This window comes from Nicotiana attenuata, chromosome 2 (assembly GCF_001879085.1).
Source record: "Nicotiana attenuata strain UT chromosome 2, NIATTr2, whole genome shotgun sequence".
NCBI lineage: Eukaryota > Viridiplantae > Streptophyta > Magnoliopsida > Solanales > Solanaceae > Nicotiana > Nicotiana attenuata.
The window spans coordinates 45065277-45137365 of record NC_031990.1 but is presented as its reverse complement, the minus strand read 5'-3'; the positions used below and the strand labels follow the sequence as shown (position 1 = coordinate 45137365).

At 35.2% G+C, this 72089-nt stretch overlaps 6 protein-coding genes and 1 long non-coding RNA gene across 11 annotated transcripts in view; 5 read left to right on the top strand and 2 right to left on the bottom strand.

Moving 5' to 3' along the window:
* Positions 1-175, top strand: part of LOC109219041 — an 852-nt gene extending 677 nt beyond the window's left edge. Inside the window, exon 1 of the mRNA XM_019383446.1 lies at positions 1-175. This exon is cut by the window's left edge and continues 677 nt beyond it. Coding sequence (XP_019238991.1) covers positions 1-175 — 175 coding nt within the window.
* LOC109222958 lies at positions 9942-11033 on the top strand. The gene has a single exon (XM_019387238.1). It carries the CDS (start codon positions 10141-10143, stop codon positions 10945-10947), a length of 807 nt encoding a protein of 268 aa, XP_019242783.1. The 5' UTR covers positions 9942-10140; the 3' UTR covers positions 10948-11033.
* LOC109208676 (small RNA 2'-O-methyltransferase) lies at positions 21543-30844 on the top strand. 5 transcript variants are annotated; one of them, XM_019371816.1, is made up of 10 exons: positions 21543-21690; positions 22376-22690; positions 23190-23279; positions 23934-24391; positions 25237-25476; positions 25859-26805; positions 26970-27121; positions 27199-27315; positions 28699-28836; positions 30230-30844. In XM_019371816.1, exons 2-10 carry the CDS (start codon positions 22418-22420, stop codon positions 30659-30661), a joined length of 2847 nt encoding a protein of 948 aa, XP_019227361.1. In that variant the 5' UTR covers positions 21543-21690; positions 22376-22417; the 3' UTR covers positions 30662-30844. The 5 variants fall into 5 exon arrangements, with proteins under 5 accessions (XP_019227361.1, XP_019227369.1, XP_019227388.1 ...); XM_019371824.1 differs by having other exon boundaries at positions 22371-22690; XM_019371829.1 differs by lacking the exon at positions 21543-21690 and adding an exon at positions 21828-21903.
* On the bottom strand, positions 45739-47036 carry LOC109208673. The gene is made up of 2 exons (XR_002065231.1): positions 46788-47036; positions 45739-46105 (listed from the first exon to the last, which is right to left on the bottom strand). It is a non-coding gene; the product is annotated as an uncharacterized LOC109208673 (long non-coding RNA).
* On the top strand, positions 56103-57907 carry LOC109208666 (UDP-glycosyltransferase 91C1). The gene has a single exon (XM_019371807.1). The coding sequence runs from the start codon at positions 56238-56240 to the stop codon at positions 57654-57656; it is 1419 nt and encodes a 472-aa protein (XP_019227352.1). The 5' UTR covers positions 56103-56237; the 3' UTR covers positions 57657-57907.
* LOC109208660 (pentatricopeptide repeat-containing protein At2g01860) lies at positions 58120-60242 on the top strand. The gene has a single exon (XM_019371797.1). The coding sequence runs from the start codon at positions 58504-58506 to the stop codon at positions 60028-60030; it is 1527 nt and encodes a 508-aa protein (XP_019227342.1). The 5' UTR covers positions 58120-58503; the 3' UTR covers positions 60031-60242.
* LOC109208654 (probable LRR receptor-like serine/threonine-protein kinase At4g20940) lies at positions 63051-68557 on the bottom strand. Its single transcript, XM_019371790.1, has 3 exons — positions 66593-68557; positions 64903-66441; positions 63051-64283 (listed from the first exon to the last, which is right to left on the bottom strand). Exons 1-3 carry the CDS (start codon positions 67653-67655, stop codon positions 63700-63702), a joined length of 3186 nt encoding a protein of 1061 aa, XP_019227335.1. The 5' UTR covers positions 67656-68557; the 3' UTR covers positions 63051-63699.

The window sequence follows — 72089 nt, the reverse complement described above, 5'->3', positions numbered from 1 at the left end:
TAGGGATAGAAAATTAGATGAAGGAATGGACTCAGAGGGAAAAGAAGAGGAATTGAGGACTGAATTGTTGGAATTCAAGAAAAAGAAATCTCATAAATCCAATATGAAATCCAAGATGAAGAAATTTCTTTCAAAGAAGTTTAGAAAGAAAATAAGTTCAATGATTGTCAAGTGAAAGTAAACAAGTTTTGCTCAAAAAATCTAACTAGAATACTTCAACTTATTCCAAGAAAGCTGTGAATTGCAGATATGTAGATAGTAGAATAGTTTTTGCTTCTTATGAAGTGCTGATTAAGCCTTGGTAGAATGCTCAACATTTGGTTAACCACTTAACTTACAGATTTTGTATTAGGAGTATATTTTTTAAATCTCTAATACATACAAGATTAACTTTGTTATACAGATAACAGATCTTACTGAATCAAATAATGCCTTGCCTTGCCAAATAATTTATCCTATTTCTTTTTGAAACCTTGGAGTTAATGATAATTTATCGAACCTTTTGTATATTTACAAATGTATAGGGACAAATGGCAGTGAATGGCACACAATGCAATTGTTATTTTAGGTTAAAAGTATTTCCCCTGGCAAGATAACTCTTCAGCTTGTGAGCATCTTCTCATAATAAAATGTAAGTATTAGAAAAAGAGACCAAAAAAAATGTCTTTAATCATGTGTAAAGTTTAAACCTTAGAACCCACTTTTATATATATATATATATATATATATATATATATATATATATATATATATATTTAGAATGTCTATCGAAACTTGTAGNGTATATATATATTTAGAATGATCATGGCTACTTCACCTATTACTTTAGGTATTTTAGAAAAGGGAAAAAGGCTCAAAACTGCCCTCGTGGTCTTCGAAATGGCTTATCTGTACCCTTCGTTTGAAAATGAGGTCACGTGTAACCTTGCCGTTAAACAAGTGGTCCACTAATACCCTCCTCGACTGACGGCTTCGTTTTGGGCCCTTTTTTTTCCTCGAAAAATTCACATCACGACACGTGTCCTCCAAAATCACCCTCAATTTTTTTTACATGCCCTCTCACTTATTTTACCCACCTGTCCCACCCGCTTTACCCCATCCGCATCAGACCCCCAACAATACTTCACCACAAAAATTACCATTCATTAGTAATACGTAGATGATGATTGCGTTGTTAAAATTTATTACCATGTCTAAATTCATTATTAATCGAAGAATTTAGAAAGTAAAAAAGTAATATGTAGTACAAAATTTAACCCAATAAAAAATATATCTGATCGACATGTAAATGGTGATTGTGTTGTTCTCAATCTTACGTTCTTCGAGATGGCGAGAAATGGTGTGATAGTACGCTTTGATTATAAAAGCTAATTGAGGGTGATAGTACGCTTTGATTATAAAAGCTAATTGCTGTGAAGTATTGTTAGGGATCTGATGCGGATGGGTTAAAGGGGTGCGAAATGTGGGTAAAATAAGTGAGGGGCATGAAAGAAAAAAATGAGAGAGGTTTTGGAGGACACATGTCGTGATGTGAATTTTTCGAGGAAAAACAAAGGGCCCAAAATGGAGCCGTTAGTCAAGAAGGGTATCGGTGGACCACTTGTTTAACGATAAGGTTACATGTGACCTTATTTTCAAACGGAGGGTACAGATAAGCCATTTCGAAGACCACGAGGGCAATTTTGAGGGTTTTCCCTTTAGAAAAAGAAACATTAGTTTTCATCCAGAAGGAGGTGAAAGTGGGTACTAATAGTCTATTTGCAAGCTTCTAATATTAGCTTATTTTTTTCTTAAAAGTGCTTTTTTCAAAAGTGCTTTTGGTGAGAAACAGTTTGTGTTTGGCTAATTAATTTGAAAATCATTTCTGAGCAGCAATTAATATTTGAACAAACTTTTAAAAAGTGTTTTTAAGTGTATTTTTCTCAAAAGTGCTTATAGGGAGAAATTACTTTTTTCTGCTTCTCCAAAATCGATTCTGCTTCTATTCAAAAGCACCTTTTTTTCTTCTAAAAGTTTGGCCAAACACTTTAACTTTAAAATTTTGGTCCTGGAAAAGCTTGACCAAACATGCTATATCAATTTTTTTTAAAAGAGCTTTTCTCAAAAGTGTTTTTAAGAAAAAAAAAATACTTTTGGTGAGAAGCAATTTGTTTGTGTTTTGCTAATTTATTTGAAAAATACTTTTGAACAGTAATTAGTATTTGACCAAACTTTTGAAATATGCTTTTAAATATATTTTTTTTCCTCAAAAGTGCTTTTTGAAAAAGTGTTCTCGGGGAGAAACTATTTTTTCTGCTTCTACTTAAACACCTTTTTACTTCTAAAAATTTGGCCAAATACCTTAAATTTAAAAAAAAAAAAAATTTAGACAAAAAAATACTTTTAGTAACAAAAAAAAAAAAACTTGACCAAACGGGTCATAAGACTGCACAAATGACAAAACCACGTTTAAAGCCTTAAAATGTGTTTACAAATTGATCTTTACTAGCTTTTGCAGTTTCAACTAGTAGTAAATTGAATTGCTTCTAAAAGTTGGTACGCCCTATTTGATAAAGGAGTTCTACAATTATTATTCTTATGCGTGCAAAATTACTTTTGCCTAAAGCGGCAAAGCCCCACATTTCCCCTCCAAGTATTTGTTCGGGGAATAAATAAAAGTCCAAAAAATAGTGTGTTAAATTTCTTAGATCTTTTAAACTATTAATATTTCTTTCCAATACTTTATTACAAAACAGGGGATTGCAATTTAGATCTACTTATTCTATTTTCTTTTGAATATGATTGCTTGTGCTTAAGCTTTTTTTTAATATTTAGGAGTTTAAATCAACTGAATTTTGTGCATTAAGTTCTTCATTATCTGAATATATAAAAGACTCTCATATTAAATACCTTGTATAAAACTTTTTCTTACTTGAATTATGTAATTTACTTTTTTTTTTTGCAAAATATAAAATAATCTAAAATTAAACGGCAAAGTTCACAAAGAATAAATGAGAACTAACTGTTATTAAAGTCAGTAATAGTAGGCTACACCCCTTCAATATTTAAGGATATTTAGGTTCTCAAACTCTGAGTCTTTTGCTTTGTAAATATATAAGAAATTTGAATTCCTTTTTTGCAAGGTGTTCTAACTCTTATCAATTAAGGATCTTATTAGTTCATATTTTTTTACCTATGTTTTATACCTATAATTACTAATAGTTATACCAGCTCAAATGGCTAGACACCTAAAAAGAATTGATATATATCATTTTCAGAGAATGTTTACTATATTTAGTTTATATTTAATAACTCAAACACATTGATTAATAATATTTGTATAATTTTAAAAGTTATACTCATTGATATAGGGTACACGCGCAACACACGTAACCTGAGACTAGCTAGTAGAAATAGAAGAAGTACGCTGACTATATAGCATTATTTTTGTTGTCGTTTGAGCTAGTTGAGTGGAGGTAGAGATGGCAATGGGGCGGTGCAAGACGTGTTTAGACATATGTGGGGCGGTGCGGGTTTGTACATATGCGGGTGTGGGATGGGTTAAAATAATTTTTTTTTGGCATGTGCGGGTGTGGGTTTAAAGTTTTTTACGAAATTACAGTTTCAAGTTCTTGTGGTTGTTATGGAATTTATTTTCACTTTTCCTTCATCTGTGATGGATGAATTAATAGGATCTTTACTAATATGAATAAAATACTTTAATTTTTTTGACAAGTTGACCTTTTAGTAAATAGCATTTGTAAATTGTTGTTAGTATCTCCATTTTGTACAGGTTTTGGAAGTAATAGAATTGATATATCGGGTGTTAGTTTTTGAATTGAAGATTGGGATGTGTATCGCATCCCAGTGGGAAACTTTTAGCTTAAATTTTTGATTGTACTCAATGATATGGAAAGATTGCCTTTTTTTCCTTGCTACTTGCTTCATCTTGTTACTATTGTATATTCCTTTTCTTTATAAAATTATACCTTTTTAAATATAACCGGTGAAAAGACTAGGTATTTGCTATTTGGCATTCGAGGATAGAAAATCTAAAATCTAACCGAGGAATTTCTCATGTTAGCCCTCATTTTCTCACCTGAAATAAAATGAGATTGACAACGTCGTAGTTAAATTATGGTGCTCAGTACTCACTTTGAATGCTTGATTTTAAATTTAAATGGTTATTGTTTAGCTTATGTATGCTTATAATTAATAAGAAAAAAATAAAAATAAGACAAACTGAAAAGAAACAAAAAATGCATGGCGGGGATGGGGGGTGGATGTGGGCTGGGTGGATGCGGGTTAAAAGAGCTATACGGGGCGGATCAAAATTTTGCGGGTTAAGATAGAACCCTCCCCGCACCCGCACCACTTTGCGTCCCTACGTGGAGGTTTGAGAACCATATTATTCATGGTACATAACATGATCAAATTATAGTAAAAATTGCACTATTCATTTCCCCCTTGTTGATTACAGCCATATGCAGTAGTTGTTAGGGATATAGTGGATATGCCCTAGATCCAATCTTATATGTGATGATTTGAACAATTTTTTGTGAACGTTATTTGATATAAAAATATATGGCATTTTGATATTCTTTTATCATAGTTATTATCAATTGCTTGATTGATTTGATAAGGTCCTTGATTAAATTTTGAGACTTGTCATCGTGATGGAGATCATGATAATGAGAGTGAAGTCTCTTACAATTTAATCTAAACTTGTTCTTGATCGTAGGATTATTCATTTGGTCATTAGTAATACAGTTAGATCAATATTTATGCGATCGTCTTTATGAGATAAAGATTAGTTGATCTCATTAACTAAATCATATAAATAGATGATGCATATAGAGATATGATCATTGAACCGACTCATTGGATAATTCCTAATGGTTAGAATTACCATAAACTGTCAATAGGATATTCTCTTGAAGAATGTGATGTAACAGTTTCCTTTGACCTGAGATCATTATAGTAATTGACGAGTTATTTATTGTGCTTTGATACCGGACATCTACTGCCCTAGGGCGATAGTTGAAAGGATATTGGGTATGGTTAAATGCTTGTAGATAGTGATTGATCAAGATGGAATCTGTCAACTCTTGGTAATGAGTTTAAGCTCCATGTTGTCATGAATTATAAACGACCAAATTAAGACCTTGGCCAGGGCAATTGAATGAAAGAAGAAAAGAGTTTCTTAGGTCATTCAATGGTCGATTATATTTGACATGAGCACATAGTTGGTCGCCTATTAGGATTTGACAGTTGAACCATATCCTAGGGTGACTCAGAGCTATAAGGACATAAGAAAATATTACTTTATTCTTCTACGGGTTCTTGAGAGTAAATTGTATACTTCATGATATCTGGCAGTTAAGGAGTGTTGCTAGACTCCACCCTTGATTAGTATATTGACGTGATCAATTTACTACCGGCTCAGTATTGAACCTATAGGGTCGCACACTAACGAGTGGTCTGATCTTTGCTAAAGGATTAATTATTTTATTATTTGATAATTAAATTAAAGAATTTAATTAGTCTAATAAATTTAATTATTAATTCAAATAAAATATTATTATATTCTTTGCTAGCATAGAGGATATATTTAATATTGTGAACAAATTAAAGTTTTCTAAATGGGATAGAAAATTAAATTATATTTCTTGGTTAAAATATATGTATGTGATAAATGATTGATACTTATTTTATATAAAATAACAAAAGACTTATTAGTTAATCTAATTTTGAATTGGATTAGTTACTGAACGTCCATAAAGGTGAAATCCAATTGGAGTTGGATTCCACAAAGGACGTACGTGTCGACTATCAATTCCCATAAGGCATGGATTTGTATTTCCGAGGAAATTATGAATATACATATAAGTCTTAATTTAGAATTGCTCTTATATATAGAAAAGTCCGGTAAAAATTAGAGGGCTCGATTTTATGATCACTAAGGCGCCTAAAAAAAGACCACTCCCGGGAGGCTTGAAGTCTAGCTCAGAGTTCACCCCTGAGGATTCGTAATGATCAACCTCGAGACAGTGCAAACCAACGGCTACGACGCACTAGCGGGAAGTTCCCAAGGCATGTGTTTAAAGCTGATAAAACCTGCAAAGGAAACCCTAGTTTGTACCAGACTAGTGAGTAGCTGTGCCAGCTACTTTTCTTTGTAATAATTACTCATGTACTATGTTGGAATTTCTCTCAATATATAAAGGGGATCCTTGTCATTTTGTAAAAGGCATCTGATACACGAAATACAACAGATTACATTCAATACAAGAACATTCTCTGCTTTCTAGCTTGAACACATTCTCTTGGTTTCATTATTTACATTTATTGCTTATATTCATTGTGTTCTATTAATTGTTCATCATTTATTGCTCATTATTGATCATAGAGAGCCTCCACCACAGGTCTCATAACTTTTAATCCTTCATCGACTGCTCTTAACCGGGCATCCGACTCGACCTCGAGGCCCCGCACACGCAAGCTCGAGGCCTCGATTCCCATTCATTTCGGTTCGATTATTAAGCCAACTACAAGCTATCATCTTAATTTCTAATCCTTCACTTAGCATCTATTCCCTAACAACTAGCATAAAAACAGATCACATATTTTAAGAACCACAAAATCAAATCTAATTGTTATTACCATTTCAAGGTAAACACACGCCAAAGTTATTACCTTAGTCAAATGGGAAAAAGGTTGTGATTAATGATATATATATATATATATATATATACACGGCTATCAACCAAAATAGGGTAACGAATACAGTTCCTTGGAGGAGCCGCAAAGACCAATATTAAGTCTTGAGAAGAAAATTCACTTTGTGAAAGTGAGAATACAATACAAAGCCAAGAGAGAAAATATAATTACAAGAAAAGTGTTTCTTGTTTTTTTACCTTTGAGTTGAGATTTTTTTTGAGAAAAATTTCAGCACAAATTTTTATTTAATTTGGTCGCCGGTTTCATTGATCAAAGAGTTGATAGCAAGGGTCGGCCTCGGTGTGGATATGCATAGAGTCTTCGCACTATCGAAGAATTTTAAAACGAGACTCTCTTCACCAGGTACGTCTTAGATCCGATCTTTGACATGTAAATAAATTTTAAACACAAAAGATCTGCCTAGGATTGTTCTTGTCTTCCGATGCGTTTTACGAACTTCTATATGCAATCCTTCAGTGGTATCAGAGCCATGGTTTCTCGTGTCTAAAATTTATTTACGAAATATTTTAAGATTATATATGAAAAGTTCAAACCATAATACATGTGTCTTGTGCAATAATCAAATTGTTTGATAACATATGGATTGTTATTATTTTATTGTGAATAAAATATGTGTACATATAAGTTAATGTCACGACCCAAAAATACCATCGAAGGGCTCGTGATGGCACCTAGTCTCTAAACTAGGTAAGCCTAACATTAACTGAAATTACATTGATATTTGCTAACTTTATATTAAATTACTCTGAACAAATTACAATTCCCAAAACTGGTGGTACAAGTCATAAGCTTTTCTAAGAGTAATTATACAAAATAAATACGTCACTGTTCCGAAATAAAAGGAACCAATGAAAATAAATACAACTAAAGGTGACTCCGAGGCCTGCGAACGCGGTAGCAGGTTTACCTTGAGTCTCCGCCACCATGATCCGTACAGCTACTATCGACCAAATACCTGGATCTGTACACAAAAATGTACAGAAGTGTAGTATGAGCACACCACAGCGGTGTCCAGTAAGTATCAAGACTAACCTCGGTGGAGTAGTGACGAGGAATAATCAAGGTACCTACTGGTCAAATAAACTGAACAGGATATAATGATAAACTATCGAGATACGATAACAAGGTAATATCAGCAGCATGGAGAAACTCAAACTACAAACAGTAGAAACAGTAAAGGGAAACACGGATGAAAACGAAGGTAACCAAGTAAATTAACACCAACATAGCTGGGACACAGACAAGTAAAATGTACTCAAATAAGAAGGCGATATCAACTCAATAAATTATATCATTTCTGATGCACAATTCCAGCCATCTCAAACTCGATGTCTCATATCATAACCTCAAATTACCAAACCTTTAGCACACCCGGCACCTCGTGCTCACATATTTCTATCTCACTTTGCGAAACGACGTTCTCATGTTACTCAGTACATAGGTTCCATAACCAATGAAATTAAGATGTTCAAGGAGTCTCATTTACATAGCATAAAATAGAGTACAGTTTCTAAACCAACTAGGAACTCAACAAGAAAAGATGAAGTTATTATTAAAAATCATTTGAATAAGGTACCATTTTCAATTAAAATACAACATCAAATAATTTATTACCTTTAACATGGGATTTAATAAATTAACTTAGTAGAAATTTCTTTTTAAGTAAAATACAACCTCAAACGGTTTAAGGAAATTTAATCGAGAAACTAATTGAGTTAAAAATGTAACAATTATTGAAATTTGAAGTATTGAAATATATATATAATACGGCGAGGTATTGTAAACATTATGGATTCCAACACAAAGGATCACAGCAGTAAAGGAATCTAAACAGTTAAAAGACTTGATTTGATAACAACAATTACAACAAAGACAAAATAATCACAGAAGGAGTACAACTCAACGCAGAGATAACAACCGGGGATCTCCCAGGTGATTCTTTTTTCAGATAATAATCACCAAAGTATATTCAGATGATTTTTCGTGTCCCTACAATTGTTCAGTCTTCTCCTTTTATTGCTATCTTAGATGTAAGTGCCTTACTTTGGTCATAATAAGGTTATTATGGGCAATAAATGACATTGAATGCTACGTTGCATATTCTCTAACGTTTTCAGCATTTAATACTTATCAAATATTGTATTTGGACCCTCGTATGCTGTCAGATTCATTCCTTCTGATTCTCGGATATAAATGACTTAAACAGGTACGGGCGCCGTGTTACTTGTCTGATGTCCCGTGCCTCTTCCTCTTTCCTTGCTCGTATCTGTTGTAACTCCTGACTCGTGGTTAATTGCGATTCTTTGACCATTTGACTAATCCACGTGTCTTGACACGTCACCTTTATATATAAATATAATTTTCCCCAATACAATATATATATATATATATCAACCAAAATAGGGTGACGAACACAGTTCCTTGGAGGAGCCGCCGTTAGAATACAATACAAAGCCAAGAGAGAAAATATAATTACAAGAAAAATATTTCTTGTTCTTCGATCTTTGAGTTGAGATTTTTGAGGAAAATTTCAGCACAAATTTTTATTCAATTTGTTCGCCGGTTTTATTGATCAAAGAGTTGATAGCAAGGGTCGGTCTCGGTGTGGATACGCATATAGTCTTCGCACTATCGAAGAATTTTGAAACGAGACTCTCTTCACCTGGTACGTCTTAGATCCGACCTTTGAGATATAAATAAATTTTAAACACAAAAGATCTGTCTAGGATTGTTCTTATATTCCGCTGCGTGTTACGAACATCTATATGCAATCCTTCAGTAGTATACGTGGTATATGCAATCCTTCAGTAGTGTACGCGGTGAAGAACAACAAGTACAACAGCGTCCTTGACTCCCAACATTCTTACATGAAACATGTGCATTTAGAGCCCCACTCTCTATAAGGGTGCCTTTTTCACTCTTTTGCATTACACTGGGGAATCTTGAGTGCAGTATCTTTTTTCTTTGTAATAGTATTAAGCTTGTGTATCATGAGACCTAATATTGATTTTCACCTAACCACGTGTCTCCTCTCCCCAATCACAATCTTGCAATTGCCACATGAGAAAAGAACACAAATAAACAAAGACTATGAAAGCCAAAATTATTGTGGCTACATAAAGTGTTAGGTACTTTGAAGTGAAAAAGAGTAAAGGAAAGGCACTATAATAGAACCTTGTCCCCCTTAAATAATGAGTAAGTGTTTCTACTTTCTCCTTCACGACACCTTCCTCCACTAATCTAAAACTTAAGCATACGGTTTTGTACATTTCTTTGGATTTCTTTAAATACTCCTCCCTCCTTCTCTGCTACTTCCCAAGCTCTATTCTTTATTTGCTCTGGATTTCCCCCATATAAATTCCTCAGCTACTGAAATTTTAGAAAACAAAATTCTTTTTTGTTGAATTGGAGTTTGCAAGCATGTCTTTTCCATGGAAGAAGGTGAAGAAGACAAGTGTATGTGAATTGGTGAAGGACCATATTCGTTCTCACAGGAATGGTGGATCTCCTCTTATAGTAGAGACTGGTTTCCCTACTTCCCTTATAGATCTCTTTGTCAAGAATCGCCAAAGGTTCATTAAACCTTCCAAGAAAAAGGTGGCTAAGTCCACTTTGAGCTCTCCTTCTTATCTGAATTTGCATTTGCCTTTTCCTATGTCTCCACCTTCACCAGCCACTTACACAATTAATAAGGGGTCTCAGTTAAAGGGTTGCCAGGAAAAAGGTGAAAGATTTGATGTTGATACAAATCAGGTGTTAATAGCACTTGTGAAGATTTTTCTTGTAGTAGTTTTAGTTTTAGGAGCAAAGAACTTTGTTATGGGGATAACCATGTCAGCTTGTTTGTTTCTCTTCTTGGAATATTTGTGTAGATGGCTCATGCCTTGTGTAGGAGCTCAAAGGAGGATTCTTTTGACAGTACAGTGGGTTTGGAGTTTTGTTGGAGGCAAAATGGTAGAGTTAAAAAAAGATGACTTTGTTTATAAAGCACCATCACTGCAAGAAGAGTTGGCTAATCAATGTGTTAAGGAGAAAACTGATGAGTCTAATTGGGATAGCAAATTGAAATGTGAAGGAATGGACTCAATGGGGAAAGAAGAGAAATTGAGGAGTGAATTGTTGGAATCCAAGAAAAATAAGTCTCATAAATCAAATATGAAATCCAAGATGAAGAAATTTCTTCCAAAGAAGTTCAGAAAGAAAATAAGTTCAATGATTGTCAAGTGAAAGTAAACAAGTTTTGCTCAAAAAATCTAACTAGATATTTAGATAGTAGAATAGTTTTTGCTTCTTATGAAGTGCTGATTAAGCCTCGTTGGAATGCACAAGCTCAACATTTGATTAACCACTTAGCTTAGGGGTTTTGTATTATATCTTGTAAATCTCTGATATGTACAAGAGTATAACTTAACAGATCTTACTGAATCATATATTACATTGCCTTGCCAAATAATTTCCCCTGTTTCTTTTTGAAAACCTTGGACTTACTGATAATTTATCAAACCTTTTGTATTATTACAAATGTATAGAGAAAAATCGCAGTGAATGGCACACAATGTAATTGTTGGTTTAGGTTAATAGTATTTTCCCTTGCAAGATAACTCTTTAGTCATTATTGAAAGAAAAAAATCTTCACCTATTACTTTAGGTATTTTAGAAAAGAAACATTAGTTTTCATCCCCAAGTAGGTGAAAATGAGTACTAAGGATTTTGGCTAAGCTTCTAAAATCAGTTTTTTTTAAAGTGCAGTTTGTTTGTGTTTGAATAATTTATTAAAAAAATATTTTTGAACAATAATTAGTATTTGACCAGTGTTTTGAAATGCACTTTTAGTATATATTTTTTTTCCCAAAAGTGCTTTTCGAAAAACTGCTTACGGGGAGAAACTGCTTTTCTTGCTTCTATTTAAACACTTTTTTATTAGTTCTAAAAGCTTGGCCAAACACCTTTTTAGAAAAAAAAATATTTTTTTGACAAAAAAAAAAGTACTTTTAGCCGTAAACAAAAAAGGAATCCTGGCCAAACTAGTTATAAGACTGCACAAATGACAAAACCACGTTTAAAGCCTTGAAATGTGTTTATAAATTGGTCTTTTCTTGCGCTTTTAGCCCGCGCAGAAATTAATTATATTTGGTAGCCGAAAAAGTATATAACTTTTTATATAACATAGAGAATGTATGTATGTGTATATATATATATATATATATATATATATATATATATATATTTCCGATTATCTATATCTATACCATATTAAAAGCACGAAGGCCCTTAGCGAAATGTCGTTCGCATTTTTTACCCCTTTTAAATAGAGTTTACATTAGACAAAATAGTCATTGTATTATTTCCCTAATATTTAGCACTTTGAAATCCATTAAAATTTTGCTTATTAAAGTTTTCCTTATTTAAATTACTACATAGGAAATTCTAATATTTAGGATATCAAAATCAATTAAAATTTACCTTGTGCAATCAAACAATTTATTTACTAGACTATTTGACTAGCACACGGTACCCATCCTCCGAAAATTACCTAGCTTTTTCCTTTTTTTTTCTGCGATTGAAAGTCAGGTGTTCAATTAATTCCATCAATCCAATGTAATGAAGTTACATTCTAGCCTTCTGATTTTTGCCGTCTACTTTAAAGGTTATTAAGTGCTTTGAGTAGTAAATATTTTTTCTATTTCAATTTATATGCACTTCAAAAGAATGAAAGTGAAAGTGACTCACAACTGAACTATGCAAGAGTATTGGGAAGTTTGATGTATATCATGAATTGTACGCGACCAGATATAGCATGTGCTATTAGCAAACTGAGTCGGTTTATAAGTAATCCCAATCAAATACATTGGATGGCAATGAAACGAGTTTTGGGGTACCTTCCGTGATTGAGGGATATAGTGATGCAAATTGGATCACCGGATCATCTGAAGTTAAATCCACGAGTGGATATGTTTTCACAATTGGGGGTGGAGCAGTGTCTTGGAAATCATCCAAACAAACGTGCATCACCCGTTCTACAATGGAATCTGAATTCATAGCTTTAGATAAGGCCGGTGAAGAAGCTAAATGGCTCCGAAATTTCTTGGAAGATATTCCATTTTGGCCCAAACCTTTGGCACCTATATGTATACATTGTGATAGTCAAGCGGCAATAGGTAGGGCAGGGAGCGTTATGTATAACGGGAAATCTCGTCATATTCGACGGAGACACAATACTGTTAGACAACTACTCTCTAGTGGTGTTATCACAATTGACTACGTAAAGTCAAGAGATAACGTGTCGGATCCACTTACAAAAGGCCTATCTAGAGAGGCGGTTGAAAGATCATCAAAGGGAATGGGGTTAAAGGCCTAGGGCAAGTCATCATGGCGGTAACTCTACCTAGCAGACTGGAGATCCCAAGAGCTAGGTTCAAAGAGATCAAACAAAGTTATGAATGACGGTTCAACATTGTCAACTAACTCAACCCATTCTCGTGATGAAGACAATGTTCAAAAACGAGGTAAAGCATTAAGGCTTTTTGATGAGTCAATAAAGCTTAAAGCTTTTTAATGATTTGCTAAGTCTGGCAGGATATGACCAGATAGTGTGTCTTTAGGATTACACGTTTAGGAATCACCTATGTGAGTGTGAAGTGTAAGCCGCTTCAAGGACAATGAAAGTAAAGGCCCATTTCTCTAAGCACTCATGAAACCAGGCGGTGTTCATGGCTGAAACGAACATAACCGTGAGAACCATAGATGGTTAAGGATTGATTGTGTGACTTATGTTGTCTAGGTATACAACAAAGCTCGACGGTTCAAAGATATCAAATCTACCGATTGACCGAGTATATCCGATAATTTCACTACGGAAAGTTCAAAGGGAAACCTACTTATCCAGATGCAATCAATTCTTGCTTGTAAAACACACACACGTCCGTGCATTCCTTTGAGTTTATAGCTATTCCCCATTCATGTGGGGGATTGTTGGGTTTGTTATTAATAAATAATAACAAAAGAGGTGTGAATGGAAAATGGTGGGAAAAGAAATGGAGGGAAGTGAAATTTTGAATGAGTTCATTTCACTTATGCACTTTGTCCCTCATTGGTAGAAGGAAAGAAAATCTTTGTGTATATAAAGAGAAGCTCATCTTTTAGCTCTTAAAGAGCTAAGAAGAAGGCAAGCCTCGCGCCGTCGCCGTCGTCGCTCGCTCGGCTTCGGCTTCGGCTTCGGTTTCGGATTTGGGTTTGGATCTGTCAAAGATTGATTGATTAATCTTTTTGGACAAAATTCTTTTCAAATATTTAATTAATTAATTAAATTAATTAAAGAAAATTTAATCCGAAATAACCCATGACCCGCGACCCGGTCCGGTCCGGCCCGTTTTCTTTCCCGGATTATTTTAAATCCGTTTATATTTCCTGTAATATTTTGAACAGCCATGGCTGTTCTGAAACAGTGTCACACCTGTTCCAACAGCTATGGGTGTTCTGAAAGGTTGCAAACCTCTTCAGAAACAGCACCAAGTTGGCTATAAATATACCTTCAAATCCCAGAATATTTACTTACTAAATTTTCTGAATCTTCTTCTTCTTCTTCTGCACAAAATATTCCAGTGTGTTTTACGACCATCGAGTGGTTCGCCGATCACCAGAGTTTTAGGTACCGATACACTGGTGAGTTAAATCGTTCATCCTGGGAGGATATATTCCAAAACCTCGGGTACTCGAGGGGAATAATTTCCTTAAGGACACACTGTGTATTCAGTGGGCTCGATTTGTTCCTACAACGTTTTCAGAATTTATTTTGAAGAAGTTTACTGTTTTTCGGAATTTAATTTTTGTTAACTTTCTGTTTTTGTTTTCAGAAAGATTATTATGTAATCTATTTTCAGCAATACAGATATATAACAGGTGTCAAATTACTTCATCATCTTTTCATTTTCGCTTCTTTGTGAGAAATTTCTCCTAGAAGAACAGGCTCTTTTTTGTTTCTTTTGCTCAACTCCAGTTACAACGCCCGGGTAAAGAAATCTTCGTGAACTTAGTTTATACTGGACTTAGTTTATGGTGAGCTGCATTATTACTTTCCAATTAGTTTTTTCCCCTTATTAACCAGTTATTACTGTTATCTTCAACACATATGTGATCAAAGAAAGTCTCATTGTGCCGCACTCTTTAGAGGAAACTCAGCACATATATTTATAGACTATAATTTATACGCCTGCAATATTAAATCTGATGCACTTATTCTTGATTATCATATTTTATTTTGATTGTTTTGTTTATTGTTTTCTTTTCTCCTTTGGATATAAATTTACGCTTTGCTTTCCGGACTATTTATGAAAATGACTGGTTCCATTACTAGAGCTATAGTTTTTTCCTTTTCTCCACGATAAACATTCAAAGACTGTGGGTTACTTTTGTCTAACACGGTTCCTTCTGATAATTGATATAGCTTAGGGTTTATCTTTGTTTAGAGAGTTAAATTATTAGTATTTTCGTAATTCAATGAGATGAAACCTGAAGAATATCTTTAGACAGAAAGAAAGAAAATTTGAAAAAAAGAAATTCTAGCAATCAATTGCATATATTAATATTTAGAGCATTTAGATAGTGAAAATAATCGCTGAATAAAAAAACAACGAAGAAAAGTCATTTTCCAATATATCTATAAGGTCTAGAATCAACAGCAAAATTAGAAGCTTCACGTCACGTCACATCACGTGCTTCACCAAAAAAATAATTAAAATTGAACACAAAAAATTAATACACGATGACTAGGTAGAGATGAAAAGACTAGCCAATAGTTTGAAGTCAAGCTAAAATGTGAGAAATCTTTTTAAAAGATTTATAATTGATATTTCACGTGTGATCTGATTTTAATAATAGTTTCACATTTTAATATGTGATAAAATTAATATTTTATTCTAAAGTAGAGAATTGCCTTTACTAGGCATGTCATACCTCCATTACTCTTTTTAAGTTTGAGCTTGTAATTTTTTTCCTTGAAATTTGGTGTTACACATCACATACCTATAAGTATTTAATTTATTCTCATATTTTTTTTGTTTGTCAATTTCTTTTGTAGTCATTAAATATTAAACCTGAAAATTAAAAATTTCATGAAGTACTAAAATATCAAACTACTGATATCTGGCATGCATTATCTTATTGTGTTTTATAATGCGATTACATTTATACTATTCAATTGTATTATTATGTTAAATTATCTGAAAGGACTTATAATCAGACAACGCATTCCTCTATGTGCAATTATGCCACATATATATTATTACTAGGTATCCTACAAAATACCACTCTATGTTCATTTATACTTGTCCATATTTGGCTAGACACACCTTTTTAAGAAGTAACTAATAAAATTATAATTTCACTATATCACCCCTAATTGAAAATTAACTTGACAATTATAAATTCAAAATATTGGGAAATGAATTGGAAATGTTTCGTAGTACTTAGTAATAAGGGAAAAACGGGTATAAAACGATATATTATTTGTTGATTTTCCAAACTAAACAAGTAAAAGTGAATATTTTATTAGTATAATGGACAAGTAAAAGATAGACAGATGGAGTACTTTCATGGGATAACTTCTTGATACGTATGCGGTTGTCAAAAGAAGGCTACAATTTCTAAACGACAAGGCACAAACTTTAAGACGTGAAACATTTGTAAACATAGTTGACGTTGTTCATATACACATTAAAACTATGTAAAGATGAAAAATCAAAAAACGAGAAATTATCAAGCTGAATATGTGATATATTAGAACAGCACAAGAAAAAGTTAGACCATTTTGGTTGAGTGTCTGCAACTACAAAGTATAACAGTGATATCAAGTCATTCGAATAGCCTGACTATATATCGATCAATTTCAGCTTGTGCTCTTTCCTTTCAAATTTTTGGTTACTCATTATGCAGAAGTTTTAATATTAGTTATATCGTTTCAAAAATTCTGTACCAAGTGATATGGGACACAGTGCAACGCACGTGTTCAGAGACTAGTATATATTAAAAGCACAAAGACCCTTAGCAAAATGTTGTTCGCCTTTTTAAAAATAGATTCCATACTAGATAAAACGGTCATTTAATTATTTTTCTTATATTTAGGAGTTCAAAAACAAATAAATTTTATTTATTTTTGATTTTTTTAAACTTTAAACTACATAAAAGGTCCTAATATTTAGGACTTCAAATTCAATTAAAAGTTACTTTACTTCAATTCTTTCCTTAAACCAACATTATTTTCTTATGGACTTTAAACATGCGTTTGGAATTTAATGCGTATTCTTAGCCTCTGATATATATAATTATTAGTATCTTTTTCTTTTACAAATATATTAAATAATTAATTACCTGAAAGACATCACCAATGCATGTTAAATTTTTTCCTTTTTCCTTTTAAAGAGTTTTGATTTTAACTTTAAGTACGTATAAATTTCTAGAAGTTAAAATTATTAGTGGTAATGTTAATTTTAAAAATAAATTAGTCTACATCCATATATGTAAAATTGTAACTATAACTGATATTTAAACTTTAAATAAACTAATGTACTTGCAACTTTGAAATAACTATAAATTTAAAAATTTGTCCTCAGTGAACTTAATTTTAAAATTTCAAAATTGTCAATGATAGAGTTTAATATCATTTGTTATAAAGTAGTGTAACCTTACTTTTCTTACATAAAATATTTATTTTAGAATCTTGATAATTAAAGTTAGATTAAATTTTTGTATTGTCCAAAAAAATAGAAAACTGATTTATTCCTTACACGATGATTAGCATAAAGTTTTTATACTTTATTTGTATCAACTGAAAGACTGCGCGCTTAGTTGTAAAAAAATCAGTTTGTCCAAAATTGACAATTAATTATTTAATAAGTAATTTACTATTTTCTTGTATTATGATATTATAAATATATATTAATAAAAGAGATGTTGCGTAAGATATAACAACATAACATATTTTATATTTTATATAATAATAATAATAAGAATAATTATAATAATAATAATAATAAAATCTCTACTCCGTATAACTAATTCAACTAAATTCATCATCTTAATATAGTTTGGAGGTATTGACTTCACCTATTGTATTAATGCAATAACATTCATTTGATCATTTGAACAAATATCTTTAGTTTAACATCAGTTGCTATTTTTTAATAATTTATTCTTTTTACACGTTTTATACTAATTGACGCGATGTACACTTGCAATACACGTACACTAAAACTAATTATTTTAAGAGCGACTATACGGTGTTATTTTCCCACTAGCTTTTGCAATTTCAACTAGTAAATTGAAATGCTTCTAAAAGTTGGTACGCCCTATTTAATAAACGAGTTCTACAATTATTATTCTTACTAGTATCTATGAACGTGCGTTGCACGTTAATAATGACACGTGATGGTTTAAACGTTTATTTATATGAAAGAATAATAAAATTTAATTAATGAGAGTAATTTTATGCATAATAATACAACAATCATCTAAATGCCGAAAAATATCGTTACATTAGCATAATACATGAATTTAAAATAAAGGGACAGCATCAAAACTTACAAAAATGGTCAATTTTGTCGTGTTAGATAATTTTTGTGAATAATATTTTTTTTGTGTATGTTACCTCCTAATGCTTTGGTTGATTTGCCTAAATCTGAATTCTTGATATCCCTCTTGAAAGTGTAACATACTGTTGTTCGTGCAAGAAAATATATTGCGGTAAATATAGTCTAATATTTAGGATGTTTGTCCTTGTATATTTATTATATTTGCAAAACATAAACATACTAAAAATTATTTTCATATAAATTTAAAAGGATATTCCTTAGTTCCGGAAGACGAAAGTTGAATTAGGGATAAAATTATACTTAGAAGCACAATGACCAGTATCATAATTTTTGCATGTATGACATTATTGTGAAAACTTCTAAATACTATCTGTGTGCTATTACATAAGTTATTCGGTGTATCTAAGTTTTCGGTAGCATGACGGACATATTTTTCTTCAAAATCAACCTATATATAATAGAAGATCAATTTTAACTTAGTCTATAATATATGCGTTGACACTAACATACGTAAAAAAAATATTAACCTTGACAACAAAAATGTATGGTAGAAGGCCATTTGGTATTAAAGTATTTAAGTATATTCTTCTTGGTAGTAATTATTGGTATCATTTCTGCTGAGTCAAAAATTAAAAAATATTTTGTTTTTACTATAAAATTTTGCAATCCACCTTTACTTTAGTTGATCAACATATTCATTTCTGCTAGTTAAGATATCTTTTTAATTCTATCATGTGATTTGCACAATTTGCGTTTTAATCTAATGATAGAAATATTTCTCTTATTAAATCCACTATTATTACCATTGGAGTTGATAACCAAGTGTTCAGGAAGAACCAAATCATCTTTTATTGGATGCTTTTCTTCATTTTCGACACGAAGCAAGAAGACACTAAATCTTGATATGTTCTTACTTTATATTTCTTGTGAGTTGAATCTTTTTCATTTAAGGCCAAAAGTATAACTTTGGCAAGTTAGTTATGTTTTTGTCGATTTTGGAACTGCCTGTAGTACTTGACAGAAATCACCTCCCAAACCATTAATTTTCCACCAAACGGTTCATTAATATCCAATATATCTCTAGAACTCCGGGCAATTATTTCGATCATTTGACACTTAGCAATAAGTTCTTCATCCCATATTATCAACTTTGCTTTTCTTATAAATTTGTGATGGTTATTTAAATTGTTTGAAGATGTATATCAAATCTAAAGTGGGTGGCCTCATAATAAAATCGTTATTGGTACATCACTTGCTATTATTGTTAATAGTGTCATGTCTCTTGATATGATATTTGCAAGTAATGCGTGACATAAAAATATTATTTCGATTCCACCGGAGGCATCTACAAAGAATAATCCTGTTATACCAGAGTCGAATCTTTGTAATATAGTCTTGAAAACTTGTTCTTGTTTAAGATTTAGCTTTGATTGTGTTTCCTCAGACACTTGTATAACATTTTGATTCTTAATAATATACTAACCTTTTAAATTTATGTACCCTAAAAAAATTTTAAACTCGAAGAAGAATTTTACTCATGAATTTAAAAAATAATTGAATTGGATTCTCTTGCTAAATAATTAATTAAAAGATCTAATTATTTAGTTTTAATATAAAAATATTTTATTCTATGTTGATTCAAATCTTAATATTAGTTCACCTCTTGTTTCGAATATCATCCACCATAATTTTTTTTTCAAAGACTAAAAGATTGATCTGACATTTCGCGTTTAGATCTTTATGTTTGTAGAATCATTAGTGGTATTGACTCTTACCAACCATTTTTCCCCTTTTTCTCACATATTTATATTCTTAAATATTTTCTTAGTTGTTGTTTAATAATTGGATATTTTTCAATATTACAAGAAAAATTGATTAAAAAAATATTATCTGAGTAGGAACGTAGTTCAAATATAATATAAAAATATATTATCGTGGGGGTATTTTTATTTCTTCTCAATTTTAACTTTTTATGCAGTCCATTTAATATTATCTTTTTGTGGGTATTGGACATTATGGAGTGGTAATGTATTGCCAATACAGAGGATTAATTTTTATGAAATTAATTTTATTAAACGTTCCTACATATTTATAATAAGAATTTAATAAATAGAATTTTATTAATTTTAAAATCTTAAATATTAAACATTAGCGTAGAAGATATTGTAGTCCAACAAATAGGTTATTGCAGTTATGTCTTTTTCCTATGAGTTCTTTCATTTAATATTTTATGGTTATTTTGGTCTATTTGTACTATTATTTTGATAATAATATAGGCTCTTCTTTTTCTAAATAAATTTGGACAGTATAATATATTCTCAAATTAAATTAGTAATAGGACATTATAATACATTTTCAAATCAAATTAGTAATAGAAATTTTTAAGAAGTATATCTTAAAAGTAATAAGATTACATAACTAAAAAGACGTATCTACCCCGGATGTAATTTATCTATCTATATCTATCTATCTAATATCTATATCTTTCGATGGATAATCCTATGTTGGATAAAATTATCAAAGTTAAAACTTTACCATATTAGGACTTTAAAATTAATTGCAATTATAATTCTAGAATGAAATTTGCTAATGGCCTCAATTATTTTTTGTGCGTAAATTTTGAACAATGGCAAAAGGTTGTAGCCTATCACTAATTAAGTTAGAAATAACTTAATATTAAGGACCTTGAAGTGAGTATGAATATATTACCACTTTAAACTTGACATTTTAGTCGTTTTATGATAAATGGATTTTTTAAAATACTATTCGAAAGTTCCTTTTTTTTTATAAACGACATGTAGGTCCCACAATTGTTTGAAGCTTGCTATACAGCTCCTTTTAGATTTTTTTGTACTTAAATTATTAAACAAACCATAAAAGATGTTGAGATGTATGTACAACGTGTAATATTATAATGGGCTAATGCGCTCGAAAGTAATTATACTATAGGATTTCTAACGTGTAGTATTATGTCCTAAAACTAACAAGATTACAAGGCTAATGTCTAGAATTTCGGTTATGTCCTTTTATTGTGAGTTATTATGCTTAATATTATAAGGTTATTTTTGTAAACCGACATTGTATTCATACTTTCGTAACAATATAGATATAGATATAGATATAGATATAGATGTAGATGCGTGCAAAATTACTTTTGCCTAAAGCGGCAAAGCCCCACATTTCCCCTCCATGTATTTGTTCGGGGAATAAATAAAAGTCCAAATTTCTACATTAATTTTTTTCTCATAAACCCAAAACCCCATTACCCTTTAAAACCTTTTCAAATTCCCAAAACCCCATTACCTTGTTTCTCTCTTACCTTCCCCACAATCAAAATTCAGCATCTACACAATCACATTAGTTGTACCTCTATTGCCAGTTACAGGTACTTTCTTCTTCTTACCCTTCTTGATTCTCTCTTATTTTTTGCCTATCTTGTAAAGTAAAGCTTGTGGCCCTTTTCCTTTTTTTCTTTTTTTAAGGGTATCTTTTAAAGATAAGCACTCAACCCACAAGCATACATGTATCGAATTTCTAAAACAAGTTTTACTTTTTTCTGTCGGCTTTTTTGCTGACCCAGAAATTAATTTCTTTGCTTGTAAGTTATTGGACTTGTTTTCTTTTCTTTTTTTGTTGTTGTTGGGGTTTGTTATGTAGGAGTGAAAGAATGATCGTTTGATGTGTTATGCATGTAATCTGCACTTTAGAAGCAGAATTTTCATTATTCGTATAACGTTCCCATTATAAATGCAGTAACTTTTCTGTCGTTTAATGAACATGCTGCAGTCGGAAAGTGTAAACATGTACTGACTTCTCTAAAACTGGTTGAATAAAGTATTAACACTGGTTGGAAATTGATTCATTTGTCCTGCTGGATTGTTGGCAACCGAATGAGTATTCGAATCAAATTAGGAATTTGTTACTTGTATTTGCTATTGTACTATGTTCTTGGCCAGGATTTTTATATCATTGGTGCTCAACTAATTTTAGCCTGAAAATGCTAACGAGATTAATATATTTGTATGTTTTACTAGCTTTTCTGTTTAAATAATAGCGCCTTTTCAGTGTAGGAGTTGAATTGGTCTAAGTATTCAATTCTTCCCGGCAAAACTATGGAAACTGGAAGAAACCCAGCTAGTGGTCCAAAAAAATCGCCTTTCACGCCTAAGGCTATCATACATCAGAGATTTGCTGCTAAAGCTTGCTATAAGGTCGAGGAAGTTCAAGAGGTTGTACAAAATGGATGTCCTGGTTTAGTGATCCCTCAGAAAGGTCCTTGCCTCTATCGCTGTACTCTCCAACTTCCAGAATTCTCTGTAGTCTCTGAAGCCTTCAAAAGAAAGAAGGATGCTGAGCAATCTGCTGCTGAGAAGGCTATACAAAAGGTTTTGCCTTTTTCTCTGTTCTTGAGCTATTTAAATATTTGAAGGAGAAGAGCGAGGCTTTGCCGTAGGAGCTATTTAAATATTTGAAGGAGAATAGCCTAGTACAAAAGAAAAAAACTAACACTTGGTAAATTGGGTCTCAAGGAAACAACTTTTTTGCTTTCCCTTTTTTACTGATAACTCAGGTGGTAGACCCCAACTCTTAATCATAAACCATCCATTTCACTTAAAGTTTATCTTTACTAAGCATGCTCTTATAATGGGTGCTGCAAATGTAGTGGACAGTCGATAATTTTATCTCTCTCAGGTTGTCGCATAGATCTAAAATGTCCGTGAAAAGTTCATCATTACCTCATGATTGTCATTTATCTGCATGCTTTTGTGATCAGTTTTAACATATGAAGTTGACAAGTTCCAATTTTTCTCTCAGATTGGAGCTTAGATTTTCAAATGTGAAATGCTAATGCATTAATGACTTATGGTTGTTGTTTATCTGCAGTTAGGCATCCAGCCTAAAGAAGATAATCTCAGTGTGGAGCAAGCGTGGGATGAACTGGCTGGTCGACTATCATATTTATTTTCAATTGAGGTATGTAACCCTATTAGTATTAATGTGATGATGGAATTCTTCTTGGAGTCAGCTGCAAGATTACAAAGTTTCACTAGCCATTGAGATTAAGTGAGAACTTTGACTTATATACATGTTTGTCTGCGTAAGAAAGTCTTTAATGAATTATTAAAACTTGATTGTGAAGCTGGTTATACAGGGTATTGCCAGTTTGTCGTGAAATTTATTTTCTATAAAACAGCAAACAGTGTACCAAATATGTCATTTTAGAGATTTTTTTTTGCAATTTAAAAGTCTTTCCATGCTATTTGATTGTTTGTAGAGTCTGAAACATGATGTTTTTGTGCTTTATTGAAACTTGCCCAAGGTTTCATTAGAAAATATAAAATTTCCTATGGTTTCATCATATATTTTGAGACATGTTCTTATAAACAGTTCTATTGAGTTTGTGAGATATTTAATGCTCATAAAGGTTCATTAATTTTTTTTTATATTTTCATTAAGTCAGCCTCAGTAGATAATAATTACTGAGTTTTTTGGTTGTAGGATCAGATGATGTAAACGGATTCACTAATTGGATGTAGTTATGTAATGCATTTTTTCCTGCAGCTAATGAACTACCTGACTTAATGTTATTTACGGTTCACTTTTTTCGTTTCCGGTTGTTGATGAAAGTTCTTGCCTTCAATTCATCCGCTTAGCGGTCACTTCAGAGCAGCGTTGCAGAGAGGAGGTCACCTTAGTGGATTTATTCCTGTAGCAGCTATTGCTGCGTTTGATGCTAAGATTAATAGCTTATGTAAATATATAAATCCTGAAGTGGAGTCGAATCACTTTTTGGTGATGTCACTTATTATTGAAGCTGCTAAGAGGTTAGCGAATACGCTTGTGTTCTCTGAGGAGAAGCTTTCATTGCAGAGGCTAAATCCACACCCTCCTGAGATTATACAGTCTTTACTAAAGAATGAATCTAGTTTCCCAGAGAGCATTTCAATTGAAGCAGTACGTATTCCAGCTTCTGCAGAGAAGATTGTGGAACCTTCAATACTTGATGCCTCTTTTGGCAATTATTACCTGGATGCCATTGCAAAGGAGCTAGGGGTTAAAGATGCTTCTAAGGTTCTGATTTCTAGGTGAGAGAGAATATATACAGAGCACTGAACTAGTACTTTGTTTGACTGGTAAAATGCTGTGAGCTTGACTTGTAACAATCAGAAGTCGGTTTTAACGCAGTATGGTAAGAAGTATATGAAGGAGCTCCTATTCAGTGATGGATGCAGACTTTATGCTGCGAGTTCAACCCAGTATTCTCAATTCAAAGTTTAAATATACATGTGAAGAATCACTAAAAGCTCAACAAATATTAAATCTGCACACAATTTCAAAGTACAATTGCCATTGGGCTTTGGTCTAGTGGTGAGAGCGCAATGCGTGATGTGTAGGTTAGGTGCATGTCACAGGTTTGAAATCTCTGCAGACAAAAGCCTGGTATTTAAGTAGAGAAGGGTAGAGAGGCTGGCTTCATTACTCACCGAGTTTCAAACCATGCACCATTGCCCCTCGGGGATTTCTCTGTTGTCAAAAAAAAGAAAAAGATCAGAAGTACAATGAATTTAGTGCTAATAGCTTTGAAGGTTTAAACCATCAAATTTAAATCCCAGATCCGCCTTTGATTCTATCTAGAGTTTTCTGATAGGTTGTATTGTTCCTTCTTCCATGCTGGTATGTATATACTTGATGCATCTTGGTATTTATTTTTAAGCAAGACAAAATTAATCTAGTATGACCGAAGCTGACACCCTTCATCATAAACTGGTTATGGATGGGTGTTGGAAGTTAGTTCATGGCTGGTTCAATGTGAGCTGTAAGGTAGTTTTGTGGTTTATGTTAGAGAAGGCTGGATCAAATAAATAATTGCTCCCATTTTAATTGAGCATTTCCTGTATCTTTGATGATGAACATTTGTTTTCTGTTACAGGCCTATTGGCAAAGCTTCCTCAGAAACAAGGTTGTACTTCTGTGCTCCAGAATCCATAAAGATTGGCCCATCATCAGAGTTACATATGAAACTAGCTAGTTCATTTAGAGAATTTAATGCCATTGCGACCTACCTATCTGGTCAAGAAATATACGGTGATGCAATTTTGGCATCTGTAGGATACACCTGGAAGTCTACTGATCTTTCTTACGAAGATTTATCCTTGCGTGGATATTACAGGTATGTCCTTGGCACCATTTTTGTGTTTTTAGTCAGCGAAGTCTGGCTGAATCAAAACTGAGTCTGGCTTAATTACAACTGGATTGTCATCTAGGATAGCAGAATTATGATAGCCATTGTAGTGAGTTTTCCCCCTGAGATCTGGGTGTGGTGGGCTAAATAATGGAGAGAGTGAATTTGCATGATGAGTTTAGCGTGCCGAACTCAGGACCTGAAGTCACATGTTGTACTTCAGGAATTTCTTTTTTTTTTCCTTTTGATTTTTTTATTTAATTGTGACACTCAGTTGCTATCATCAATTTTCATAATATTTTTCTTTTCTTCTTTTTGTTTCACTCATAATAGCGGGGTTCATTTTCTTTTCTCTCTTTTTCCTCTCAAGAATACTTGCCAACAAGATACCTAGCGGAATTTACAAGTTGTCAAGAGAAGCAATACTTGCCGCAGAGCTGCCCACAACATTCACAACAAGGAGCAATTGGAGGGGTTCTTTTCCCAGAGATATTCTCTGCACATTTTGCCGCCAGCATCGATTATCTGAACCTGTCTTTTCAAGCGATTCCTTTGAACCTCTGCCAGATTTAACTGGGCGTAAAAGATTGAGGGATACAGCATCAAGTGGAGACGAAATTAATGAAGGTGGTCTTGCTGCTACTGCTACTGCTGCTGCACAAGGAGGATGTACTCTAGTCTATAGATGTACAGTGAAGATATACTCCAAGTACCAGGATTTGATTCTGCTGTGTTCACCAAAGGAATCTTATAAGAAACAGATTGATGCAATTCATAATGCTGCTTTAAAAGTTCTCTTATGGTTGGATAGATTTCTTGATAAAGTTGACATGTCTGTGGAGGAGATGACATCATCTGCCAAGGGACTTGATGTTCTTATTTATCCTCAACAGTTTGTTAAGGAGTTCTCATCATGTCAATTCTTGCCCAAATATCGGTGGAGCAGTGCAACACTAGCAGACAGCTCTCTGTGTTCTAGCTACTCTAATGTACAGAAGAACACGCTTGAAGACGAAGTAGCATCTGTTAGGATAAGTGGTGAATATTCTGGAACGACTCCATCTAATGGTTCTTTGGTGTGTGTGACTTACAACATATATTTAGTCACGGAAAGGGAAGGCATTAAGGAACAGCTTGAAGGGTCTGAAGAGTTTGAGTTTGAGATTGGCAGTGGAGCCACATCACCTGTTCTTGAAGCAGTTGTAACACAGATGTCCATTGATCAGTCTGCATGTTTTACTATGGTATTGCCTTCCAAAGAGATTGTTCTAGCAGTGGCTCGTGATTCTACAACTGTCCTTTCATTATTGTCTTCAGGTAAGTTAGGCAGTTGTTTCCTTTTATTCTGATTTTTTTGCTCTATTTGTGTTGATTTCCATTTTAGAACATGCTTTCCGCAGGACATTTGTCGTGTCCAAACCATATAAAATTTCTGTTGTATTCGAATAATCTAGAGTTTCCTCTCCTCTCTCTGGAGACAGGTACTTGTACAATGAAATGTGAAGTCACCTTGCTGCGGGTGACAGTACCCTTGGAGGATAGAATGGAACAGGCCTTATTCTCTCCCCCATTATCAAAACAACGTGTTGAATATGCGTTGCAACACATTAGAGAATCTTGTGCTGCCTCTTTGGTATAGGACTTTTCAAATGATTTTGCTGTCTTTTTAGATGATAAAAAGACTTGGTTCTGATCTTTATTCGATCACAGGTTGATTTTGGATGTGGTTCTGGAAGTCTCCTTGAGTCTTTATTAGCTTATCAAACCTCTCTTGAGAAAATAGTAGGTGTTGATATTTCACAGAAAGCTCTTGCTCGTGCTGCCAAGGTCTGATGCACTCACAGCCCTTTGACACTGCTTTTCAACTTTCACAATCTCTCTCAGTAATTGTCCTTCAGTTTATTCTTCTCTTTCTACTGTAATTCTTTTTCTTAGTAATGATAATAAGCACTTGTGTATTCTCTAACTTAACTATGTAAGTTGAAAACTGAACTGCAATTCAAGTGAGTGAGAAAAATCAGGATCTGCAATTGTCATCTTATGCCAATCCAATATTTAGATATTATCCTGCGTCGTCAGCTAGATCTAGTTTTGCCTATGCTTTCAGTGCGACATTCTCCATCTTATAGGTAATGACATTATTTTCGGATTGTGAAAGCTAGGGAGATGTTTCCTTATTCAGGAAAAAATTTAACATTCCAGATCAGAGTAATCTATTTTTTTAAACTCTCTAGTTTTATTATCATTTGTTAGATAAATAAATTGGATAAAATAGGTTCATATTATCTTGACATGACTAAAATGAGAATGTAATTGCATTAAATGTAAAAACAGTAAAAGAAAGAAAAAAGGCCGATAAACAAAGAGATATGAGTAATAGCTGAAGTAGCTCCAGCACCCAAAAAAGATAAAAGTAAAAATAAAAATAGAAAAAGAGAGAAAGATGATCCAGATGGTTATATGCCCATTTGAAGGTTTAAGATTTACTTATTGGGAAGACTGATAGCATAATCATTACTTGGGAAGTAAAGGAAATTCACAAATGATTTTTAAAAAAAAATGTTAGTTGAATACATAACAATTATGATTTTCTGATTATGATTGTTGGAGTGAAGCTAATATGAGTTCAGATGACTATTTGAAGGTTACATAAAAAACAGGTAATCACATGTACTCCATATAAGATACTTGGACAGAGAAATGTTAAGGTCCTTTTACCTATCACAAGTAGTTGTACAATTTTATATCCATGATATAGGTTTTCTATTTCCTTATTCTAGCGTCAGAAACTCCGAAGTAGATACCATTTAGTCAGTGGTGGTATAGGATTCTAGAATTGGGAAATATGTTATTGGACTATCATGCGAAAATGAAATAGCTTTTGTGAACTTTTCTCAAAAAAAAAAAAAAACCGGTGAAAAAAGAAGAAACTTTTTCTCCTTTCTCCTTTTCTTTGGGGATGGCAAGCAACTTTGAAGCTTCAGGAATATAACAACATGAGCTTTTTCTTCGACATTCATAGCTAGTAAACTAATGAGGTCAAATATGTTAGTTCAAGATGCTAAGAAATTTCTGATTAGCATAATTCACTTTTTCTTTCTGTTGTATTGACGGAGCTTGGTTCTAAACATTTAATGTCTGCCACATGTGTTGCTGGTGCCAAATTATAATTTAGATCTGCGTTCACCTAAGAGTCTTCTTAATTTCCAGATACTTCATTCAAAACTCAATGGAAATATAGGAGCTGAACAACCTACTAACAGAATCAAGTCTGCAATACTATATGAGGGTTCGATTTTGACTTGTGATTCTCGGTTATGTGGGTATGACATTGCAACCTGCTTGGAGGTAATTGTTTCCTCTTCTAGTGATGGTTACAAGCTTTCCGAATTTCATTTTTTTTTTCTTTCTTTGGAAAATTGAGCTTAGAACACTTAGTTTCATGAAGTATTTGCGTAAAAATGCTTGTGTACCTTATATCCATCCCAAAAATGAAGTCATGGCTGGTTATATCATTCTTTTTTATTGAAGCAGTTGAGAGCAGTGGTGGAGCCAGGATATTTACCAAAGGGGATTCAGAATAGTAAAAAGTAAATACACGAACAAGCCAAGGGGATTCAACATCTACTATTTATGCATAAAAACAATTTTGACCTTATATACAGTATAATTTTTCGGCGAAGGGAGTTTAGGGATGAACCCCCTTCCACCACCCTAGCTCCGTCCCTGGTTGAGCCGGTGAACTTAGTGTCGGGAGATGATCTGTCAACTAGATTGCCCTAGTATGGTTTAATATGTTATCTTACCAAAAAAATATTGTCATAGATGGTTTCGTATGTTAGATGTCATATATAGTATTTGAGGTCAGAAGGTAGATATTATGGATCAACAAACAAAATGTGATTAGAAGTGTTCTGTGGGAGAAAGTAGTTTCTAAAGCTTGTCATTATATAAGTTGGAGATTGGTGTAAGTGAGATATTGAAGCTTTTATGCATTTGTTTTGAAATAGACGTCAGACTGATTTTTCTGTAGCCTTCACATGAATTTGCAGAGATAGACACATTGATTCACATACCAGAAGAGTCTAGTGCCAGTACTCATTAATAAAGAGTGTAAGAGTGCAAATAATGATTTTTCATACTGAGTTTGTGTAATGGGTTGCTAGATCATATGCTATAGTTCTAACCCTTTGTAATGAAATATATTGAAGTGTGTTCTTGATCTTTATGAGCGGTAAGTTTGGTAATTTTATCTTTCAATGGGAATAAAGATATGACAATGATATTTTCAAGTTGCATGTTAGGGTCTATCCACTTAGTAGATTATCTGTTTAGTTAAAAGAACTTTGCCTTGCTAGGGAGACTAGTGATGCATATGATGGTTCCGAAGTTCTTTATTGGCACTTATTGGCCGAATTAAGTATGAAATATTTGGCACCTTTTCCTTCGTGTTTTTCTTTTTGTTACTTATTTCTCTTTATTTTTCAATATGTTTCTTTTTATTCCCATCATTTAGTGGTCTTGCCTTTCCATCGTGATATATTGCTATAGAGTTTTTTAGATAGGTTTCTTCAGTTATTGATGATCCTAGGTTGACACATTTTGTCAGCTCAGGTGGTTGAATGAGACTTTGCTTTTCTGCAGCTGTATATCCATCATCTGTCTTTTCTTTGTTCCATACAATCTGTAAAAACTAGATCATCTATTAATCTTGAAAGATGGGAATTTTGATCAACTATAGGTGATTGAACACATGGAGGAACATGAAGCGTGCTTGTTTGGCGATATTGTGCTCAGGTCATTTTGTCCACAGATTCTTATAGTCTCCACTCCCAATTATGAGTACAATGTGATTCTCCAGAATTCTTCTCCTCAATACCAGGAAGAGGATCCAGATGAGAAGAGCCAGCAGCAATCTTGCAAATTTCGCAATCACGATCACAAATTTGAGTGGACTAGACAGCAATTTTGCCAATGGGCATCTGAGCTAGCTTTAAGGCATAATTATGATGTTGAGTTCAGTGGAGTTGGCGGAGAGCCTAACAAAGAACCAGGATTTGCCTCCCAAATTGCTGTCTTTAGAAGAAAAGATGGCAGTCCCGCGAATGCAGACTTTGCTAAACACTTTGATGTTATTTGGGAATGGAGTAGCAGCAGTAATTCAAGATCTTAACTGTAGATGCTTTCTAACAAGCTCATTTTTTGCTGCATCTTAACTGTAGATGCTCTCCAACAAACTCATTTTTTGGTTAGTCATGTTGATTTCAGAAGTTATAGAAGATTTGCTCATGATTTCTTTTGCTTATACTAAGTGCTGACTGTTCTAGAAAATCATACTTAGTATGCCTTACCTAAATGCGAAGAAATATCTACCCTACTAGTTGCAAAATGATACTAGTTGTTTGAAGAAGAAAAACACGGTACTCCTAACTCATGGCTTAAAATTTATGCTTGAGCTTTAGTTTTGTTCGGTTTTCCTTTCACCTTCACTTGTAGAGATGGCCTGTTGTGAGGTTATACTCATGGTAACTGACCCGTCCGCGTGGAGAAGTTTCTGTTCATCGATAGGAACATTCTTTTTGTACTTGTACCAGTTGGCCCAAAAGACATAGTTCCCAAAGTGGAGCAAGCTGAGGATTGCTAGGAAGAACCAGTAGAAAAGCTCGATATGGTTCTTGTTCATGTCTCTCCCCCGAAGCCATCCTTGCTTGTTGGAAGTGAGATTTGCTTGTTGGAAGTGAGATTTGAAGTGATTGTGTGGATTGAGCTCAACAAAAGCTGACCTCAATAGTAGCCAATGGAGAGTGATAGAAACGAGAAGGAAGTCGAGAGAGATCTCATCCCAGGTGGAGCCTCACTATAGAAGTATTCCATCAGCCCAACGAGAGTGAACATGTCTGCTATCTCAAAGATTGCATAATGAAAGGAGAGCCAGAAAATGCTGGTGCGATAGTTATTGTGGTTGAACTCGTTCTTCCTCTTCACCTCCACGGCGCCTGCAATGGCCATGGAGATAGCTGAGAGGACGAGCCCTACGCCAACCCACTGCAGGTGAGTTACTCCATTGTGGCCAGCGAACATCCTCATTACAGGAACGATGAGGAACTCGTAGATGGGAATGAGGACGGACATGAATACAAGAGAAATGACTGGAATTGAAGCAGCAGGTACGTCAAACTTGCCAAGGCTAGGGTCCATTAGAGTACCTTGTTGCACTGAGATTGTTTGTAGTTGTGCCAAGCATGCGTTCATGAGGATTGGCATCATCCTTTTTAGGATTTTCTCTTCTACTTGAGTGACAATACAAAGCCTCCATTTGAACCGTAGCTTTGTCTAGGGGTGGCAAAATGGATAAAAGAAAGCAAGTAATCACCCATATTATCCGTTAAGATATGGGTTGGATAATGAACATTTTAAAAACGGATAAAATATAGATATTACCCATATCATCCATATTTTAAATGGGTAACCACCGGTTATATGTGGGTAATAAATTCTTCCAAATTAGCCTGCCTAAGCACTGGATGGTGCCGTAAAGGAACAAATTTGCACATGGCAGCAAATTCATATTAGAGGTTGAGGCTAACGTGAAGCCATGGAAGGATAATACGGTTAACCGTTTTATTTGCCGGTTAACCCGTTTTTTATCCGTATTAAATATGGTTCGAATCGGATATTTTACTTGTTTTTGCATTACCCGTATTCGATCTGAACCGACCCGACCGTTTGCCACCCCTAGCTTTGTCTAGTACTCTATTCATGATTCACATGACAACATAAGATCAACATGATTATATAAACCCCTTTGATTTAATTTCATTTCTTGCATTGAACATGACCTTTGATTTAATTCTTTTTTCTACCCCACTTGTGGGAATACATTGAGTTTGTTGTTTTTGTTGTTTGAACATTGTTTTACCCAAAATGTAGATTTAGGTTTAAACAATTATATTTTCTAGTAAAGTAGAATTAATCTTAGCCAATGTCAATATCCAAGAGATGTGTCAACCGATGTTGTGTGGTAAAATGATACGGGTATGATCACAATGGTATTCAATGATCCAAAAAGGAAGAATATATCATTTAATAGTAATAATTAACAAAGAATGTCATTTAAATAAAGAAAAGCATGTGAGTCACCAAAAAAGGGTAAAAATAGCACGATCTAGCTCGTTTTCGGACTGGTCATTCAAAAATAGTCAGCGTTTACCAAGTCAATGAAAAATAGCCACTATTTTGCTGCAACAGAGACCGGTCGAGCATAATATACTGGAGTTCGGTGCACGTGTGTATGAACTTCCAGCATATTATGCTGGACCGGTATACTTTGCTGCCTCTAGTAAATATACTGGAGCACTGGCGCTCCAAACTCCAGTATATTATGCTGGACCGGTATATTATACTGGAATTCCAGTATATTAGACTGGAGTTCCTGTATAATATACTCGAACTCCAGTATATTATGCTGGAGTATTTTTTCGGATTTTGAACAGTGTTTTCGTTTAGATTTATCTTTAGATGAAAAGTGGCTAAATTTCTATTACTTTTGAAACTGAGCTATTTTTGAACAACCACTTGTAAATCTGGCTATTTTTGAATTTCTCTCCAAAAAAGGTGATATTCTTTGATATTCTTTATGATAATGAAGAATGATTGATAAGCTTTTTAATATGAAGTTGTTTTTTCCGAATGCGGAATTTAAGAAATTGAAGAGAACTTTTGACTTGTAAGCCAAATATATATCAAGTAGAGTTCCACGTGTCTTTTCTCTCTCTTTATGAACAACTGAACTTTTATATTGAGAGAATTAATTTGTTTTGCCAAAATGATCCGCTACCAGAAAATGGCAGATTTCCGACCGCCAAAACGGTCGTAAGTCACGTGTTTTCGACTATTTTCCGACCAAAATTGGTCGGTAGGAAAAAAGTTGGTCGGAAAACAAGTTGGGGACGTGGGAGAAGGACAAGAGGAAGAGAGGACCTTGGGGACGAGAGGGATAGACGAGGAAATTGAAAACGGAGGTTATGTTTTTGGGGAGGGGATGTAGGGTTTTTAAAAAAGAATTCCGACCGATTCGGTCGGAATTATTATTTTATTTTTAAAAAAACTTACCTACCAAATCGGTCGGAAATGAAGTCAAACCAATCAAAATAAATTTTCCGTCAAAAGTTGCGACCAATTTGATCGGAAATGTGGTCGAAAAAATTTTAAAAATATATATGAAATATTTTTTTGACAATTCCGACGGATTAATTTCAGTCGGAAATTTCGGTCGGAAGTTAACATTTTTCTAGTAGTGCTCGATCGTGCTTTTGAGGACATATACAAGAACACCTACCATTATGAAGACTCAACACTCCGTCGACAGAAGAAGAAAGACGTTCGAATGGTGTAATTTAGAGGTTTATTGTCTATATATTATATTATATACTACTCCTATACTTTGGAATGAAAGACAGCTTATAAACTGAAAATGAATCTGATTGGATCATCTGCCGTTTTCCAATTTGCAACAATAATATACGAAAAGCAGAAATCTGTGGTTACAAAAGCCACAAACCGGCCTTTGCACAGTTATACAGTAAAGAATTTTAGCAACAATATCCAAAATATCACATTCAACCTTTGGAAAGTCATCCTCATTCATATATAATTCTATAAATTTTTAATCTTCTCTTCTTGTTGCCAAGTCATAACATTCCAACCTATATTCAGCAGTGTAAAATAAATTTTGGTACGCTATCAGATCATCGAAAAGATATCTACATTATACATATAACATTCCATAAGAAATGACCTGATATCATATATAACAGGTAAAGGTGATCTAATAATATAAAAATTCTTTACATAAGGTATACAAGTTAAACTCTATGATTTTGTTCAGTAGTATTACTATGGCGGTATTGTTTTCTCCTTTTTTCTAACTCGTAACCCAAATTTCACTAATCCTTGTTCCAACAATGGTGAGGAAGATATCCGAGCTAACTGTCTAAACGAGAACTTGAATGATGTTGATATGGAGGCTCTCTCACCAGAACTGGAGACCTCCAAATGAGATGACGAACAACAAAGGCGGGGAAAGGAACTTGAAGATGCTAGTAATTGTGCCAGGCAAGTGCACCAAAGTGTCACCTATTTCAGCAATCTGTCTCCTAGAGGGGTAATAAGCTCAAATGTTGGGAGAGCTGTAATGTTCCTGAAGGGAGGCAAAAGAAACAACAAATTGGAGACAAATGGCCTAATATGTGATGTTTCTCATGATTAGTACAATCTCATGGAATATTAGAGGTATAGGCTCTCAAGGAGCTTGTGAAAGACTCAAAATTCTCATACAACAATACAAATTACCATTTGTAATTCTACAAGAGCCAATGGTGAATGCCAGGAAGATTGACAAATATAAAAGGATACTGGGATATCAATCTTGTTTTTCAAATTGTGCCAACAAGATTTGGATATTTTGGTCCTCTGACTATGTGATGGATATTCTGGAGGATAGAGAACAACATGTTCTCTTGCGGATTTCTAACTCTATACTTACTCAACCCTTTTACATTTCTGCTGTCTATGCAAAGTGTGATGAGACTTCGAGATATGTCTTATGGGAGTGATAAGCCACTTATCTTTCAGAAGAAGCAAAGAAATTTAGGAGAAAGATAATTCCCGGAGCTTTCAGTTATTAGAAGTTTATTAGAAGTTATCTGTTTAGCAGTTTTATTGTGGTTATTAGAAGTTATTTATCTTTATCCTAATAGGTTATGCAGTAGTTATGGTCAGCCTATTATATAAGTAATAGATCCTGTAATGTGTAGGTATCATTATCAGAATCAAAACTACTTTATTCAGGAGCATTGTCCTCTCCATACGGACAACTTTATTGGTGTAGTTGTGTTTAAGATTCTTGCACAAACTATTGCGAATAATATTAACTTCTTTGTTCTATTTATTTTGTTATCTACTTCTGGTTTCTATCATTGGTATCAGAGCAGTAAGATCTGCCATGGTGAACACACGAACCAACGCTTCCCACAGTGAACCCACCATTCCTAATCTTGACCCGATTTCCCAACAATTGACGACTATAGCAGCGAAATTGGAAGCCATAGATGCTTTAGCCGCTGATGTGGCTGCATTAAAAGCACAGCACAGTGGAAATCACAACAATAAAGGGAAAGCTAAGCCACACCAGAAGAGGGTGAGGTTAACAGCACTTGGCATCGAGAAACTTTCCGGCGCCCACAGACAAAGATGGAATTTCCAAAGTATGAGGGAGGAGATCCTAGAGGCTGGATTTTAAAAGCAGAGAAGTATTTCCAGTACTATCAAACTTCTGAGGAATGCAAGGTTGATGTGGCTTCGATGTACTTGGAAGGAGATGCACTGGATCTTTTTGCTTGGATCAACAGTGAGCGAACCATTTACTATTAGGACGAATTGGTGAAAGTAATGCAAGAAAATTACGGGCCTGCTGAGTTTCAAAACCCTGATGAACATCTCTGTGATATCCAACAAACTGGAACAGTGTTTGAGTATAGGCAAGAATTTGCAAAACGAGCAGCGCGTGTGCAAAATTGTCCAGAACACTGTTTGCTTGGAGTTTTCCTCAGTGGGTTGAAAGAAGACCTTCGCGTGGACGTTAGGATTCACAAACCTCGATCTGTGTACAAGGCAATGAGCCTGGCTTTAGAATATGAAGGAAAACAGGGACCTAATCGGTCCAGTAAGGCACCCACTTTGCCTTCTGTATCACGACCTCCTTCGGTTGGGACATCATCTCCAGCGACTCGAGAATCCTTCGATTTTCTGTCATCCCACCAGCCAGTTACACGTCCTTATGAACCACCATCACTTCCAAACACTCGCCGTTAACTCCTGAACAACAAATTCGGCGACACAAAGGCCTTTGCTATCGTTGTGGAGAAAAGTTTAGCCCTGGTCATCGCTGCAAACCTGGGACTTTTGCTCATCTGGAGTTGATGCAAGAAGAGAACGATGCACAGAATGTGAAAGATAACAACAAAAATGACATGTTTCCTACTGATGTGGGCACAATTTCTCGAACTTCGCCTTGAGGACAAGTCGTCTTTCCAGGAGGGGTGTACTGATAAGCCACTTATCTTTCAGAAGAAGCAAAGAAATTTAGGAGAAAGATTATTCCTGGAGCTTTCAGTTATTAGAAGTTATCTGTTTAGCAGTTTTATTATGGTTATTAGAAGTTATTTATCTTTATCCTAATAGGTTATGCAGTAGTTATGGTCAGCCTATTATATAAGTAATAGATCCTGTAATGTGTAGGTATCATTATCAGAATCAAAACTACTTTATTCTGGAGCATTGTCCTCTCCATACGGACAACTTTATTGGTGTAGTTGTGTTTAAGATTCTTGCACAAACTATTGCCAATAATATTAACTTCTTTGTTCTATTTATTTTGTTATCTACTTCTGGTTTCTATCAGATAGCATCTTCAGATATGCCAAAATTAAGAGGTAAACAATGTAATGTAGTGTAGTTTGCTTGAACTAAACTTGTCAGTAAAACTGTCTGTTGCAATCACCAAGGTTTTGTTACCTTTTACCAACAAGCAATTCAAGAGAATATAGTCAAAATGTCTTCCACCTATAGACGACATACATCTTATAAATAACCATGTTCGTGAAGTTATAGTGACATCAAGTATTAGTCCATCTACTTCAAGTTGAATGCAATAATTTTGACTTTACATGATTTACGGGAGGAAAACATTGACCTTGGAATAGTTTACTTTTTCAGAGTTCTTAAAAATGGATTATTTAATAAAATATGGGTGAAAAGGTAAAAAATTATAGTGGTTATCCGTTTTTTTCAATTTTAAAAAGAGTAAAGGTGGGAAAATTGAGTTTCTTGTGACTAATATAAGTATGAAATATATCTGCGCCAAAATATCTAGCTTGTAATGTGCCTTACCTCTTGGATAATGAGGCAAATATTGGAGACGCCACCAGAAGCCCGACCATGAAAGCAGATGATATGACACCATCCTGAAAATTACTCAAATCAAAATCACCCCTGGAAACAGACAGAAGGAAGCTCATGATCAGACGATGAGGATATGTAACATAAAATAGTTCAATCATTAAATTTGGCAAGGAAAAGTAACCGTCCAAGAGAATGTCAAGGTACATCATCCAGGAAACAACTGAACACTCAATTATAAGCACTAGTAAATCAACAGAAGAAAATGAAGAACAGGAANCATTAGGAATAGCTCCATGTTGTAAACCTAATATTGTTGATACTAAGGGCCCGTTTGGCCATAAGAAATTTTTCACTTTTTTCCGAAAAATTTTACTTTTTTTTCGGAATCAGTGTTTGTCCATGAAAATTTCAAATTCCACTTGAAGTTGAAGTTCAGAATTTTTTGTTGAAAAACTCCAACAAGCTGTTTTTCAAAATTTTCAATTCAAATCACTCACAAAACTTCAAAAATAGCTCCAACTTGTATTCATGTCCAAACACAACTCCAATTTTTAAATACCATTTTCACTTAAAAGAAAATTCACTTTTTCCGGAATTTTACAATTCTTATGTCCAAACGCCCACTAAGAAAATATTTACCTTTTCTAAAAAATGATATTGTTGATGCTAAGAAGAGCACATAATATGATCAGTTATTTGTGTTAAACTTAGAAAAGTGATAAGCCACTTATCTTTCAGAAGAAGCAAAGAAATTTAGGAGAAAGATAATTCCTGGAGCTTTCAGTTATTAGAAGTTTATTAGAAGTTATCTGTTTAGCAGTTTTATTATGGTTATTAGAAGTTATTTATCTTTATCCTAATAGCTTATGCAGTAGTTATGGTAAGCCTATTATATAAGTAATAGATCCTGTAATGTGTAGGTATCATTATCAGAATCAAAACTACTTTATTCCGGAGCATTGTCCTCTCCATACGGACAACTTTATTGGTTTAGTTGTGTTTAAGATTCTTGCACAAACTATTGCCAATAATATTAACTGTCTTTGTTCTATTTATTTTGTTATCTACTTTTGGTTTCTATCATTGGTATCAGAGCAGTAAGATCTGCCATGGTGAACACACGGACCAACGCTCCCACACTGAACCCACCATTCCTAATCTTGACCCGATTTCCCAACAATTGATGTCTATAGCAGCGAAATTGGAAGCCATAGATGCTTTAGCCGCNCCTAACATTGACGACTATAGCAGCGAAATTGGAAGCCATAGATGCTTTAGTCCGCTGATGTGGCTGCATTAAAAGCACAGCACAGTGGAGATCACAACAATAAAGAGAAAGCTAAAGCCACACGAGAAGAGGGTGAGGTTAACATCACTTGGCATCGAGAAACTTTCCGGCGCTCACAGACAAAGATGGAATTTCCAAAGTATGAGGGAGGAGATCCTAGAGGCTGGATTTTAAAAGCAGAGAAATATTTCCAGTACTATCAAACTTCTGAGGAATGCAAGGTTGATGTGGCTTCGATGTACTTGGAAGGAGATGCACTGGATCTTTTTGCTTGGATCAACAGTGAGCGAACCATTTACTATTGGGACGAATTGGTGAAAGTAATGCAAGAAAATTACGGGCCTGCTGAGTTTCAAAGCCCTGATGAACATCTCTGTGATATCCAACAAACTGGAACAGTGTTTGAGTATAGGCGAGAATTTGCAAAACGAGCAGCGCGTGTGCAAAATTGGCCAGAACACTGTTGCTTGGAGTTTTCCTCAGTGGGTTGAAAGAAGACCTTCGCGTGGACGTTAGGATTCACAAACCTCGATCTATGTACAAGGCAATGAGCCTGACTTTAGAATATGAAGGAAAACAGGGACCTAATCGGTCCAGTAAGGCACCCACTTTGTCTTCTGTATCACGACCTCCTTCGGTTGGGACATCATCTCCAGCGGCTCGAGAATCCTTCGATTTTCTGTCATCCCGCCAGCCAGTTACACATCCTTTTCAACCACCATCACTTCCAAACACTCGCCCGTTGACTCCTGAACAACAAATTCGGCGAGACAAAGGCCTTTGCTATCGTTGTGGAGAAAAGTTTAGCCCTGGTCATCGCTGCAAACCTGGGACTTTTGCTCATCTGGAGTTGATGCAAGAAGAGAACGACGCACAGATTGTGAAAGATAACAACAAAAATGATATGTTTCCTACTGATGTGGGCACAATTTCTCGAACTTCGCCTTGAGGACAAGTGTCTTTCCGGGAGGGGTGTACTGATAAGCCACTTATCTTTCAGAAGAAGCAAAGAAATTTAGGAGAAAGATAATTCCCGGAGCTTTCAGTTATTAGAAGTTATCTGTTTAGCAGTTTTATTATGGTTATTAGAAGTTATTTATCTTTATCCTAATAGGTTATGCAGTAGTTATGGTCAGCCTATTATATAAGTAATAGATCCTGTAATGTGTAGGTATCATTATCAGAATCAAAACTACTTTATTCAGGAGCATTGTCCTCTCCATACGGACAACTTTATTGGTGTAGTTGTGTTTAAGATTCTTACACAAACTATTGCCAATAATATTAACTTCTTTGTTCTATTTATTTTGTTATCTACTTCTGGTTTCTATCAGGGAGGAGCTTAGAGATTTAGCCAGTTGGATTAATGGTCCATGGGGGGTGGGGGGTGACTTTAATGTTGTTTCATGTGAGGAGGAGAAGAAAGGAGGAAGACCTTTCAGAGTTGAAGATAGTTTGGATTTTCTGGCTTGTTTATCTGACTGTGGACTTCAGGATGTTGGATATTGTGGCTCTCATTTCACCTGGAGTGACAAAAGGGATCCCCCCAATACTATTTGGGAGAGGTTGGACAGGCTGGTCTATAATGCATAATGGTTTGATGCATTTGGGAGCACAGTCGTCACTCGCCTATCTAGGTCTTGCTCTGACCATGCTCCATTACTGATATCTGCGGCCAGCACTGACTGTCATTTTGTAAAGTATTTTAAATTTCTCAATATATGGGTAGAACATGAGGATTACTTGGGGAAAATTCAACAAGCCTGGTCAGAAGAAGTTTTTGGCAATCCTTTGTACATCTTTCATCAGAAGCTTAAGAAAGTGTGTTCTACTCTCAGTGCTTGGTCTAGACAAGCTTTTGGTGATATATATGAAGAACCAAAGACGCTTGAAGCTCTCATAAGAAGTTTGGAGGAGGCAATGATCTCTGATCCATCTCCTGAATGCAGAATGAACTTATCTAAAGCAAGAGCGGAATTTACCAGATTTTTGAAGCTGCAGGACTCAATTCTGAGGCAAAAGGCAAGAGTTAAATGGTTGACAGAGGGTGATGATAACACAGCTTTCTTTCATGCTGCAATCAAGGATAGAAGGAAGAAATTAAACATCCAAAGGATCAGAGATGATAATGACAACCTTATGGAAGGTACGGAAGAGGTGGCAGGAGCAGCAGTCAGATTCTTTCAACAACTATTTGGTGCTGAAATAACCATTGAAGATCTTACTGTGCTGGATGTGGTGAAGAGAATTGTTACTGAAGCGGATAATGCTTTCCTCACTGAAATACCAACCATGGAGGAGGTTAAAAAATGTGTCTTCATGTTGGATGTTGATAGTGCACCTGGACTTGATGGTCTTACTGGCAGGTTCTACCAAAGTGCCTGGTCTATTATTGCTGAAACTGTGTTTAATGATGTAGTGGCCTTTTTTGATGGAGCTCAATTACTAAGATTTTTCACTCACACGTGTCTAGTAATGCTTCCAAAGGTGGAATCCCCTCAAACCTTCTCAGACGTTAGGCCTATTAGTTTGTGCAATGTGTCTAGCAAGATTATTGCTAAGCTCTTAAATGCTAGATTAAGTACCCTGTTGCCTAGGATCATTTCACATAATCAGAGTGGATTTGTTAAAGGTAGAGCCATAACTGAGAATATTTTGTTGGCTCAAGAGATTGTGAATGATATTGGGAAACCTGTTTAGGGGAGCAATGTGGTTATGAAATTAGACATTGCAAAAGCATATGATAGAGTATCATGGTCCTTTCTCTGCCTCATGCTGAGAAAAATGGGTTTTGCTGAGAGCTGGATTGACATTATTCACAGATATATTTCAAACAATTGGTACACAATAATTGTGAATGGGAGTAGGCATGGATTTTTTAAATCTGGGAGAGGGCTCAGGCAAGGTGATCCCCTCTCACCTTCTCTTTTTGTTTTGAGTGCTGAATTGTTATCCCAATTATTGAATGAACTCCAGAAGCACAGAGGGTACAAAGGTTTCTACATGAGTAGTCATGGTCCACAAATCAACCATCTCGCTTTTGCCGATGATACTATTTTCTTTTGCAATGGTGGGAAAGTTACTCTTCAGCTGATCCAAACTGCATTAGCAACATATGAACAAGTTTCTGGGCAGAAGATCAATAAATCTAAATGCAGTTTCTCATTGGCTTCTTCTGCAACACAAAGATCCATTCGCAAGATTGAGGAAACAACAGAGATGAGACATGAACCCCTTCCTATCAAATACCTCAGTTGTCCTATATATTCTGGTAGAAAAAAGTTATCTACCTTTGCAGGGATGGTTAGCAAGGTGATTAACAGGATCAAAGGATGGTATTTAAAGCTACTTTCTTCTGGAGGCAGGGCAGTTCTTATCAGGCATGTTCTATTGGCCCAGAATGCCCATACATTGGCTGCAGTCCATCCAACCAAGGGTACTATCGCTACAATTGAGAGGTACTTAGCTAGATTCTTCTGGTCTGGGCAAGAGACTAGTGACAGATACCATTGGTCGACATGGTCCAAACTTTGATTTCCATATGAAGAGGGAGGGGCTAATTTTAGAAAGTTGGAGGATGTCTGCAAAGCCTTCACAGCAAAGCAATGGTGGAGGTTCAGAACAACAAACTCCTTATGGTCCCAATTTGTCAAAGCCAAACATTGTAGAATCTATCATCCACTGATTAGTCAATGGACTGCTGGCAAATCCCATAATTGGCAGGCTATGTGCAAATTGAAATATGAAGTAGAGCAGAACATCTTATGGAGAGTTGGGAGAAGTAATATCAGCTTTTGGTATGATAATTGGACCAATTTTGGTCCTTTGTCTTCCAGCTTAGGCGAAGATGTCGGGTATGACAATACCAAGGTTAATAAAGTATATAAAGATGGAGTATGGGACTGGTCTTGCTTACACATTCAGCCTCCTGAAGCTGTTAAGACTTTGGTAGCCTATGTTCACATCACAATTGGCCAAGAAGAGGATGATACTCCAATCTGGACAATTACTACTTCAGGAAAATTCAGTGTGGCCTCTGCTTGGAATGCATTAAGACAAAGAAAGGATCTTGCTCCTTTTGACTCTAAGTTATGGCATAAAGATGTCCCATTTAAGATGTCTTTCTTGGCTTGGAGAGCTGTCCATGGAAAAATTGCAACAGATGAAAGGATCACGAGGTTTGGGATTTCCTTAGCCTCTAAATGTTGTTGCTTCCCTTCTCCCGGAATGATCCCAGGCAAGGAAACGTGTGAACACTTATTTTGTGAGGGACATTTTTCATCACAAGTGTGGGCAATTTTTGCTGGAATGGTTGGAATAGCTCACATGAACATCCCCTTAAGAACTCTGTTTGCTAACTGTTGGAATCATAAGTCCAAAAACTGTGTTGCTACTTTTGTTTTCCAGATTATGCCTCCTATTATTGTATGGGAGCTGTGGAGGTCAAGGTGTTGTAGCAAATATGAAATGGAGAGGCCATCAGTGGCAAGATCCAAATGCCTTATCACTTTTAACATTGCCCAATTAGTTAACTCGTTAACAATAATTGGGAAGATATATGTAAATTCTTTGACTACTCTCTGGTTGAAAGGTGCATAACTGAGGTCAAGTGGATTAAACCACCCTTGCTCTTTGTTAAGTTAAACAGTGATGGTAGTTGTGTTAATGGGAATTGTGGAGGTGGGTTAGAGACAATGGTGGTAAAATGGTTATGGCTTATGCTATACCAATGAACAAGTAACTTAGCAGAAGCGGAGGCCCTTCTTTTTGGCCTAAAATGGTGCGTTCAACAAGGATATGGACTGATTATTGGTGAAACTGATTCCTTGCTACTTCACAACTGCATTCAAGGCATATGGTCCACACCATAGAGAATCAACAGTGTTGTTATGGAGGTAAAAACACTGGTTGAACAAAAGGCGAGAAGCAAATCAAGTTGCCGACAAGATGGCTTCTCTCAGTCATCAATTAGAGCAAGTGTATATTTTCACTTATTTTGATATATTGTTTATGCTATACCGAGAAATAGTGAAGTATTAATGTTTAAGACAATGGACACTTTTTATTGAAATAGTATTTGTTAAAATTCCGCTGGATGAAGACGAAAGGAGAATTGGAGAACTGCAAGTTCTGTTGGTGGAATTGAACTTTAAATTAAATTGATATTCCACCATTTACTTGTTGCATTTAGAAAGTAAACAATGGTCTACTTAATCTCAATGGTCCACCACTTTTATTCATGATCTGCCATTTAGTTAATACTCTCACCTCTATGTGGCAAATCTTTTGTATGCAAAAACATAGAGATATAGGCTATTCATGCATAAGAACCATTATTTCTGAAAGTGAAGAGAAAAAAGGAGCTATTAATTCCACTCATATTTGGACTCATTTTTAGAACCTTAATGAGGACCTTTCCCTCAAATTTATTCCTAAATATAAAAGAACAAACTATAGCAATATGCCAATATTAGCCAGAAAAGAGCATAAGAAAATAAAGATTTTCAAGCACAGCATATAAGGACGACATAGGCTTTATTTGACCATATATTTTTAGAGTTTGTTAATCATAATATACTCTCAATTAGACGCATCAAGAGCTTCTTTTATAAGTATATTATGATAACCTAATCACATATACATCCTCCACAGAAGCTGATGCAGCATTGCTATACCAATTTTTTGTGAACCCAATACTTTCGATTTGCAACATAAAGTTATGTATAAAGATTCACTAAAATTGTACGCAATTATGAATTTAAACTTATAATTTTTAAAAATACAGTGGGTTTAATGCTAAAGAAACTTAAATCTTGAAGCCATTAAATCCTAGATTAGCCTTTAATCCTTCATTCAAATTTTAAATCACATAGTAATTCCCGAACGACGTATTATATCTATATATCCAAATGGGTGTATATATATATATATATATATATACTTCATGAGAAAAAAGTGAAATAACATAAATACAATAGATACCTACTGATTTTTATCTTTGTGGGTGCCGCAATCGCTCTCTCTCCTCCCCCTTTTGCAGAAGCTTAATTTTCTCCAAAAAATCCATACGATATCATCTTTTGTGCCATTTGTCACGAAAAAAAAGAAATCAAATCTCTAACGCTATATTTTTTAATTTAAAAATGACATCAACATTTTCGTGCTATATATACTGGTATGCTCTCAAAAGCAGTGGAGGGCATAATTCTGTCTTTGACACAACGAAAACTGGCAATCTGCAAATATAATGCTACTCTTGTGTTGCAAGATGACTCCATGCTATGACTTTTCATCATTTTCATTTATTCAATTTCTTCATTGCTTTCACATCTCTTCATCTTTTAGGCAACACTACCCATGCTACGACTTTTTATTATTTTACTGGACTATAATTCTTTATTGCCTTTAGTTTACATAGTTAATGAGAGAATGACTGAAAAATTACAAAAAGGGAAAAATACATTTTAATCTCCTTTAATTAAGTAATACACAATTTGGTACCATAGAATGACAGCCCCTTTAATTGAGTAATGACGGTCTTAATTGAGATGCACCGTTTCACGCAATGGAATGCCATCCTTTTTAATCGGGTACTGCATCGTTCCTTTAATTATTGAACCGTTTCATAGAATGGAATGCAGATGGCTTTTAATTGAGTGGTGCAACGCATCATAGATGGCCTTAAATTGAGTGCTTTTAATCTTATAAAATGAGACAAAAATAGGGAGAAAATCCAGAAAAAGGAGAAAAAAGATAAATAGGAGAGGTGCCAAGTCACCTTCTCTATTCCCTCCTTTATATATAGACTAGTATACTTATGCGCGGATTGTTTCAAAGGAAAAAATAATATAGTACAAATATGTCTTTATTTCAGACTAAATTTAGCGATCACATTCTAAAGAATTAAATCAAAAAATAAATATATGAATTTCATAGGATTATATCCGAGGGACCACCAATATTTATGCACTAAAACATGATTAGTAGAGAAGGTTGGATAATTATAAGAAGCAAAAGCTAAAGTAGATTTCCCAAAATTCACTTCAAGTGCACATACACATCGCCCATAATTGCAGGGATAGTAAAACAATAATACAAAATCTCAACCAGTATACACATCAATGTTCTTTGCATGTTCATGTAGTAACTACCACAAAAATAAAGCAGAGAATTAACATATACTCGTCAACCATTGTTAGACAGTCCATATAATCGAGAAACCCAGTTGTCACCTCATAGGACATGTGATGTATGTCCAAACGCATATCTTTGTGCTGATCAATGGAGGGATTATTAACTTCAAGGTAGACTGTAATATCCAGCATTGCCACTCCCTACAGTCTTCTACAATTTTCAACCAAAAGCACCCTTGTGAAACCAAACCAGGTAGAACCCAAATAATCCATCATTAGTATAAAAAAGTTGACCAAAGTATATTTTATGGGATGCTCTAGAAGCAAGTTATAATTTTCTACCTGCGTGAATATAAGCACAATTCTTGTGTTATGTGCAGAGTTAATGATAAGACATGCAAAATATGATGGTTAATGCAATGTAACATGAAATCTAAATGATGACCTCCACACAATTTGCTTTAACTGAAGCATCTGACAAACTACAATGGAGGAGAAGATTATGTCCTTGATAAGCAGTATAAAACACGATGAAAAAAATAAAAGGAGAACTGCTCACATATAGTGCCATATATCAGCAAGTAGTCCTTCTGCCTCATACCATTGATATGCCAAAAAAAATTACTCAAACAGAACTTAGGCCTACAACTCCAGCTTTCCAAATGGTTTATTAGAAACTTAAACAGATGTGGAAAATGAATTGCGGAATATGGAGGTGATTAAACAATTATTTTTTTTTTCATTTGAAGCTCACATTTGAGACTCGACTTCAACTACATAAAATATGAGCAATTTTTACAATATATACATTCGTACAAAATTGGCATTTATTTCCACAAAGTAGTAATGGGCGGGGTTGTATTCTACAACTATTTGATGCTTCACAAATGACAATATATGATTAATATCAAATTTACCTTCTTCTTGACGTGATTTTCTCGGGCTTCCTGCACGTATCCCATTGCGATATCCCCACAGAGGATTCGCCCAAAGCAATTCTTGCCGACGGCTCCGTTCGATAATCGGAATTCGGACTTCGCAACTCTCCTTTCTCTTAAATATAGACAGTAGACAAATTCTAGTTATAGTTTGACCCATTCAACTCCTTCACAACACCTAACTGTTGAAGATTAAAAGATACCTTGATTCCCTCACATGATGCTCATTCCTTAAGGACTTTTGGCTCTACACAAACTACTGCAACTAAAGAGGAATTAAAGCTATCACCTGCAATGTTGCAGTAGTGAGCAAAGCAGATACCATTTAATGAATCCGTAAAAGAAAAGTCATTTATCTGTGAATAGAATTCAACAAAGAATTCACTACATCGACCACGTAGTTGGTGTAGTATAGTTTACTTTCGTTGGTAGTAATTAGTTTGGTTTAACGTAACGGTCGGACCTAAAAACGTAAAAAGTAAAACTAAAAAACTAAAAGGTAACGGAAACNAATTCCGGTTGATAGGTGAGATTTTGATCCGAGGGTCGGAATGGAATTCCAAGAGTTGCTATAGCTTCGTTAGGTGATTTTGGATGTGTGTGCAAAATTTCAGGCTATTCGGAGGTGATTTGGTTGGGGTTTTGATCGAATGCGTTTTTCGGAAGTTTTTGAAGAAACTTAGGCTTGAATTCTATGTATTTTGATAATTTTGGTGTTAGTTGAGGTGTTTTGATGATTGAAGCAAGTTTGAATAATGTTTTAAGATGTGTTGATACTTTTGGTTGAGGTCCCGGGGGCCTCGGGGTGATTTCGGATAGCCATCGGGATGAATTTGGACTTGCAGCATTGCTGATAATGGCTGGTATCTAGTATTTCCGCATCTGCGGAAAGGGGGCCGCAGATGCGGTTCCGCAGATGCGGTAGGAAAGGCGCAGGTGCGGAAATGGAACCATGGAAGGGCTTCCGCAGAAGCGGATGGAGGCCCGCATATGCGGCGCCCGCAGAAGCGGTCCTGGGCGCAATAGAGTATATCCGCAGAAGCGGAAGAAATGCCGCAGGAGCGGCGACCGCCACCAGAAGCCCGACCATGAAAGCAGATGATATGACACCATCCTGAAAATTACTCAAATCAAAATCACCCCTGGAAACAGACAGAAGGAAGCTCATGATCAGACGATGAGGATATGTAACATAAAATAGTTCAATCATTAAATTTGGCAAGGAAAAGTAACCGTCCAAGAGAATGTCAAGGTACATCATCCAGGAAACAACTGAACACTCAATTATAAGCACTAGTAAATCAACAGAAGAAAATGAAGAACAGGAAAAATACATAGTATCAAACATGAGCCAGGCAGAGAACATAAATCTAGAACTTTAGTGTTAAGCAGGACTAGAGAGGAAAGAGAACAAATTTCAAAAGAATTCTTACTGAATTCCGCTGCCAGGAGAACATGTACCAGTTTTCGTACAAGTTTTTCGGCTTCCATTAACACCATTGCTCGCAATAGTTCCACGATCCACATAATTTAATAAGTTGATCACACAGAATACAGCAAGTAACCTGATAAGTCGCAGCAAATATGTCATAAGCAAATAGTTCAGATTAAGTAAAAAACAATAGGGAGCAAAGTGGGAAAGGGTCGGNGGTGAGAATTATATAATTACGGATCGGGCTGCACGCCGCAGCGGTATACATATATATATATATATATATATATATATATATATATATGTATGTATGTATGTATGTATGTATGTATGTATGTATATCGCCTCATATTTTACTCGTGTTTCGTGGATTTCGAATGTGAAATATATTGATTTATGCTAGTTCGTGGTGTTTTTATATGTAGGAATCATCCGAAAGCAATATGGGGCGAAAGGTGCGAGATTAGAGCCAAAAAGTAGCAAAAGGTTGAAAATGGCCATTGTAGCGCCACATGCAGCATGGGGTGCTACCTGTGGCGCAGTTTCCAGAAGCTTTATTTTTTCAGCACCACGGATAGCGCCCCACGCTACCCTGGGCACTGGTAACGGGAAACATCCCCAACTTTACTTGGGACAAGGTTATTTCGGCCCAAGACCTACCCAACGCGTATAAAAGCAAGACTAAGCCTATTTTGTGAGGGGAGACGCCACTTTGAAGGGAAAATACACACAAGGAACATCCCGGAGCGAGGATATCTCAGTTTTCTTCATCTTTTCTTAGTATTTTCAATTATTCAATAGTTGTGAATTTGTTTTGATATTATCATGAGTGGACAAGACCAATAGTTCTGGGGTTGTGATTTAGCCATGAATATTATTGTTTAAAGTTGACTTAACCTTGATTACAATCCACCATTATATGGTTGTTTCTTCAATTTTGTGATTAATTGCTTAATTGTCTGGCCAACAGTTAGGTTCTATTTACTATCTATGCTATGCTTGGGAAAGCCATGTTTAGATTAGAGAAGAATTGAAGAGAGCATGACCTTAATTCTGAGGGAGGCGGATTTGTGGTTAGGATAGGAATATACCTAGTCATCGTGCTTAATTAAATATCGTAATCTTAATGCGTTCTTAATAGATTGATTCCACAGGAGTATAGGCGTTAATCTACTTTGAATATGCGAGTAGGAATTCGGGAGAATACTACGAGAACAATTGTTCGATTAATTCGCAACCATGAGTGAATTGTATGAAAGGGAGAGTTAATTAGAGCACAATAGGATTGGTGAATCTATCACAACCCTGGAATATTTGTCTCTACTAAATACACAACAACCGTTTTGCTGCTTGATAATTTAGTTATTGGTTAGAATTATTGTTTAGTATAATCACACTTTTGAACACTGATTGTCTCGACTGAATAACAATCTTGGTGAATTTAGTGGGTAGTTAATACAAGTCTTTGTGGGTTCGACACTCGACTTATCACTTTATTACTTGTACAACCATGTATACTTGTGTGTGCGTTTGGGAGCGACAAGTTTTTGGCGAAAAATGGGAAAACTTGCCAATGCCCAAAATACTCGACCAGTTGGAGCTCTTCTTAGTAATACTTAGCCTAATCCGAAAGCTCAAGTTAATGGGGTTACCTTGAGAAATAGAAAAGTATTAGAAGACGTTCCGAAGAAAAAGAAGTATACGGCTAGTCCTAAAGGAAAATTAGTTCCCAAGCCAGTTGAGGAGAATGGGAAAGAGGAAAAAGGATCAGAGCCAGTAATTGTGACAACGCCACCACCTCCATTTTCACAAAAACTGCAGAAGAAAAAAGATGATGCTAGGTACAAAAAATTCTTAGATATTTTGAGTCAAGTGCGTGTGAATTTATCGTTGGTGGAAATTTTGCAGGAAGTGCCTAAGTATGAAAGGTACCTTAGAGATATTGTGGCAAACAAGTGAAGACATATAGAGTTTGAAACAGCTGCACTTACTGAAGAGTAGGGGTGTCAATGGTTCGGTTCGGATGGTTATTTTTTAAAATTTGTACCATACCAATTTTTCGGTTATTCTATTATGTATAACCAAAATTAGTTTTTTCGAAATTATCCCAATCATCTCGGTTTCTCTTCGGTATCGCTACGGTTCGGTTAATTTTAGGTATTTTTTTTAATATCATGTAAAAGTCATTAGTAGAAGTAGAATGCAATAACATACTTACTTTTATAGGACTTAGTAAACTCTCTAGACATTATTACTATTTAATGGGTGATGAATTAAGAAAATATCGCAAGATGGCCAGAGTATAGATCCATCAACTATTCTACAACAGCGTAAAAGAAACTAATCAAAGACAAAGAAATATAAATCACACGAGCGAAAAGATATTAACCAAGCTGGAAATCAAGAATAAAGTGTATAGAAGATTAAATATTCAAAAAGATAAATCTAAATCATAGGAAAGGAAACATATTCAATACATTGCAGTTTGCTACTAATCGCTACAATACATTGTGTCTTGCTAGTAAATATACTGGAAATAATTTAATTTCAATAGGAGTAGCATTATATGTTTGAGATTAGGATTTTGAGTTTAATTACTTGTTGGCTTGTAACTGTTTTGTAATTCCAAGGCATAAGGAAATTTTAATACATTATTATTTTTAAAATTAATATATAAATATATTTTTCACATGTAAATTCATTCGGTACGATTCGGTATTTTTTTCAGTTTATTTTTATAAAATAACAAATCTACCCTAATTATCGGTACGGTTATATATTTATATAAAAACCTACGGTTTTATTAAAAGAAATCTAAAAATCGGTTCGGCATGGTACAATTCGGTCAGTTTAGTATGTTTTTAAATATCCATTGACACTGATACTAAAGAGTGCAGTGCTAGAGTTCAGAGTAAACTTCCTCCTAAGTTGAAGGATCTTGGGAGTTCCACAATTCCCCTGTCTCTTGGAAAACAAGAAGTTGGTAGAGCCCTGTGTGATTTAGGAACTAGTATAAATTTGATGCCATCATCTTTGTTCAAGCAACTCGGATTGGGTGTGCTTATACCTACTACAATCACTTTATAGTTGGCAGATATGTCAATAGTAATGCCAGATGGAATTATTGAGGATGTGTTAGTTCGAGTGGGAAAGTTTATTCTTCCTGCTGATTTTATTGTTCTTGATTACGAGGCAGGTGAGGAAGTGCCCATTATTTTGGGGCGACCATTCCTAGCTACTGGTGGAGCGATTATTGATGTGAGGGGAGGGAAGCTGAAAAAGAGAGTTGATGATGAGGAAATTACTTTTAATGTGTACAAGGCACTTAAGCTCCCTAAACATTATGAGAATTTGTGCATGATTACTGTGGTAGAATTGAAGGGGATAGAGCAAAGTCCTTATGTGAATTGTAGTGATCCAGATGGGACAACTGGGTTAGAGGAGGTGGTGTTTCAAGCTGAGTGTGTAAAGATGATTGCGAAAAAAGCCAGAGATGAAAGGGGAGACATTCCGAGAGCGTGCAAAAAGGCTAGACTTCATTGGAGAAAGAAGAAGAAGAAGAAGAAGAGAAAGCACCTAGCCTGAGTAGCAGAGTCGTGCCACGACTATAAATAAGGCGCTTGTTGGGAGGCAACCCAATCTGTATTTTATTTTTTATTTTATTTTTTTGATATAGTGTTAAGTTTTGTGTTGTTTTTGTTTTGCAGAGTAGGAAAAGTCTGAGTACCCGAAGTTGAAGCTGAGGAGCATGTTTGAGCTTAAGTGTGGGATCGTCCCAACCCTTAATATTGAAGATAATGTGCTAGCTAGGCCCAAGAGGGACTCAGGGAGTATTTCTCACCCTTGTTTAATATTTTTCTCTGTGATCATGCATCGAGGAATATGCATATGCTAAGTGTGTGGTGGGGGAATTACTTCTTGTGATGTAAATTGTATAAATTTGTTTCTTTTTTATTAGCTTTTACTTAGTCTAGTTTTAGAAAGAAACAAAAAAAATAGAAAAAAAAATGCGGACTTTTTCCGATGATGGATCTTTTGGACAGTTTTCTTGAGGGATTAAAGTCCGAATAAAAATACCAATTTTTTTTTTTATTTTAGGATAATTAGATAGTATCCCTTGACTTTTCTTTGGACACCGGTTCTTTTCCAAGGGTGTAGCTCGAACCGGTATTTTTTTGGTCAGGAAGAAATTGAGTTGCTTTGAGGTACCTATTAACGTGTTTGGTGCTGGAACATTAGGTTATGGCATGCGCTCTGTCTTTCCTTATATTTAATTTAAATTGTGATGCCTTAGTGAAATAAATAGCCTACTCTGTGATGCATTTTCTCAGTTGTTTGACTTTTATGCCACATAGTGCAATATTGCTTAAAATTTCTCAATTATATATGCTTGCTTGACCTGAGAGTTGAACAGAACCGTCTTGATTTGTCATGTGCAATGTGTGCGTGAGGATTTGTGATCTTCTGTGCAATCCTGTGTAGTCTAGAACTTGCCCTGTGTGTTAATTGAAGCGAAATCATTAAGTTGTGCTAATCTAGGAGATGACGTAGGTATTTCTTGCTTGATCATAGATGTGCTTGTCACTTAAATATAAAAAAAAATTGCTAGCCCCTTGGAGCCTATAGACCTTTGCTTTGGCACCCACATTACAAGTCGTATCTCTATTTTGTTCGTAATTTGAGATTGTTGAACATTTATCTCTTAAGGTACTTAGTCGCTAAAAGAAGTAAGGTGAGAGATTGGGGAGTAGATTTCGAGTGGAGCCATGGAAGGGCCCTTAAGGTGCACTAAAATTATGAAAAAGGTCACTAGTCGATGAACCTTAATGTATGGAGTGTGTGTAGAAAAGAAAAAAAGAAAAAAATTGCAAGAAAGAAAAAAAATAGTTTAAATAATGTAAAAAAACACACACCTCCTAATCTTACTAATGCATGCTAATGGGAATATAGAAGTGCTTAATAGGAAAAGGGTTATGTTGTATATGGCTTGTGGCGAGTGAATTGGTTGAGAAGAATATGTGCTCGATTTGTGAATGTAGTGTATTAAAGTGCTTAGGAGGGTTAGTCACTATTTCTAAATGCATCTTACTCGTCCCTTAGCCTACATTACAACTTTAAAGTCCTAATTGATCTTAGATTTGGCTAGCTTAGATTAGTAGAGATGTACACTACGGGCAAGCTTATGGTACGACAACGGGATGCACATGAATTCTTTATGAGAGTGAACGCATTTTGTCAATTGTGTGATGTCTTTAAATTATGTTCAAAGGCATACTTGAATGTGTGGCTATGCTATATTTGCTCTTTTGTTTGTTGGTGAGGGCACATGATCTCATGAAGGATTGGTAATGTTGTAAAATTCTTTTGTTGGGTGAGTGCACGAGTTGAGGGTGCTTAGTGGTAACGAGTCGGCTCTTGAGGTAGGGTGGTGACGGATAGGTTGTTTGAATTGATTGAATTGAAATGTTATACTTGGTCATGTTTAAAACGAGAAGAATGTGAAATTTGTATGTTCGTGCTTGATTGTCGGTATCGATCATAGTCAAGGGTAGGGTGCATGGTTAAAAATTGAAGTGCTCCTCTCTAGTTGAGATGTGTAGGTTGTTGGGGTATAGCTGATAGTCTCATTGCTCGAGGACGAGCAAGAGTCTATGTGTGGAGTGTTGATATTTAGGTTAAAGTATATATATATTTATATGTATATCGCCTCATATTTTACTTGTGTTTCGTAGATTTCAGGTGTGTAATGTATTGATTTATGCTAATTCGTGGTGTTTTTATATGTTCGATTAATTAGCAACCATGAGTGAATTGTATGAAAGGAAGAGTTAACTAGAGCACAATAGGATTGGTGAATCGATCACAACCCTGGAATATTTGTCTCTACTGAATACACAATAATCGTTTTGATACTTGATAATTTAGTTACTGGTTAGAATTATTGTTTAGTATAATCACACTTTTGAACTCTGATTGACTCGACTGAATAACAATCTTGGTGAATTAAGTGGGTAGTTAATACAAGTCTCTGTGTGTTCAACACTCGACTTATCATTTTATTACTTGTACGGCCACGTATACTTACATGTGCGTTTGGGAGCAACAGTGTGTGTGTGGGTGCGCGCGCGTGTGTGCGTGTGTGTGTATTGTTAAATATATGTAGATTGTAAATAACAATAATTTAACAACAATACAGACCGAAATCGGTCGCTAAATTAATAATAATTATAAACAATAATTTTTGTTATGGAAAAAAATAATTGACCCTGCGCGGGAAAAAATAAATTAAAATTTCTCACTGATTTTGGTCGGTATGCTTGAAAGTTTTTAATTAAACTTTTTTTGTAGATAATATGCAAGTATGACCAGGTCTTGGTCAAAGATTGACCAATTTTCGACCGACATTGGTCGAAATTTTATATGTATCAGAAGTAGCAATTGTGGGACCACTTTTTCCAACCGATGGTGGTTGGTATCTTTGTGTGAAATTTTTTTCTTTCACTTTACCGATCAATTTACCTATTTTCTGATCGATTTCGGTCGATTTCCTCTTCGACCCATTTCGATCGGTATGTTGTGGACGGTTTTTGGCAATTTTCTAGTAGTGTGACAGTGTTTTAAAAGGCGAGGGCGTGTGGCGAGGCGTTTTACTTAATACGGGGCGAGGCGAAAGCCTTGAGACATGGTGCGTAAGCCCCACTGATCTTTAATTTTTTAAATTTATGAATTAATAATATAGTATTATAACATAATAAAATATAAAAGATGCATTAAAAGTTCAAAAAAACTAAAAAGAATTAAAGAAACTCATATAAAATCAAATATTTAACATGTTTTATAAGTATAACTAATACAATATTATTAAAGTTACTATGAAATATAAATTAACTCCAACCTCTTAACTTTCAAACAATTAAAAATTATAATTTCTTAAAATATATTATCAAACTGCATATTTTACCTTTTTAAAAGTAAATACACAATAAATTTTTCAATATTGTAATCTAAACTATTACTCCTTCATGAATAAATATGAAATTATTTTTGAAATAGTAAAATAAAAATGTATGATAATTTTGAGAGACATAGAACTAAGACATGAAGATCTTCAAGTAAAGATATAAATTTTGGTTATCTATATTTAGAAGAAATACTCAAATGATATTCACCCTCACGATGTTCTCAATTAGCAAATATACAATAATATGTTTGGTTATTTGAGTTATTCATAATTTTCATATTTCTATAAATAAAAAGAACTTTAATCATTCATTTGTTAAAGAATTTTGAAAGTTAACAGTGCAAATTAGTCAATTCAACACATGTAGGAACTATTGGGCGAGTCCCGAGCGTTGAGTGTTAGGCGTGTTTAGGGAGCACTGTCGAGCGCTTGGGGTCGTAAGCCTCACACATAAGTCTCAAGACGTTTTGATAGTGCCCCGCCCCGGGGCGAGCCCAGAAAAACCTTTTAAAACAGTTGTGAGGTAGCACTATATCGTTTTTTATTTTTTTGAGTTCGCGTTTCTCTTAACTTTTGAGAAGAAAGGGGTAAATTCCAAATATCACCCTTCTATATTCAGATGCAGAATTCCAACATTGCGGCGGCGCGCATTTGATTTGGACTAGAAAATGTAGATTAATATGTTTTGCTGTCTTAGTCTGTTGTAGATATATTTCAATTGGCTGATGCACCCCGCACTTTGAAAATCTTTTTTTTTTTAAAACAACATGTTGGATCGTCCCATTTCTTTAACCAAAATATTACTACAAAGTTCCAGGAAGTTGCTGCCGAAAGTTGCACGCAAGATTTCTATATATATAATTGCCATCTATATATTAAAATACATAAGCTTTTATCTAGCTAGCGTCAGAGATATTGAAACTTCTCGTTTATAGGAAGTCAAAACACGGCAGTGCACCATGTATAATATAACACTTTGCTTTATAGCAGTATTACAAATTAGTAACAGGTTATTTGTAGTGCTTTAATTCCTTCAATGAAGAATGGAAAAAAACCTCTTCATGTAGTTATGTTCCCATGGCTAGCCATGGGACATATTATACCTTTTTTCCATTTATCAAAGTGCATAGCACAAAGAGGCCATAAAGTAACCTTCATTTCCACTCCAAGAAACATTGAGAGATTAGATAAGGTTCCCTCTGATATTGCTCACCTGCTAAATATTATTAGCATTCCTTTGCCTAAAGTCGAAAACTTACCAGATCATGCTGAATCCTCAATGGACATACCTTATCAAAAAGCTCAGTTCTTGAAAATTGCTTTTGATTTGCTCGAAACCCCGTTAATCACTTTTCTTGAAAATTTATCAGACCCGAAACCAGATTGGATTGTTTATGACTATGCATCTCACTGGCTACCTCAACGTGCACGCGACTTAGGCGTCTCGTGTGCTTTCTTTAGTCTCTTTACAGCTGCAACTATGGCCTTTTTTGGACCTCCTCAGGTTTTGCTTAACGATGAAAGGTCAATACCTGAGGATTATACAGTTCTTCCGAATTGGATTCCTTTCGAAACAGACGTTAAATATCGACTGCACGAGATTAAGAAGAACTTTGAAGCACCAGCAGATGAATCTGGTATATCTGATGGAGCCAGATTTGGTGGTTCAATAGATGGAAGTGATGTTGTGTTGTTTAGAACTTGTGTTGAGTTTGAACCTGAATGGTTCAACTTGGTTTCTGAGCTTTTTCAGAAACCTGTCATCTCTATTGGTGTTCTTCCTCCATCTGTAGAAGATTTGGGCCGCAGCAGCAATGATACAACATGGCTAAGTATTAAAAAATGGCTAGATATGCAAAACCAAAGTTCTGTGGTGTATGTTGCACTTGGAACTGAAGCAACACTGAGTCAAACTGAGCTGAATGAGCTAGCTCTGGGGTTAGAAAAATGTGGATTGCCATTCTTTTGGGTAATAAGAAATCAGCCAAAACTGAATCAAGAAGAGCCACAAATTCTTCCTGATGGTTATGAAGAGAGAGTTAAAAACAGAGGTATAATTTATAGAGGTTGGGTTCCACAGGCCAAGATATTAAGTCATTTATCGGTAGGCGGATTCTTGACTCATTGTGGATGGAATTCGGTCATAGAAGCGCTTTGTTTCGGGCGGGTTTTGATTATGTTCCCAGTGATGAATGACCAAGGATTGAATACTAGGTTGTTGCAAGGTAAAGGGGTTGGTGTAGAGATATCAAGAAATGAAAATGATGGATTGTTTACTAGTGAATCTGTGGCTGAAACTGTGAAGTTTGCTGTGGTGAGTGAAGAGGGAGAGACATTGAGAGCCAATGCTAGACAAATGAGAGGTTTGTTTGGAGATTGGAATAAAAATGGAAGTCTTATTGATGATTGTGTTGGTTATTTGATGGAAAAGAGGGGACAAAAGTATTCTAGCTGAATAATCTTTGGCCCCAAAAAAAAGGAGAGAATAATCTTTATGATATTTTTCGATATATTTGATGTTTAATGTCCTTCTCTTTCTTTCATGTAATAGAAATAGATATGTGGACAAAAATCGAGTTAAAATTCTTTTTGTTCCACTTTTCTTCCTCCTCCTTCAACCATGTAATATCGTGGACAATAAGACGATGTTAAAATAGATGTTATAATCAAATTAAGTACTAGTATTATTTTTTCTTTTATTTTAAATTAATATCCAGTTCGCTTATATGATATTCTTTTGGTATTTTTCAAAATATTTGGCTCCCACTAACGATATATAACTTTATTAAGAGTTCAAATTCATTGCTAATTCATTTTAGAAAATGAGTGAAGAAGGGAAGATGACGGGTGAAAATAAATTTCAGAATTTATTAGTTGGAGCTCGGTTAAAAAGCAATGTCGTGTATGACTTATAATGTCATTTGTTTAAGCAAACTTTTAACGAAAATATGGATAATTAATTTCGCAAACTTTTTCCTTGATACAACATAATATAATATATGCATTTCATGTCAAAAATTCCTCTCTTCTTTTTTTCTTTTTTTTTTTAAAATAGAAAACAACAAGAAGATAAATGTACATCACTGAAAACGATTTGTTTTTCTCCCTCGTCCTATGCCTTGTCAGTCCTTAACTGTGCTCCATTTGCTCGCCTAATCTGTTGGTCAAAGCCGACTACACGACTGGCACTTTGTAAGCCCTTATTCTCCATATCCTTCGCTACATTTAAGTGGTTTCATTGAAGACCCAAGTGGGATAGTTGGAGGTTCCACTAGTCCTGTGCCCGCAAATTGTTCGACCAAATGCTCAGCAGGAGCTCTTGCATGTTTTCTACCACCCGTGAGACCCTTCCTTGGTCTTCATCCACATATCCCATCTCACAGAGTAGTAGTCCCAGTACAGCTGCTTCTGAAATACCTTCTTCAAGTCTTGGAAGAAGAGGGAAAAGAGTTGTTTTCATGGCTGTTCGTATTAACAGAATTAACCACAGAAAACTCCCAAAGAACCTCAGAAATCCTCGACGACCCAAGCTTCCACCAGACATGGACTATAGCTTCAAAAGGGTCTTCATCGAGGATGCTGACGAGATTACTCAGCAGCCAACTATTGATACTTCCACTGCTGCTGATGAGGAAATTGATGAGGATTTGGAAGTGGAAGTAGAAGAGACTATATGGGAGTCGGATGAGATGGAAGCAATTTCATCTCTTTTCAAAGGGAGGATTCCTCAGAAGCCTGGAAAATTGAATAGAGAAAGGCCTCTGCCTCTGCCCCTTCCTTACAAGATTCGACCTTTAGGACTTCCTACACCAAAGAGATTCTCAAATGTTTCAAGGCAATCCATATCAAAGCAAGTGTACAAGAATCCAACTTTCTTGATTGGTTTGGCCAAAGAAATTCAGGGCCTTTCAAAAGAGGAAAATGTATCAAAGGTTCTAAGTAAGTGGGGTCCCTTTCTTCGAAAAGGATCATTATCATTGACAATCAGAGAGTTGGGTTACTTGGGACTTCCTGAGAGAGCTCTACAAACATTCTGTTGGATGAAGAAACAACCCCATCTTTTCCCGGATGATCATGTTCTCGCTTCTACCATTGAAGTCTTGGCGGGGTCAAACGAGCTAAAAGTGCCTTTTGATTTGGATAAGTTCACTGGCTTGGCCAGTCGGAGTGTGTATGAAGCAATGTTAAGGGGTTTTATCAAAGGAGGAAGCCTGAAACTTGCTTTGAAGCTTCTCTCAATAGCTAAGGGATGTAACAGAGTGCTTGGTACTGGGGTGTATGCTAAGCTAATATTGGAGCTTGGTAAGGATCCTGATAAAAGCACACTTGTCTTGGCATTGTTAGAAGAGCTTGCTGCGAGAGATGATCTGGATTTGACACCACAAGACTGTACAGCTATCATGAAAATTTGCATTAGGCTAGGAAGATTCGAGATTGTGGAGGGATTATATGATTGGTTCAGGAAATCTGGTGGCAATCCAAATGTAGTTATGTATACTACTCTAATTCACTGTCGTTATTCGGCTAACAAATATAGGGAGGCGTTAGCCATGCTATGGGAAATGGAGGCTTCAAATTGCCTTTTTGATCTTCCAGCTTATCGTGTAGTGATTAAGCTCTTTGTTGCTTTGAACGATGTCTCACGGGCTGTACGCTATTTCTCTAAACTTAAGGAAGCAGGTTTTGGTCCAACATTTGATATATACTGCAGCTTGGTTAAAATTTATATGGCTTCTGGAAGGATGGCCAAGTGTGAAGATATCCGTAAGGAGGCAGAGATGGCTGGATTCAGGTTGGACGAACATAGAATGTCAAAGTTGCAACAGTAAAATTTGTGTATCTTGCGGTGTTTTTTACTTGTACTTTAGAGTTCCTGCTGTTTAAAGTCACACCTTTATCCCACCCCTCTACTCACTTGCATAGTTAAAGCATTGTAACTGGTGGCAACCATAGGTTCTTGTAATATTTTCTTTTCCACCTTAGGTCTGAATAATGCTAATTTTGCAATAGAATTTTTCTTGAAAAGTGTATTTGCTTTAGGGATTTTTTCCTTCCTATACCATATATGAAACTTTATTACCAAATATGTGCATAGTATCTAAATTACCCGCCTAGTCCACATTTTTCCTACAATTTCTGTACCATTCGTTTATTAGGTATTAAAAGGGCAGAATATTCCCTTAAAAACGCGCTAAAAATCAGGAAAGAATCTTGGGATTGATTGATTCTACATTAAATTCAATTTTTGAAACGGAAAGGAGATTTCTCATCTGCGTATTTTTCTCTTAAACTACAATTCAAAAATTAAAAAAAAAAGTACGAACAGCTTCAAAAAGTACGAACAGATTCAACTATGAACAGCTTCAACAAACTGAATTCAAATTGTAGAATTCAAATCTTCGAGATTCAACAACTCAAAATTGCTATATTATGTTCTTCGTCGTTTTCAGAAATCAAATTGTCGATCATATATCTATTATTCATCTTTTTTTTCTCTCAATCTAGAAATCCAAAAAAACGAAAAAATTTAGAATGATATGGGGGTTCGTCTGTATATGGAGACCAAAAAGGAGAATAAAAATTTAGGTTCATATCCGTTATGTATAAGTGTACGAGATTTCAATATGGAATTGGCAATCACCAACGATAACACAAGTGCAGGTTTGTATAGTTCGAAATTGCATAGAATTATGATTTTACGGTATTATCTACAAAATTACTACATTTGCCTACAATTAAACTACAAATCAGTTTAATGAAAGAATAAAGCAATGTTGTTTTCAAAATTATCTACAAAGTTACTACATTTATACGACAAAATAAAATACAATCTATGATTAGAAATTGTTGATTTCAAAATGTCTGACATCCTAAAATGGATGATTACAAAATTTTTACTATATCTACAAATTATCTACAATTGAAATGGGAATTGGGATATTAAAATTCAATGTATCCAGTTTGTAGATATTTTGTAGATAAATTGTAGATTATTTGTATTCTGATTGTAGATGCATTGTTTTCTGTTTTCACAAATCCAAAACGACTAAAACTTCTACAAAATCTTCTGCAAAAAACAGTCTACAATTTATCTACAATTTCTTCGTCTTCTTCTTCTTCTTCTTCTTCTTCTTCTTCTTCTTCTTCTTCGAGTTTCAATCTGAATTTCAGTCAATACCAAGTATGTCCAGAATATTTATGAAAAACAGGAAAATTAAACAAAACTCATTTTTCCTAACTCTTTTATACATTGATATTAATTGCAGGTCAAGATGATTCTGCTATAATTATGCAGAAGAGGAAATTGGGAAAGAAGGCAAAAAGTTATGCTTATAGAATTCGTGAACATGGTATGCGTCTATTTACATCTAGTTCATTCTTTTCCTTTTTCCTTCTTTAAGAAAACAATAAAAATATTTTCCTATTTTGATGTTTTGCAGTGAAATTGGGGCCAAAGTTTTCAGAAACGGTGAAGGGGAAGTTGAAAATAGTAAAAGAAGGAGGGAGAAGGAATATATTCAGGAATATGTTTAATGTAAACAAAGGAGAGAAGCTGCTAAAAGATACAGAACAAAAAAAATGGCCCATTTTTGGTACCTTGAATTAAGGAGGGATATATGCTACATTAATTGTACTCTTAAAATACACTATGGTATAGAATTGGTAATTTGGTACACTAAATGTAATTATATCAAACCTTAAACATTGAGGGTAATAAGGTTTCCTATATGGTATACGAATGTAAAAATTCCTTTGCTTTAACAAGAAGAAAAGCCAATGGGCCTTGTGCCGTCCGGTAGCAAGTGGTAGAAATAGCGTGGGATAACCACTTTTTAGCATGGTATTTAGTTTTTATCCAGTATTTTTAATGCTGAGCAAAAATAGTCACTACTCTATTAAAATTAATACGAAAAGACATTTTTACCCTTTCTTCATGAGTGCTCTGTAAATATTAAGGATATGGTGTCCTTAACATTTACACTGCACACATGAAGTTAAGGATGCCATGTCCTTAACATTTACACTGCACATATGAAGTTAAGGACATGATGTCCTAAAGTTTATCAACGGAAGGTGAAAATACAGGACACTTTGTCCTTAATATTTACACAACATTCATGAAGTAAAGGACACCATGTCCTTAATATTTACACAACACTCATAAAGTTAAGGACATTATGTCCTTAATATTTACACTGCACACATGAAGTTAAGGATATAATGTCTTTAAATATACACTACACATACGAAATTAAGGACATGAGGTCCTAAAGTTTAACAACAGAATGTGCAATACAAGTTAAGGACATTATGTCCTTAACATTTACACTGCACACGTGAAGTTAAGGACGCCATATCCTTAACATTTACACTGCACATATAAAGTTAAGGACATGATGTCCTAATGTTTAACAACGGAAGGTGCAAATACAGGACAAAGAGTAAATATATTTTAAACAGTGACTAAAGAGTAAATATATTTTAAACAGTGACTAAAGATTAAAGACATCTCTAATTAGTGGCTAAATGTACACTTTCCCCGGTAAGTACCTAGGATATGAGCCCAAGTGCTTTCGGTGGTTTGTAGGTTTGGAGGCAAATTTTGTGACGTTTTGAGATTGTAAGCATGATCCATGGCGATGTATGCGGCAAATGAGACAATTTACAACTAGGTTCACTTGTCTTTAAAGTTACTAGTTGTCACATGCAACCATTGCAATTAACATCTTACAACTAGATTCCCGCTTGTCATTAAATTTGGTAGTTGTCTCAAGCAGCATTGCAATGAACATCTTCTATTTTAAAAAATAAAACGAAAAGACAGAAAAAAGAAATAGGGGGAGCTATAAGCCTATAACAAGGTTTATTCAAAATTGGCAATTTATCAATTTGAGCATATAATCATACTCCACGTCTACAGTAGGATTTTTCTATAAAACCTTAGTGGCCACTATGCAGAGCAGAATTAATGTCAGCTGAATTGTTAGAGCATATCCGTGCTGCAGATTTGGAAATAAACTCAGAGTTACTTCAATTTTAGTCACTCCCAGAATAGTATCCATGGCGCGTTCAAAGAAGGGATTTCCAGCATAGCATCCGCGGCATATTAAAAGAGGGAGTTTCAAGAATAATTTTCTCCTCCGCCATACAATTGGAACTCCAGAAAACAGATACCAATGCATACTCTTATCCTCAAATGATACCACATCTGCATGCATATCTTGCTACCAATAAAGTAGGTCCTCATCAAAACAATAAAGTAGGCCAAAAGTACTTAGCCTCTTTGCTTTTGAATTGTCCACCAAAAGGGGAGAAAAGTTTGTTTACACATTAAGTATGCCCCAATTTACAACAAGCAAACGGTCAATAAAACTAGCCCCGGCCCATTCACACACTAACTGGATCTAATTCTACTACTCAAAAGGGAGGTCAATGAGCTATTTGATTCCCAAAGAAGAGCAAAACATATGGTTCACCAATACCAAAATGAGTACAAACTATATAGATGAAAGGTCCTCATATATAGTCTTGATACCTGGCCTCTCAGATACAGAACGAATGCATCGAACAGCTATCCCAAGAACCTCCTTCATCTGCTTCTCCATTGCTGGATTTCCGATCTCGGCCGATAACATACTGTCAAAACAATCCGAGCCACAACTTTCTGCCACCTTCAACCTTACCCAGTCAGTTAAGTCTACTCCACCATCTTCGCCAGAGACGACATCACCTGCACACTTCCCACTTAGCAGCTCCAACAAAACAACTCCAAAAGCATATACATCTGATTTGAAGGAAGGCAGTGGCTTCTTCGACACAGCCAACTCGGGGGCACGATAACCCAACACTCCAGCATCAAGAATCTGTTCTACTGTGCCGGCTTGAGTCATGAGGCGGTGAAGGCAGTAATCCGCAACTCGTGCATTAAGGTCTGGCCCGTCCAACAAGATGTTAGTTGCTTTAAGGTTTCCGTGTGGCACCTCACGATCAAAATGGAGGTAGTTCAGACCACGTGCAACATCAACTGATATTTTGAGTCTTTGGGGCCACGTTAGTGGTGGGCCTTTTCTACCCGGTCGATCTACAAACGTGCAGCAGATTAGAGAAGTATATCGAGAATGACCACATAAATATTGAGATCTACACAAGGATTATGAAATAAGAAAAATGTATCACATTCTAGCTGATTTCCAACAAAGTGAATCATGAAACAGAGCCAAACACCACATTCTTCAGACCCATTAAGAACTGAAATATCAAGAATTTTAGCTACTGGAAATAACAAGTACCGTACTGCAAATCCCTCACAGCTTGTGTAGTGAACATCACTTACTATATATGGTATCTTACAACTTGGTGCTAAATTACGCGAACAAAAGACAGGTAAGCACATTGTATTGGGCTCTAGACGTGCTAAAATATTATCACATCAAACCAAAGACTAAATACTTGAGGTTCTTTTGTAAAATCCCGCCACTGGATCACATAGCAATGTTAAAAGTGCTCTACTATAATGCACATTGGAAAAACATATGAACCATAAGAACAGTCAGATATATCACAATCAGATTGCCTCATATGAAATATGAAATGGGAACTAAAGAAAACTGACTAGATTAAAGAAGAGGGAGACAAAGCCTCTACTGTGGATTTACAGCAAAACATTACATGAGAGTTTAGAGCTAACACATGAAGCTTACCATAGAGGAAACTTGCAAGACTTCCGGGAGATATATAATCCGAAAGAATGAGCTTCTCGTGCTGTGTGGGACCCCAGTAGTAACCTCTTAATCCTACTACATTAGGATGCCTTATATTGGCAAACTTTTTTGCCTCCTTTGCAAAATCCTTTCGCTGCTTTGCCACTCCTTCTCTCAACCATTTCACAGTCAGGAGCAACCCGTTCTCTAGTGTTGCCCTGTAAGATGTACCATGGCTGCTTCTGCCTAGGACTTCAGCCGGAGCCCTAGATAGGTCCTCGGGTGTAAAAGAGATTGTATCATCAAGGAAGTACAGCTCTCCAGCAAGACGATCTGGAGACCTCACATCTAACCTTGCAAAGTTTTCTGCAATATACGAATCTCCAGACTCTGGTGACCATGAGAAATGGCTACCTTTCGAAGGGGAGAAACCAGTTATAGCAGCCATTTTCTCATCTGGACTAATTATTTCTGATGATCCTTTTCGTGAAGTCATAAGGTCTTCAGCTGAAACGACTACACCACCTGTACCCTCCCTACTACTAAAGCCAGAAGGATGTGATGGGGCTTGGTGATGAACATCCTTTTTAGTAACTTGAGGATGAGGCTTCCTTGACGCTCGTATATAGTAAATGAAAATGGCTAGTAACACCAAAATAATAAGAGCAATTACACAAGCAACTATTATTACCACCTTGATGATACTCTTAAGTGATCTGCTTTTCTGGTTTTCTGCTGAAGCTTGGCCAGATCCTGATGGAGGATTTGGAAATTGAAGTCCAGAGTTTCCAGGATAGAAAGATGATAACGGAAATTTTCTCAAATTTTCAGGAACAACACCAGATAAGTCATTGAGTGACGCATTAAAGCTTTGGAGGCCATTACGCAGATTCTTTGGCAGTGGACCAGTAAAATGATTCTGCGAAATGTCAAGAGAAGTAAGTGCACTAACTTGACCAATCGAAGTAGGCAGAGATCCAGAGAAATTATTTGCAGCTATATCAAGTACTTGAAGAGCGGTCAACGAGCCAAACTCATCAGGAAGATAACCAGCAAGCTGATTATGAGAAAGATCAAGAACTCGGAGGTTGGGAGTAGCAGAGGGGGCAGGGAAATCAATACTTCCAACAAGTGCATTGTTTTGTAGGTGAAGTTCTTCAATAGTGGGTAATGTCAGCAGAGAAGTGAGAAGAGGCCCATCCAACTGGTTGAAACTGAGATCAAGGACTGTGATCTTAGGAAACTGTGTGATAACCTTTGGGAGAGTTCCAGTAAGGGTATTGTGAGAAAGGTTTAGGTGATTTAACCGCAGAAACTGAGCTGTAACCTCAGGAATGTTTCCAGTCAATCGGTTTTGGCTGAGGTCAAGAAATTCAACATTCCCCCATTTCTGCATTCTAGTTAGATTTCCCTCTAACTGGTTCTTTGAGAGATCAAGTACTGCAGTACTTCCTGTCACCATTGGAAGTTCACCGGAAAGAGCATTGGAGGATAAGTTAAGGACACGCAAAGTTGTTGATGTAATCATGCTTATTGACCCTGTAAAATGAAGTGGCTGCGTAAAGCACACTAACTAAATGATAGCAAATAAACTACTTTTTTTGTTGTAACTTCAGTTCAACACAAGGTTAATGAAATACTAGTACAATATTTGCAATGTATTTCAAAATGAGAGCAGTTTGGAATATACCTGTGAGGTTGTTTCCACTTAAATCCAATTCTGTGAGAACCAAAGAATCTCCTTTCAAAAGATCATTTGGGACGAACCCGGAAAATCTATTGTTGCTGAGCTTAAGGACCTGAAGATCATAAACAAAATTGAAGCCAGGTAATTCCCCCGACAGCTGATTGTAGCTCAAATCCAGAACTTTCAAGTTCCCAAATGCCTGAGCTTCACCGCCACTTACTAGTGACCCAGTAAGTTGATTATGGCTAAGACTCAAGTACTTTACCGACTCCGATATGCCCGGCAGAAATTTCTGCTGTTGAGAGGTAGAACTGACAAGTAAATTTCCACTTAAGTCAACATAAGTAGCAGTAGTAAACATTAAGAACTCTGGATCCAAAGTACCATCAAGCATATTTCCATGCAAGTCAAGAACGTCAAGGTTAGCCATTAGCTCAAATCCTTTTGGGATTTTCTTTGTAAATCCATTAAGAGATAGATTGAGGTATACCAAATTATTTAACTTGGTCAAAGATGAAGGAAGTGGCCCAGAAAGAAAGTTGTGGCTCAAATCCAAAGATTCAATTGACATGAGCTCTGAAATCGTATCGGGGATTGGGCCAGAGAAGTTGTTACCAGCTAATGACAGATTCTTTAAGCTTCCTACTTTTCCAATCTCTGGTGGTAAAGAGGAGGTGAATAGATTGTTTGAAATATCCAGATACTTAAGGCTCTTGAATTCACCAATTTTGTTTGGCATATTTCCAGCAATTGAATTGTTAGCCATAGAGAGTTTCACAAGCATTGTGAGGTTCGCAAACACACTCAAATCTGCATCAGCAGATAAACCTAAGTTATCAAGGACAACAGCTGCAACATTACCACCATTGCACATTATACCGTTCCAAGATGAAGGGCAACCGTTAAAATCAATCGACTCCTCATTCCATGACTGAAGTACATAACCCGTGGGATCATGTTTTATACCCTTCCTGAACTCAAGAAGGGTCAAAATGTCCTGAGAAGGAAGCTGCCCCATAGCAGAACCAAAACAAAGCACAAGTATCAAGCACCTAAATAGCTTCATTATAACACCAGAAGAAGCTCTGCTAAACAAAGTGACAAACTCACACCAAAAAATCAAGAAAATCTTCAAACTTCCAAGCTTAAAGAAATCCAAAAGGGGGCAGCTGTAAGTATGAGGTTCACTATAAGTAGAAGCTCAACATATGAAAACCACTTTTCACAAACTTATATCCATGCCACTAAACCTCAATAACAACCATTACAGCTCAAAAGCAGTAAAACAACAGCCAAAAAGCATCCAACTTCAACCCAAAATCACAAGAATCCTCCTTCAGCCAACAATATATGGACCAAAAACCAAATTCTGTCTAAAAACAGCAATGCAAGACAGATTCAAGAAGAGCAATTTTTCTACAAATAGTAGCTGAAAGGAGGCAATGAGTGAAAAAAACAAAGTGCAGACAGAACAAGTTCAAGCAATTTCTCACATAACAACAAACATTTTTACCAAGAATGTAAGCTTAATGACCAAAAAAGAAGCAGTCTTTTTCAAAGATTTACTGAAGAAATTCAGCTTCTTGCAATGATTACACCTTTTTGAGTTATGTTGGAACCTCAGGTTTGCTCCCACATTCACCAACTTCCCCTCTTCTTTAATGCAGTGTAAATGCACTCAAGTGGTAGCCTCGAAATGGACCAGCAAAGCGTTTAGCCCTTTAGAAATCTTGATAACATTACAAATGAAGTTCAAGAAAAGCTCCAAAACAAAAAGTGTAAAACCCTAGTGTTGTTTTTTGAGATTATATGAATGAAAGAGAAGCCTCAAACCCCCAGAAATGGCAGTGACACACTCAGCATTTGTCTTCTTCCTATTTCATGGACAAAGTTTTCTCTCTCTCTCTTACAACTCTCAACTTCTCTCTCTAAAAAGGACATTTTTGTTGGAAAACTCAATAAAGACCCCAATAATTATGTCTCGTTTTATTCTTTGGAATTTTTATTTGGATTTTCTAATACTTGAATATTCTTTTTGGAATTGTTTTAGTGAAATTAGAAATTTGGAACTAGTTTATTAACAATTTGCTAGTAACTATTTCAAAATTTGTATAATGTTTTTAAGATTTTTATATTCTTTCTTTCTCGATATGACTTTGCAATGTGTTCCTGCATTGTATTTCAGAAATAGGGTTCGAGTATCAAATTTTAAATTTTAAAAAAATTAATTTTATAACCAATTTCTCCAAGTAAACAAATACCAACAAAATATCAAGATGAGACAATTAATATATTATAGTAATTTGGAATTTAAGAAATTATATTTGTAAAACTCTTGAGTTATTATTACATACATTTTCTTTTCAAACTAAAGAGATCTAGATCGCAATAATACTATGAGAAGTAAGGACTCATATGTAAAAGTGCAATTGGTATGTTACATTGTTTGGAATCTATGCTTGAGACTTGAATAATATATTAAGTACTAATTAACATTTTTATCTTACATTCTTTTGAGATTTAAGAATTATTTATTTGTTTAAAAGTTTCAATATTTTGGAAGAAAAAAAAAAGAAAATTTGGCAAGAAAAGAGGGGGGGAAAAGGCGAAATAGCGGGAAATGAAGGGCGTTTTTGGCGTGATTTGTCAGTAAATTATGAGCTTTTACCGCGAAAAAGGCATTAGGAATCTTTTCATTCATTGTGGACGTGAAAAGGATTTATCAAATGTAGTTATTTTAAGATTGTGTTATGTCCTTTGTATTGGGAAGTGATGTGTTGTGTAGAAGCATGGGAGAGCGTAGGGGTGTTCGTCGGTCGGTACGGTACGGTATTTTGATATTTCGGTTCGGTATTTTCGGTATTCGATTTCTTAAAATCTTATACCAATACCGTACCTAATTAAATTCGGTATGGTTCGGTTTTTCTCCTTTCGGTTTCGGTTTATCCGGTTCGGTAACTTCGGTTTGAATACTAACTAGTGCATAGAGCCATAGACTCTAATATTCGTAATTAAAGTACTCAAAAATACAAAACTGAAAATGTTTGTTGCAAAAATTTTGTCCAAAACTAGCAAATATCGACCCAGATAGAGAAATTGTACATAAAAGAATATTTGATCATTAGAAATGTCTTGTTACTTGTTTAGAGTTAATTGATGAACTTAGAGAATAAAGGAAAATAAAATCTTAGACTTTTTATATTTATGTTATAATTGATAATATGTGTTATAATATATATTTCGGTACGGTATCGGTATTTCGGTATTTTATTTTAAAATACCAAATACCATACCCAATACCAATTTTTTTCAAAAACTTAAACCAAATACCGTCTACCCAAATACCAAAATTTTCGGCTTCGGTACGGTAATTCGATATTTACCAAATTATGCACAGCCCTAGGAGAGTGTGGTCTGTAGTTTGTACACATCACACTGGGGCCTACATTTTCCCTTTGACCAGGGTTTTTATATATTTTATTTATTTATCTCCTTTTATGTGTAATTTCTGCCAATATATTATATAGTCGAGCTTATTTCTTTTCCATACCATTAATATTTGTATTATTCTTATATTTTTGTTGGTTCTTAGATTTCTATTATTACCGTTATTCTTTTTGTTTCGATTAACTTATTTCCTTGTTGGTACTACTTTCTTTTTCTATGGCTTCTCTACTACTGTATTTATTTTTCGAAATTGTTGTGATTATGCTTTCCTTGACCTGAGTGTCTATCCAAAACAGTCTCTTTATCTTCACAACGTAAAGGTAAGCTATTCGTACACACTACTCTCGCAAACATTCACTTGTACTAGTGAAAGGTTTTCATACAATAAATTTAATTTCAGTTCTTACTTGTCCACTTCATTTTATCGCTTGTCTCAAATTTCTCATAGTTTGTTTGACCAAATCATACCCACGTTAAGCAACCTTTGCAAAAACCATCACTGTCCACATTATGACATTTAATTCCAAAAAATTGCATGCAATACAGGGAATTCGTTTAATGATGTTTCCGTCGTTGTCCTTTGGCAGTTGGTACGACATATCTAACTCCACTTTCGATTGTTGGCTATCAAACATTTATTTTGTAAAAAACACTTATGTCTCATCTTAATTATGGACTATGCCACGATGACACTTTATTTTGACACTATTTCTTGACTTTCTTCCTCTCATTAATTAGTCCTTAATTTGTTCGTGCTATATCTTTCCTAATATCGCTTTGAAGCTTTTATTTTCGTCTTCTCGTCACTTTTGCCCTTTAACTTTTCAGAATAGACTTTCATTCTTCTTTTTCCTTTTGCCTTTTTTGACTTAGGTGGAGGATCTTAGCAGAAACATTTGAGAGAAGGGCCTAAGAACGGCCCGTAGAACGGCCCATAGGTGGAGGATCTTAGCATAAACGTTTGCTAAGAACGGGGTAAAAATTGCACGGGGCACCCTATTTGGTCGCCCTCATTTAACCTATACCTAATTTTTTTTTAAGTTTTTGTACCCACTTTTTAAACAACTTCAGCCCCCTTTCTCCTCCTCCTTCTCTACGCAGGAGATGCATTGTGCATCCTTCGGTTCAGCGGCGTTTCTTTCGACGTTATCGTCTCAGATGTCCACATGCATGGTATGTATGGCTTTCAGTTAATGTACAAAGGTGTTTGGCGTTTGGGTTTCGAAGTTATATTTTATTTCCAACTTTGGAATAGCAGCGTAGCTTTTGCTTTTTGGCATATGTGGACTTCTAAAATAGGGAAGTAGAAGTCATTGCAGGCAGCATGTGAATTGGATTACCCAAAAGAAAAACATATTGGTGAATACTTTCAACGTTCGAATCATATGGAAAGTCAATTAAAACTTCAACTCTAAGAAGGCTGAAGTTCGCTAGTTACAAACAAAAACTTCGCCAGTTACAAACAAAAACTTCAGCTCTAGAGTGAAGTTCGCCAGTTACAAACAAAAACTTCAGCTCTAGAGCTGAAGTTCGACAGTTACAAAACAAAAACTTCAGCCAGTTACAAAACAAAAACTTCAGCTCTAGAGGTGAAGTTCGACAGTTACAAATAAAAACTTCAGCTCTAGAGCTGAAGTTCGACAGTTACAAAACAAAAACTTCAGCTCTAGAGTGAAGTTCGCCAGTTACAAACAAAAACTTCAGCTCTAGAGTGAAGTTCGCCAGTTACAAACAAAAACTTCAGCTCTAGAGCTGAAGTTCGACAGTTACAAAATAAAAACTTCAGCCAGTTACAAAACAAAAACTTCAGCTCTAGAGCTGAAGTTCGCCAGTTACAAAACAAAAACTTCAGCTCTAGAGCTGAAGTTCCCCAGTTACAAAAACAAAAACTTCAGCTCTAGAGCTGAAGTTCGCCAGTTACAAAACAAAAACTTCAGCTCTAGAGCTGAAGTTCGCCAGTTATAAAACAAAAATTTCAGCACACTTGCTACTTCAGTCCCGTATACTAGAATGCTGAAGTTTTGCGTGATTGCCTTTGCTACTTCAACCCCGT

Coding starts and splice junctions, on each gene's coding strand:
- LOC109222958 (XM_019387238.1), top strand. CDS start 10,141: ATGTCTTTTCCATGGAAGAAGGTGAAGAAGACAAGTGTATGTGAATTG.
- LOC109208676 (XM_019371816.1), top strand. CDS start 22,418: ATGGAAACTGGAAGAAACCCAGCTAGTGGTCCAAAAAAATCGCCTTTC. Junction 22,691..23,189: donor CTGAGAAGGCTATACAAAAG/GTTTTGCCTTTT, acceptor GTTTATCTGCAG/TTAGGCATCCAGCCTAAAGA. Junction 25,477..25,858: donor TCCTTGCGTGGATATTACAG/GTATGTCCTTGG, acceptor TTTCCTCTCAAG/AATACTTGCCAACAAGATAC.
- LOC109208666 (XM_019371807.1), top strand. CDS start 56,238: ATGAAGAATGGAAAAAAACCTCTTCATGTAGTTATGTTCCCATGGCTA.
- LOC109208660 (XM_019371797.1), top strand. CDS start 58,504: ATGCTCAGCAGGAGCTCTTGCATGTTTTCTACCACCCGTGAGACCCTT.
- LOC109208654 (XM_019371790.1), bottom strand. CDS start 67,655: ATGAAGCTATTTAGGTGCTTGATACTTGTGCTTTGTTTTGGTTCTGCT. Junction 66,442..66,592: donor AAGTGGAAACAACCTCACAG/GTATATTCCAAA, acceptor TTCATTTTACAG/GGTCAATAAGCATGATTACA. Junction 64,284..64,902: donor TCTTGCAAGTTTCCTCTATG/GTAAGCTTCATG, acceptor GCACGTTTGTAG/ATCGACCGGGTAGAAAAGGC.